Consider the following 72,089-nt stretch of genomic DNA (forward strand, 5'->3'; position numbering starts at 1 on the left):
TTATGAAGCACATGCTGTATTGAAAGAATCACATGACATAGAACTCGGTTCTCTGATCACAGTCAGTGAGGAACTGCAGCCTCCTTCCAACAGTCATGAGGAACTGAAATGTCTTGGCAATCACCATGATCTTCAAAGTGGGCTCTTATTCAGGTGAACCTTCAGATGAGACCACAAATATTGATCCCAGACTTGTAGGGGAGAGTGATGTAGAGTTTAATTAAACTATTCTGAGATTCCTGACCCACAGAAACTGCAAGATAACTTTTATTATTTTTTAGTTGATAAATTTTAGAGTGGAAGATAATTTGGTTACACAGCAATATATAACTACCATATTAACATTCATCAAAATGGCAATTATGCAGGACTATTCAATACTTAGTAAAACACCAGAAGTAAACTACAACAAAAAGTCTCTGAACATGTTTTGATCTTATGCTTTATTTTTTAAAATTAGTCTCAGGTCCTTATTCAATTCTTAATCACTCTTATTTCAGAGATAGTTCTAAGAATGCAAATTATCATGTTTGCCAACAAACAACAGATGCAAATTTTTTAAAAAATAAAAGTGGATCCTTTGATATATAGCTACATCATCAGCAGTTACATGTAACTATGGTGAGACCAATGAAAAGATTCTGAGGCTAAGTTTAAAATAAGATAATGTATAGTAAAGCAAAATTTTAAATTTTTGAAAGAATTATATTTAACACATTAAAATAATTTAAATCTTGATTATGACTTATTCAGATAATGAAAGTTCAAAATGTAACTGATAAATAATTCTACATATTATAAATAGTTTAGATATTCACTAAACTTGGGAAAGATTTATAGTCGAAGTGCTTTATATGACATTGATAATATGACATGAACTATTTATTTGGAACATTTAGTTTATATAGAAATTCATCTCTGATGAAACTGGATAAATGAACTGTTGCTTTTTAAAAGAGCCATAGGTTTGGAGTAAGTCATTATGTTCATCTCATGCTTGTAAGAAAATTTAAACCTTCCCAGAAAGAGAAAGTGATTGAGTTCAAACACATGAACAGTTCCATTGGTTACACATTCCATGCCTTAATAAACATCACTGTCAGAAAAATCTCATATCTTAACATAAATCATTTTAGTTTCACTCCAAGCCCAAATTCTTGTGTTCTCTTTATGGCACAGATGGAAGACAGTTGGTGGCTAAGCTCTGTGAAGATCCTTTAAGAGACTTGAAAACAAGTTTCTCACATGCTGGAATCTTTCACATTTGTTGATTCACAGCTCAGAATTTTTAAATAATGATAGTGCCACTGCTCACCCCCATTCCAACACACACCAGTGGATTCTTGAATTGACCCTCGTAATGTGGAGTTTTGAAAAGGTGAAAGGCTTCATATTTTTGAAAGTCAAGAAAACAGCTGTCACTATAAATTCTTTTCATCAGGACCCACAGCTGTGAAGATGCCAAATAATATATTCCCACTTCCACATGACATTTGTTCAGATATTTGGAAATCAGTTTAATCCCCATTATTTGGTCCTATAGAATAAAATCCTCACCTTCCTTCTGTTAATTCTTCCTATGTAACATGAACTTGGATTCATTCACTATTATGATCTTAGGACATATTGCAGCATATTTCTCTACTTTTCTATATACATTCATCTATTTTATTAGCATATAATTCTCAGTTAGTATGAATATGATTAAGAGTAATGATACTTTTTGTCTATTGACCACCAGTTTAAAACTTTTTTCCTCCTTTATTTTCAGAAGCTTGCATTATAAAAGTACTAAAAATAGTGTATTTGATCTTCAAATTTAAAAAAAAATTCATTAAATACACACTTTGAACTGTGCATCTCTGCTTGTGATTCTGATACCATCAGGAGAAATACCAATTTCCTTTAGTTCACAACATTGTACAAAGGTTTGAATTTTTATGTGATTATGTGATACACAGTGTTAGATATAATATTTCAATATTATGTGAAGCAACATAGACTATTAAAGGATGTTTAGTTCCATTAGTTTAAAAATGTATTAATCAAAACAATCAAACATAAAAACTGGAGTTTCAGTGTCCAGAGTTTTTATTGTCTCTTCATTACATAGGCATGATTGACTGATTGTCCATGTGTTTGAACTCAATCCTTTTGTTGGTTTATATCACAAGATCTTAGGTGTCCTCTCTGGAGTGGTCAACTATCATCCTTAATCATATGTTAAGAATTTCTGGCATGGATAACCCTCAACCCAAGACCATCAGTGTGGAAATCCTCACCCAAAACAGAAATTATATCTGATATAAATTACTTGCTAGAAGCCAAGGGTAAAATCTACACCAGTCTTTGGGAAAAGCAAATTATTTACTACACACTGATAATCTTTGCTTTGGAAGTAAAGAATTAGACTATATTTCCATAATTATTGATATAAATGAATTTAACTCCACTGTATTTTATTATCTTTCCACTTGTCCCATCTAATGTTCTTTCTTTTAGACTTGGTTGGTATTAGTTAGAAAATACTAAGATTGTGTCTTATTTTTACTATTAATTTATTAGCTATGTATCATTATTTTTATTTTTTGTAGTAACTTTAAGCTTTACAATGGACATATTTAACTATCACAGTCTTGCTTCAAATATTAGACCATTTAGTTTATAAGAACCTGACATCAGTAAACACTCATTTTACTAAGCTTGAAACATCTGATTTAAACATGGTTTAACACTTGATATATTCCTAATATCTTTGTTCTAAACATTCAATTTCTGTTATAGGTATTATATAGAAAAAATAGTTTTACTCATGTTTATAATTTCTGGATATATGCATTTCTTTTTATTGTTCCTTTTGTCTCAAGACATTCTTGCTGGGTGCAGTGGTGCACACATGTAATCTCAGGGGCTCGGGAGGCTGAGACAGGAGGATCGAGAGTCCAAAGCCAGCCTCAGCAAAAGCGAGGCAGTAGGCAACTCAGTGAGACCCTGTCTCTAAATAAAGAACAAAATAGGGCAGGGGATGTGGCTCAGTGGTTGAGTGCCTTGGGTTTAATCCCTGTTAACTGCCGGCCTCCCCCACTCCCCCAAAAAAGGCATTTTTTTAACCTTTCTTGCAAAATTATATCCTACTACTTCATGAAACAACTTTTTATAGCAGAAAAAAATATGATAGCTAGTTATTGCTCGTGATAATATTTTTGCTATAAAAACATGGAAAAATGGGTAGCATGGTATTTTATGTATTAAAAAATTTTAAAAAGCACAGCAAAGAAAAATAAAATAAAATATGAATTAAGGAGTAAAGATGTATTGCTGCACCACTGCCAATTTCTTCCTGTTCATCCCTTTGTTCTTTACTCTTCATGATTCATATTTAAGAATAAGAAATTAAAAATAATAGGGAGGAGGGACCTTCAGGGCAAAAATTAAGTTGGTTATAAGAAAAATAGGTAAGAGACAGAAGAGAAGGCAAGGGTAAAGGAAAAGAAAACTAACATAGTAGAAAAGAAAATAATAAACAAGAAATAATGAGAGTAGATGGTGTGTAAAGAGGAATAGTGGGTTTTGCCACAATAAAATAAAATCATAAAAACAAAAATAATACAGTCTTAAATTTTTTAAATAGGTGCTTACGTAGCTATTATGTACATCAGATTTTAATGTTAAGAAAGATTTTAATAACACAACTAGAGCATCCTGATTCTGCACCATTGGTGCATTAGTAATAGATGACAGTGCTGCATTTGCCAAGCCTCAGTATCATCTGAATGTATGCAAGTGGATTTGTAATGCAAATGAGATGTAAATGAATCCATTCTGACTTAAAGGCTAGAGACTGGGTGACTTAGGATATCAAACCCACCTAGGCAGGCAGTTCAGAAACATAAAAGCAGCATTAACTACCGAGTTATAAAGAAACCAGACGGATGGTTATTTTACTGATCTGGATGCTGTTCAAGGTGGAACTCATTCTCTAAATGTAATTTAAGCTGTTATGTTGCATAAGTCTATAGTTAATTTATCTTTTTTCCATCAAGATCCAAATCACACATAATATAATTGCCTTTATAAGTAGACTATTCATCATGACTAATGATGCAAAGATGAACTGGACAGCCAAAGGTCTGATGCACTTATTACTTACGGAATGAAAGAAAAAAAGCCTCTGGTTTTTGACAATATACAATAAGTCTCTAATAGATAAAAATGCCTTTAATTCTTAAAAGGGTTGGGTTTCATTCAGTATATACTTGCCATGTCTAATTTTACAAGTGCATTGAATTTCAGCCATACATAGCAATTCAGAACATGTTTTTCTACAGGAGAAGGTTAGAAGTGATGGGTAGGTTTGCAGGCCACTGCAGATAAGCCTCCATCCCTTCAGTACTTCTGTATTATGGAACACCCTTTGTGTGCCAGGCAATATTTCATGTCCTTGGAATGTAGCATGAACAGCAGGGGTGACCTCTTATACACACAGAATAACAAATGAACCCCCCAAAAATGTATAACATTCCTTTAATTGCTTTCAAAAAGAAAAAAGAAAAAGAAAACAATACAAGAGAGCATAAAGTGTCAGGAGTTACAGATCAGAATAGTCATCAGAGACTAGGTTCTGTGAGCTGCTGAACAGATACTGAGGCAGAGTTTGGTGATTAAGCATTTTATTAGTTTTTAATGTCTGTGAACTGAAAGAAAACAAAGAAGAATGGATAATGGCAGAAGTTAAACTGTGGTGTAGGCCAGACAAAGACTGGACAAGCCAACAGGTACTGCTCATCAGAATATCCCGAGAGTTGAAAACCACCAGGCCTTTCTATCCCTGCCTTATTTAGTCCATGAATCTGGACAGCCACAGGAAAAGCATGAGCCCCACTGGGTCATTTCTGCAAAGGAGGCAACCCTGAAAGAGCTGACAGATAGATTGTACTTCCAACAGCTCAGTAGCATGCTCCTCCTTGTAATGGGATTTGGGTGGCACAGTTTTACATCTGACACAATGAGATGACCAGGGAAGGCTTTCTCAGAACAGAAACCCAGATGAAATACAAATTGGAACCTTGCAGAAATGTTTACCGAAATGTTTATTACAGATAGAGGGAACTTGAATTGTAAAGATACCAAGGCAAGATCATGTTTGATGTTTGAGGAAAATAAAAATAAGCCAGATGGCTTGAAGGAAGCCAAACTGCACAATATAGGAAATGGAATTAAAGATGTGGGCAGGGCCAAGGATTTCAGATGTCACTTAAATATGATGTGAGAGCAAGGGAATTACATGGTTTAAATATTAAAAATAACACCGTGGCTGAAATAAGTGTAGGGAATCAATAAATAAAACAGAAAGATAGATTATTATAATAGATTTCAACCCTATCTCTGAAGGTTTACAGAAGAATGGTAGCTGTAGTAGTGGTGAGAATTGGTCAGGGTCAGTTCTACTAGACTCCAAGACAACAGAACTTGGCAATTCAATGGTGAATGTGACAGGGAGAGGTTCTTCAAGGATGACCCCCAGCACTGTGGCCAGAAAACCCTGCTGGACAGTGGTGCCTGATCTGAAGATGAAGAATATAGATGATGAGCAGTGTCAGGTAGTCTCAGTTGGGAATTAGCTTTCTAGTGGGCATATTAAGTAGGAACAGATATGTTCAGCCCGCTAGTGAATAGTCAAATAAGATATATGGGGAGAAGTCACCGATAAATTTATGCAACATATAGAGGTTAATTAAAGCCATGAAACAGGATTATATTATAATACCCAAAGAGTAATTTTAGAAATAGAGGAACATGATAACTAAGCCTGTTGCTCTTTATCAGTTAGGATCAGCTTGTTTATAATGTAATAACAAATAACCCTCTTAATTCTCACTCACCCTACATATTCACAAATGGCCTGAGTGGGGTATACTTCCACTTTGTTTTATTCTGCAACTTCAATTAAAGAGGATGTGATAGTAGAAGCAAATGTGACTCCATTTTGTTTTATGACTTCATCCTGTAAAAATACCATGCCAAGTAGAAGGGTTATGACTGGGGCAAGAAGTTCTTTTCCTTTTGCTATATAAACCTTTAAGAACACAGAACTATCTAATGGGGCATTGTTTCTGTAACTGGGGTGACTGGGCTAACTCTGATTGGTTAGGCTTCTGTAACCTGGCTTGCTTGCATTGGCTAGACCCCCTGGATATCCCTTTTGCGGTTTTCAGGCTTATAAGTAGCATCCTTGCAATTGTTCGGGGCTGAGCAGGGGAACAACTTTATGTTCTGGTCAGCCGCCACCGGTGTGCTTCACTAAAGGCTTGATTCGATTATACATGAGTGGTCTGGAAGTCAGTTTATGAAACCCCGGGACGAAGCTTTAACTATAACAAGGAGTCACTAACGTGAAAATTTGTTTGCAATCAGAAGACTAGAAAGGGGGTTAGGGAAACTTTTCACTAGGATGCAGGATCCATAAAGGCAGACATGGTGGAAGTTGTTTTATGGTTGTTGTTGTTTTTTTACTATTACATGCTATAAGTTTAACATTCTCATCTTCTTTTGTATTTTTAATTTCACATCCATATAAGACCTAGAATAATAACATCTGAACAGTATTTTGTCATGAGATTGAGGACAAGTTATTCATATTGTCACTGTCAAAGTAAAATCCTAAGACTCACTTGTCCATCATCCAACTTCCGACCCTGTCAGATCTGAAGTCAAAACTGGGTTCTATCTTATGCTAGGTGTGCTGACTCAGGCCTATAATCCCAGTGACTCAGGTGCCTCATACAGAGGATCTCAAATTCAAACAGTCTTAACAATTTAGTGAAGCCCTAAGTAACTTAGTGAGGCTCTAAGCAACTCAGCAAAACCCATCTCAAAATAATAAATAAATAATTTTTTAAAGGATTTGAGATATGATTCAGTAGTAATGCAATCCTGGGTTCAATCCCTGGTACAAAAAAAACTGGGTTTTATCTCTAATAACTCTTACTTGTGCTGACCTCCTCATCTGAAAAATAGAGACTATATTTTAACTGGATTGGTTAAAAGAATTAATGGCTGCAACATCTGAAACATGGCACATCAAACATAGGTGTTTGATGTTCTATAGCTATTGATATTAATAACTAGAAAGATTTTATTCTTTTCATTGTTTCAAACACTTGGAAGAAAGAAAGAGATGGAGAATTGTGTATAGCAGATTTGGTGGGAAACTAACCAAAGTTAGAGGAGAAAAATTCCATCCTCTCAGGAAAAACTATGTAGAGAGGAATTCTTGATATTCAGATATTAAAGATAAAACATTTATTGTGTGTAAATATGGAGCTTTATGTGTTATTTTGAACTACAGACAATTCAAGGAAGTTTTTGGTGGATCCATCACTGACTGCTACTGAGTGCCTGCCAGTTGCCCATTTGCCCACCTTTTGCCTGTCCATTGCCCAGGGCTATGGTCCATCCACCTAGCGCCTGGAAGTCCATTGTTAGGGTACCTGTAAGTTTGGTTATATGTGGCCACCGCCATCTTGGGACACTGGCCAGAGCCTGGGAATCAAGAGACAAGAGGCCTGCAGATTTGTTGCCGCCACCACTGCCATCTTGAGGCACAGCTGCCTCAGTCTGTGGACACTGGCCAGACCTAGATATATATTGTTGGGTACTTGCAGGTCTGATTGCACCTGGGGTCTTCCTGCTGGATGGGCTAGTGACCCCCATCTGGCTGCCTCTTTGCAGCGTCTCTCCTTTGAGTGAGCACATTCCTGGTGGTCTCTCTGCAAGTTGGAACAACATTCAGATCTTGGGACTGCAGCAAGGCAGAGCCCTGGGAATCTGAAGCCCATGTCTGTCCAATTGCAGCTTGGTCCATGTGGGCCAGTCTGGGTCTGGCAAGCCTGTGGAAAGCTGGAGACTGTAGGCAGTTCTCCAGGGGAAGCCCAGCTTAGAGAAACTGGAGAAAACTATGTTCTCTCCAGCTCAGTGAGTCCTGAAGTATGTAGGGATGGAAGGGGCTGGCTACAATGGGTAGGAAGACTAGAAGAGGGTTTGAGGGCATCTTGCTATTAGCTCACTCAGCTAACTGTTCCAGCACCCACCAGACTGGAGCTATCATTAAACTTCAGACAACCCCACCTATCAGTGGTGAAGGGAAGCTGAGAAAATTTTTGAAAGCCAACGGACGCAATTGGTCAATTTTCTATAGAGACTTTCTTCCCCCTCTCACATTTCTACCACCTTCAAATCCAAATATTTTTCATCCATCAATTTATTAAAAAGTGGGATGTCAGAATAGTATATTACAGTTTGGTGGTGTATTTTTATATTTTTACTTTTTAAAAAATCTGTATATATATATATATATATATATATATATATATATATATTTCTCTCATTTATCTGTCTCCCTCAATTCTCTTTCTTACCACTCTCCTGTTAACAGCCAACCTCTATTAATTTCCTCTTTGCTCGTATTTTAAATTTTTACCTCTATCTTCTCTCCTCCCTCATAAACATCACATCCTACACTACATCTGTTCCCTTTTTGTCCATCATTTGAAGTGATAAACCCATATAGCAGTATTATTATTTATATTGTAGAACATAATTTGAACACAGCATTTCGGTTTATTGTAACAAACCTGTTTATACCTTAGTAGGAGCTGTTTGGTTTAAGGTTATATATTGTTTACATTGGGTGCTGATAATATTGGTCTCCCCCTTAAAGGTGATACAAAAGATAAAAGGATATAAAAGAACTCAAAAATTTAACACCAATAAAACAAATAACTCAATTAATAAATGGATTAAGGCACTGAATAGATACTTTACAGAAGAAGAAATACAGTTGGTCAACAAGTATATGAAAACATATTCAAGAGCTCTAGCAATTAAAGAAATGAAAATCAAAACTACTCTAAGATATCATTTAACTCCAATAATAATGGCAATTATCAAGAATACAAGCAACAATGAATGTTGGCAAGGTGTGGCAAAAAAAATGTACACTCATACATTGCAGGTGGGAATGCAAATCGGTCTAACCAACTATGGAAAGCAGTATGATAATTCCTCAGAAAACTCGGTATGGAACCACCATTTGACCCAGTTATCCCACTCTTTAATTTATACCCAAAGGACTTAAAATCAGAGTACTATAGTGATGTAGCCATATCAAGGTTGGTTTATGGAACCAACCTAGGTGCACTTCAACAGATGAATGGATCAAGAAAATATGGTACATGTACACAATGGGATATTATTCAGCCTTAAAGAAGAATTAAATTATGTAATTTTCAGGTAAATGAATGGAACTGGATAATATTATGCTAAGCCAACTAAGCTAAACCCACAAAACCAAAGTTCAAATGTATTCTCTGATAAATGTCTGCTAATTCATAAGGTGGGAGAGATCAGAAAGAATGAAGGAACTTTGGATGGTGCTAAGGGGAGTGAGGGGAAGGGAGTGGTGTGAGGATGGGAAGGGCGGTAGACTGAGATGGACATTATTACCTAGTATACATGTATGATTACACTACCAGTATGACTCTGCACCATGTTCAAACACAGGAGGGAGAAGTTGTGCTCCATTTGTGTATAATGTGTCAAAATACTGTCATGTATAACTAATTAGAACAAATTAAAAAATAAAAATTTTTAAAAGCTTTTTAACTCCAGTTTTACTCAAGTTAAAAAACCATTAAAAATTACTAAGAAAGTAAAATTAACTTCTAGCCTTTCTTAAATATTAGAGATAATTCATAAGGCAAAAATCAGTTTACTCAGAAGTTAGGTAATTGATTTGCTCCTCAAGAGCTTAGAAGTAATTTGCTGAGTAGTTCAAAAATTTAAACTATTTTTGCCATCATAGTTTAAATATGAACAATGAAAAAAAGAAACCTTTATGGAAGATCTTATCCTTGTTGAATGGCATAGCATATTAATTCAGGAAAATTTTTACCTATTCAAAAAATACGTTTAAAGTTTGCTAATATATACATCCTACTATATTTGAGAAAATTGTTATTTTATATATTAGATTTCTCTTTAGTGTCAGAGCACACAAGAATTCCAGTTTGTATCTACTTTTATTCATTTAATAATCCAAAAGATAGTCAGACATATTCCATGAGCTTGATCATCAATCTTAAGCACAGGCTTTGGAAAGGTAAATAGGTACCAATCCTGAGGCAATTTAAAAATTGAATTAGAGCAAACTATATTCCATGCTTTTATAATTGTGTCAAAATGAATACCAATGTTATGTGTAATTAAAATGAACCAATAAAACATACATAATATGTTTTAAAAAATATTTCTGAAATTTATCTTCATCAGTTGAAGGGCATCTATGGAACCAACCTAGATGCCCTTCAACTGATGAATGAATAAAGAAAATGTGATATGTTACACAGTGGACTATTACTCAGTCTTAAAGAAGAAAATATTTCAGAAATATTTTTTATTAGACTCTCAAGACAATACAATGATCTTGATATATCATACATTTGATTCAAATGGGGTATGAATTCTTATTTTTCCACGTGTACAGATTGCAGGATCACATTGGTTATACAGCCACGTTTATACATACAGCAATACTAGTGTCTGTTGTATTCTGCTGCCCTTCCTATCCCCTTCCTATCCCCCTCTCCCCTTCCCTTCTCTCCCCTCACCTCTCTCTACCCAATCTACTGTGACACATTTCTCTCTCTTTTTTTTTCTTTCCCCTCACACCATGGAACCACCATTTGACCCAGCTATTCCCCTTCTTGGACTATACTCAAAAGACCTAGAAAGAGCATACTACAGGGACACAACTACATCAATGTTTATAGCAGCACAATTCATAATAGCTAGGATGTGGAACCAACCTTGATGCCCTTCAATAGATGAATGGATAAAAAAATGTGGCATTTATACACAATGGAATATTACTCAGCATTAAAAAATAACAAAATCATGGCATTTTCAGGGAAATGGATGTCATTAGAGCATATTATGCTAAGTGAAGTTAGTCAATCCCTAAAAAACAAATGCCGAATGTCTTCTCTGATATAAGGGGGGTGACTCAAAACAGAGTAGGGAGGAAGAGTATGAGAAGAAGATTACCACTAAACATGGACGAGAGGTAGGAGGGAATGGGAGGGAGAAGGGGAATTGCATGGAAGATGGAAGGAGACCCTCATTGTTATACAAAATTTCAGAAATATTTTTAATAGCAGAAATACTTTTGGAATAAATCTTCAAAATAAACCAACTTTGAAGGACTTATCTTTGATTTCTTCAAATTTTAGTCTTTTTGTTTAAACAGTCAATCACTCCTTTTTATACTCAGAGTTCATCTTGGATTTATAATTTTTTTCGCATATATGTTTACTCTCTAGAGCTACCCATGACTTTCTGAGTTGTTTTGCTCATATATATTTTTAACCAAAATTTTGAAGGAAAAGACCTGGTAATATGAAATTGGGTAGGACATAGAATTAGAGTGCAAGATTCTTTTCATTCTTGTGTCATCTACATGTGCCTGGTGTGCCTAACTGAGGTATAGCTCTGCATTCTTTTAATTATTGACAACACAGTATGTGTACATATTTTTGAGGTAGCATGTGATATTTTGATTTATTTACATATTGGGCAATAATCAATTCAGGCCACTCTTCCATGATCTTGCCAATTAGGAGTAGTTTGGCATGATATCTTCTAATGTAGGTGTCACTGAACTCCTTCAAACTTAGACATTTTATTCTGACTCTTCTAGTTTTCCAAATGTTTGAGGAGATGGTGAAATCTGTGCAGAAAAGTTAATTTCTTATTGGTGCAACCACTATAGAAAGCAGCATGGGGATTCCTTAGAAAACTTGATATGGAACCACCATTTGACCCAGTTATCCCACTCCTCTGTTTACACCCAAAGAATTTACAATCAACTTACTACAGTGATGCAGTCACACCAATGTTTATAGCAGCTCAACTCATAATAGCTAAACTATGGAACCAACCTAGATGCCCTTCAACTGATGAATGAATAAAGAAAATGTGATATGTTACACAGTGGACTATTACTCAGTCTTAAAGAAGAATAAAATTATGGCATTTGCAGATAAATGCATGGAGCTGGAGAATATCATGCTAAGCCAAATAAGCCAATTCCCAAAACCAAAGGCTGAATGTTTTCTCTAATATGCAGATACTAATTCACAATAAGGGGTTGGGGTTTAGGGAATAATAGAGTTAGTTCGGATTAGGTAGAGGGGAGTGAAGGGAAGGGGAGGGCATATAGAGGCAGGAAAGATAGTAGAGTGAATCAGACATTATTACCCTATCTACATATATGACTTCACGACTAGCGTGATTCTACATCATATATGACCAGAAGAATAAAAAAATATACTTCACTTATGTATGATGTACCAAAGTGCATTCTACTGTCATATATAATTAATTAGAACAAATCCAAATCTAAATCTAACTCTGGCTCTGATTTGTATTTAACCACTATCAATACCACTATTAATACGACTTCTTTTTTATCTTCCTTGAATTCTAAATTCTAGAGGAGAACAAGAATGCACATTGTAACAGCAAAATGAGTGAATCTGAGAAATCCATCCCAATCTGGGAAAGAGTAAAGCTCTGAATTACAGGAAAGCCAGGACTTGACAATTATGTAGAAACAGTTCATGGAAATAAAAAATGGCCAGAAGGCTCTTTTTTTTTCTATCTAAGAGTGATAAAGAAAGGAATCTGCTAGAGATTTTATCTAAAGGATTGGACAATAGCTCCCTCTGAGAGTTTTAAGAGACATTGAGAAAGAAAGAATACTTATTTACTGTTTGTGACCAATGAAGTCGCGTACTTTGATGTGAATGGTTCCACTAGGATTCTCAACATTTTATTAAGACATTTCCCACTGGATATCTGTGAGTGTCAGTATATTCAGGCACCTTAACATATTCAAAACAGTTCTTCTCTGTTAAGGATATTTATAATGTGTGTGTGTGTGTGTGTGTGTGTATGTATATGTATGTGTATGTATGTATGCGTGTGCTTGTTGAACTGCCCCCAGCTCTATGTACTCTCTCATTAAGGAGAACACCATAACTCATCCAGCCTAACATGTTAGCCATCTCAAATCACCTCTGACTCCTACTTCTCCTGTATGCCTGACCTTCAAGTACTTACTTTTCTGCCTTCTGGACAAATTGTCTTATCCTTCTCCATGTCCAATCCTTGACTAAATTTTAATTATCAACAACTTTTCCCTAGAACTTGTTTCTGTCCCTAATATCATCATGCTTTAATTTACTTTCCAAACCACTTCCAGAATTCCCTTTTTTCCCCAAACAAATGAGTATTGTATATTCTTTAACTCATGCACATTTAACATGATCTTCCTTCAACTAGAACAATTTCTTCTGCTAGAGAACACTTATGTCCATTCAAGAAGGTCTCATCAGAATCTCTGTCATGAGCAGGGTCAGTCTCCAACACTCTCTTGATGACATCACTTTGTAAGAACAGATGTTACAAAATAAATAACTATCTTGTGAATATTTGTCATTAGTAGCCCTCCTGGTTCTTTTACAGTCATTTTTTATTGTCTCAATGCCTGGTTGTTGAATGAATAACACCACAGATGAGCTTCCACATACAATGCTGGACATTCTTAACTGCATTTGGCACAAACTAGTATTGATACCTAAGAAGTGGAGGTAAAGTTGAACCCTTATTTTTGATCAGTTAATTCTTGGTAGGAATGAATAGTTAGGTAAGGCAGATGAGGGAGGCTAGTTTCAGAAACCAGATTAATATTAATAGGTTCTGGGATTGAGCAGAACCTTTTTACATTTCAGTTTTGTTTTCTTCTTCCAATATTTTATCCTTTGAGCACTTAAAACTAGAGTTATTTGTTTGACATTTTGTTATGAAATCATTCTAGCTCTCTGTGGTACATTTGATTGTTCAAACATCTTTGCAGTTTGTTAATAGAAACCATTTGCATTATAACCATGTTGCTTTGCTTTAATATTTATTCAGTTTTTCACAATACGAAGGAATGAAGTGCTACATAAATGCTAAATAGATTAAATAGCTACCATGGAGTGTGTAGCAGTACATTGCTATGCCTAGAAATTGAGAAGAGAAGATTAATGATGAAATGCAGTGATTTTGCTTATTATCCAAACACAAATGTAATTGCTTTTTTACAATAACTCTTATAACTTTCATTTTTAATATTCACATTAGAAAAAAAAATTTGCTTATTTGCTAGAGTGAGGATCTAGCAATAAAATATTATGTTTTGATAAATAAAGAGAGGGAGTGTGTGTGATTATCTATGTCTCTATATTTATGTATTTCACATGTAGGAAATTTTTGAGAATATATTAATACATGTATAAACAGTTAGAAAATATGTAGAAATTAAATTACTGACTTGTAATTAGATTACCTCTCTTTGAATTTTTATCAATATTTTGAAATTTTTTGGGAGTAGCAAAAATTTAGCAAGTACGTGGGACATCTCTTTTTTAAAAAAAAATGTAACTAAGTTTTTGACCAATAAAATTATATGTATTTACTGTGTATATTATATCATTTTGAAGTACACATTTTTTAATGACTAATCTAGTTAAATTGCATATGCATTACCTCACATCATTATCAATTTGTGCTGAGTACACTTAAAATTCACTTTTCTAACATTTTTCAAGCATACATTATATTACTAACAAGGTTACATTGTACAACTTTATTTGAATAAAGTTAGCAAACTCCTTGGTGACAGTGTCCACTCCATGTAATAGAGAACATATTATGCATTAAACTGATAAGAGCAGATACTACACTTAATCTCAGTTAAATGACAGAAGCAATTGTTCTGGTGAAAATTTTGTAGAGGCATAGACTACTTCTCCCTTGAAGAGTGCAATTTTCTCTTTCCTCTAGTTTTTGTATCATAGTCTTCTTTATTACTTAGAGTATGGGACTGTTACTCTTATCATTTGATTAATATCACTACCCTTTTAAATTATTACATAGATGAACATGAATTGCATGAATATTTGCAATTCAAGATTTCAAGGCAACCAATTTTGTTTGAAATAAATCATTGCTTTGAAATTTTCTTTTGAAAAGTGACAATGTATTCAAGATTCAAAATATGTATTTTAGATTAAATAACTATTCTGAGCTGAACTCTAACTTTCTATTAACCCCATTACTTTCTTTCTAGCAGTCCTGTGTTCTCTTTATCATGACTTTTCTACAACACACACACACACTAGACCATCATTTCTGGGAATTGTGAAAAAACAGAGCATAATAAAATTCAGTAAAAGAGATAATTGAATAATAATGTAAAATTATCAAGTGCAGAAAAATATGAACTGAGATAAAGAATAGTCAAAATACTGTAATAAAGGAAATATACTTTAGAAAGGACCTACCAGGAAGAAGACATGGTACTATTCTACAAATATTTTCTTTTTTAACACTGAATGTTTTAATGTGTGCTTTACTAATTCTGTTTCAATTGTCATGGTTAATTCTGCCCTTAAGCAAAGCTGTGAAGAAGGCAGAATGAATCTTTGGTGTTTCTTACTTTGTATCTATGATCTTCACCTGCCTTTAAGGATAAAACAGCCTCTACCACTTTGCTTGTACCCATTACTGCCTACATGTTCATGGTTTGCACTTGAATCAATCAGTCTTGGACTTTGGGGACATTCCATATGCTATAAAATGTTAGTCCCATCCTATTATCAGAGTATTCTATTATTTCATTTATCGTCCTAATAGTCTTAAAGATTATTTTAAATAGGCCAGGAACCACCAATACAAATAAATACTCTGGGCAGGTAAATAGTTGTACTGAGAAAAGTGAGCAAGGTAGAATATAACCTTGAATAAGAGCTGAGATACACTGGAGACAGACTCTGTCCAAAGTGGAAAGTCCTGGTTCAACATAGCCTGCTGTTGTCATGTGGAAATGAAGGCCTAGAGTGGCGGTAGCTTTAGATTTCTCAAGATAATCCAGAAATGTGGGTTTCCTTATGATATTCTGAATACTTATGAAACCTTGTAGGTGTAAATCAAAACATATTTTTAGATGGAATTTAGACTATGTTAGTACTAGCATGCCAGCATAATTTTCAGCTAAGGAGATGAGTATTCAGAGTTGTTTAATTCTTCTCTTCAGAGATACACAATGTAGTGAGGGAGACTGACACTAAAAATAATTACAACATCATGATGCATGTTAAAAATCACAGGGGCAAAGGGCCAAGGGAACATGCATGTGGGGAAGGGGACATCATTGGGCTAGAATTTTTTATTTTTTATTTTATTTTATTTTTTTTAAGAGAGAGTGAGAGAGGAGAGAGAGAGAGAGAGAGAGAGAGAGAGAGAGAGAGAGAGAGAGAGAGAGAGAGAGAGAGAGAGGAGAGAGAAATTTTTTTTTTAATATTTATTTTTTAGTTGTCGGTGGACACAACATCTTTGTTGGTATGTGGTGCTGAGGATCGAACCCGGGCCACACGCATGCCAGGCGAGCGCGCTATCGCTTAAGCCACATCTCCAGCCCTGGGCTAGAATGTTTTAGAGATGATAGATCTTAAATGGTGGAAGGCATGTGCCAGGAACATGAAATGCAATGCACATTCCATTCAGAGTTTCCCATGGGGAGATTCAGAACTAAGGAAGAAGAGCATGTGCTTGGGGGGAATTCAGTCAATGTTTCTTCTCCAGATAAGTAGATACATAGAAATATCAGATTTGGGGTTTTGAGGGAGATTATTTTAGGCAAGAGAGCCCCTTGACTGCTTCTTAATAATTTTGAAACATGACTTGATTTCTGTTTCTCTCTATGGGTAATTTTGACATGACCTTACGTTTCCCTTGGATCAAAGAGTACTCCTCACAGTTTTACTAAAAATTTCTTGGTCATGGAAGTTAAGAATTTACATTCAGGCTGGGGCTGTATCTCAGTGCTAAAATGCTTGCCTCTCACATGTGAAACACTGGGTTCAAGCTTCAGCACCACATAAAAAAATAATAAATTAATAAACAAAGATATTGTGAGTCCATCTACAACTAAGAAAGAAAAACAATTTATTTTCAGAAGGTGGAAAAGTATTTTAGTCAGCTTTTTGGTTGCTTTAACCAAAAGACCCAAAACAACAATTCAGAGAAGGAAATTTTTATCGGCACCTGGTTTCACAGGTCTCTGTCAGTAGACAGCCTACTCCATAGCTCTGAGCCCAAGGTGAGACAGAACATCATGGAATAAGAATGAGGCAGAGGTAAACATCTCAGGATATTGCAACAAGGAGAGAGAGAGAGAGAGAGAGAGAGAGAGAGAAAGCACAATCTGCTCAACCCAGAATATCAACCACAGAGGCATGCTTCCCGTGACCTACTTCCTTTGGTCATATCATAACTGCCAATAGTTACCACCCAGTTAATCCATATCAGTGGTTACAACTATCATAATCTAATCATTTCACTCTAAAAATTCTTACATTGTCTCACATGAAATATTGGGGGACATATTATATCTAAACCATAACACAAGTTTACCGATAGCAGATGTTTTGTTAACAGATATGTTGCTTATCATTCCAAAACTAATGTTTTCAAAAGCATATGTATCTTACTTGCTACTTCAAATGAGGTAATTGAACACATAGTTATCAATAACATAGGTTGGATAATCTGTAAAAATATAGTTAGCCAAGTAGGAAACCCTTTGATATCTTCATCAAAAATCTGTTCACATTAATGGTTACTCAGCCCTGAAAAACTATCTACAGAAGCTACAAATAGCTGTAAATAGAATAAAACCATATAAAATTGTGTCATGTCATGCATTAAACTAGTAAAAGTGTATACAGTCAAAAAATACTAAGAAAATAACTAGTAAATGTAAAAACCACAGCATAAATAAAGACTCTTTATTATATTCATTTTATTTTATAGTCATTTTATAAATAATAACCATGAGTAATGATGTTGATTCATTTCATCATAAAAGTACTGGAAAAAAATCAGTTTTGGTTTATCTGCTTGTTTTTCTATATCTCCCCACACTCTTACCCTTTTAGGGATATGGTATGAGTGTGTTAAAGCAATTTTCTCTTTGTATTTTTAGCATTTCCAGCTGATAGGTTGCTTAATCATGTTCTTAATCAAATCCAAGAAGGCTGATCAATATTTGCTGAACAGAATTGAGTGTGTAGCACCAGATAAGAGAAACAAATGTGCCCTCATTGATGTTTTCCATAGTGCAAATTGTTTTAAGGTGTGGAGTGATTTGTGTATGTGGATGTGTGTCTCACAGGGTATGTTGGTGTAATCAATATGTTTTATTGAAGACCAATTCCCAATGCTGAATGGTTTTAGCTGTACTATAAAGGAAAGGAAACAATAGTACTGTCATTCTGGGAAAAACCTATGTGAATAGATATAAATGATAATAGTCTATACTACACTGACATTTCTAGATAGCATCACTGAAGGTCAGTGTCATGTCATGCATTATACTAGTAAAAGTAGTATACTTTTATATAGTAATATAAATAAAATATAATATAGTAAAGTAAACAATATACTTTTATATTGTTACTTATGTGCTTGGGTGAGGGATAGGTGAGTAGCCCTTTGTAAACTACTAGGAAGGAACTATACCAAAATGCTTTACTTTGTGTACCTATTATTCTAAGATCCCCTTACTTGTTGAGCTCTCTAATTTTTATTTATGAGTCAATGTCAAGGATAGGAACAGATGAGCTAGATTCAAAGAGCCCAATGAGGAAGAAGATAAAAAAAAGCAGAAGTTAAGATTAAATGTTGATAAAGTCACATAAAATTAAGAACAGCAATGATCAGGGTTTTTTAATAATTTGAAAAAAAAATCTTACTCTTGGTGTGAAAACCCATTGATACAACTCTTGGGCTAGGACTGGAAGAAGAAAAGGACATTTTATTAGCATTTTTATCTCAGACAAGACAAATATCCTGTTTTAGACAATTAATAAAAGATTAGTCAAATTTAAAGCTTTTTTTCCTGAGAATCTTTAACAACACCAGAGTGAATTTTCCTTCTGTATCAAAGTCAAATGAAATGTAATGGAAGTACTTAATGTAAAACTGTCACTTTACTATACTAAGATACAGAGAATTGACTTTGCAATGTAAAGCATTCTTCCTCTTCTAATTCCTAAATGATACATTTGAATGAATCCTAAATATATCTAGATGGATGAAGAATTCCCTTCTCTACCACTTTGTTCCTGAGACAATCTAAGACAACCAGGTTTTTTAATAAAAAAAATGCTATGCCGTTTTATTCTTTCTGTATTTTCACCTTAAAATTTAAATTACAGTACACATTTATAACTTCATAGTTGAGTCCTTTCATTTGACAATATTAAGTATGGGTAAGGGAAGGGAGGCATAAGAACCTGTGATTATTCCAATATTAAAGTGTAAGTTGCATTGTAGTCAGATCCCAAATTGCTAAATGAGGTGGGTAATACTATGCAAATTGTGGATAGCATGATGTTGCAGCTATAAAGTTGAAACATTAATTGTAAATGAAATCTACAATGACTGAATGCCCAGTCACAGAGTCATCAAGTCAAGATGAAAGCTACTTTAGACCTGTAGTGCATTTTTTTTAAACAGAATTAAGTGAGTAGCACATGGTAAGTGGAATAAATGTTTACCTGTTTATCTTTGCAGTGAAACTTATTCAAATGCATGGAATAATTCCTGAGTACTTATGTATTCTCTAGGATTGCAATGAAATGACTTATTCACCTCCTTGAACTTCAAGTGCTAAAGCTCCTTAATTTTAAGTAGGAATAAAGGAAATAAAATGGCATTGCACTATTCATAAAAAAAGGTATATTTAAATCACCCTGAGTAATAATGGTTTGAATTTCAAAATGAAACATGTGGCATAGTATCTCCAAAAATACACAAATGCCTTGAAGAAAGTGAGATAAAACTAAATGGCTTACTAAGAAAGCTCTGATCTGAAATAGTAATGCCACCAGCTTCACTCTTCTTGCTAAGGACCGCTTTGGCTATTCTAGGGCTCTTATTTTTCTAGGTGAATTTCATGATAGCCTTTTCTATTTCTATGAAAAATGTAATTGGGATTTTGATTGGGATTGCATTGAATCTGAATAGGGCTTTTGGTAGTATGATCATTTTGACAATATTAATTCTGCCTATCCAAGAACAAGGTAGATCTTTCCATCTTCTAAGGTCTTCTTTAATTTCTTTCTTTAGCATGTTGTAGTTTTCATTGTAGAGGACTTTCACCTCTTTTATTAAGTTTATTCCCGAGTATTTTATGTTTTTTGAGGCTATTGTAAATGGGATGGTTTTGCTAGTTTCTTTTTCAGAGGATTTGTCACTGATGTACAAAAATTCCTCTAATTTATGGGTGTTGATTTTTATATTCAGCTACGTTGCTGAATTCATTATTAGTTCTAGGATATTTCTTGTGGAATGTTTTGGGTCTTCTAGGTATAGAATCAGATAATCTGCAAATAGTGATACTTTGAGTTCTTCTTTTATTCGTATCCCTTTAATTTCTTTTATCTGTCTAATTGTTCTTGCTAGAGTTTCAAGAACTATGTTAAATAGAAGTGGTGAAAGAGGGCATGCCTGTCTTGTTCTAGTTTTTAGAGGGAATACTTTCAATTTTTCCCCATTTAGAATGATGTTGGCCTGGGGCTCAGCATATATAGTCTTTACAATATTGAGGTATGTTCCTATTATCCCTAGTTTTTCTAGCGATTTGAACATGAAGAAGCTGTATTTTATCAAATGCTTTCTCTGCATCTATTGAGATGATCATTTATTGATTTCCATATGTTGAACCACTCTTGAATCTCTGGGATGAACACTACTTGATCTTGGTGCACTATCTTTTTGATATTTTTTTGTATTTTACCTGCCAAAATTTTGTTGAGAATTTTTGTATCTATATTCATTAGAGATATTGGTTTTCCTTCTTTAATATGTCTTTTTCTGGTTTTGGAATCAGAGTGCTATTGGCCTCATAGAATGTGTTAGGAAGTGTTCCCTCTTTTTCTATTTCATGAAATTCCAAACCCTAAACTAAACTACAGAGCAATAGTAACAAAAACATCTTTGTATTGGCACCAAAATAGACTTGTAGACCAATGGCACAGAATAGAGAACACAAAGTCTAACCCACATAACTACAGCTACCTTTTATTAGACAAAAGTGTATATTGGAGAAAAGATAGCCTCTTCAACAAATGGTGCTGGGAGAACTGGAAATCCACATCTCTTACCATGCACAAAACATAACTGAAAGTGGATCAAGGACCTAGGAATTAACCCATGGACTTTGCACCTGATGGAAGAAAAAGTATACCCAAATCTCCAACATGTCGAATTAGGCCCCAAATTCTTTTATAAGACTCCTATAGTGCAAGAATTAAAATCAAGAATCAATAAATGGGATGAGTTTAGACTAAAAAAGCTTCTTCTCAGCAAAAGAAACAATCAATGAGGTGAATTGAGAGCCTACATCTTGGGAGCAAATTTTTACTCTTCACACATCTTCACACACTGATCTCTAGGATATAAAAAGAACTCAAAAAACTTAACACCAAAAAAAACAAATAAATCAATCAATAACTGGGCCAAGGAACTGAACAGACACTTCTCAGAAGAGGATATACAACTATTACATGAAAAAATGTTCAACATCTCTAGCAATTAGAAAAATGAAAATCAAAACTACTCTATCATTTCCTCTTACTCCAGTTAGCAGCTATAAGAATACAAACAACAATAAGTGTTGGCAAAAATGTGGGGGGAAAGGCACACTCATACATTGCTGGTGGTACTGCAAATTAGTGCAACCAGTAAGGAAAGCAGTATGGAGATTCCTTGGAAAACTTGGAATGCAACCACTATTTGACCCAGGTATCTCACTCCTTGGTCTATCCCCAAAGCATTTAAAAACAGTATACTACAGGGACACAGCCACATTAATGTTTATAGCAGCTCAATTCACAATAGCTAAACGGTGGAACCAACCTAGATGCCTTTTAGTAGATGAATGAATAAAGAAAATATGGTACATATGCACAATGGAACATTACTCATAATTAAAAGAGAATAAAATTATGGCATTTGCAGGTAAATAAATGGAGTTGTAGAATATAATACTAAGTGAAATTAGTCAATCCCAAAAAACCAAAGGCTGAATGCTCTCTTTGATATAAGGAGGCTGACTCATAATGATGATGGCCGGGGGAGCATGGGAGAAATGGAGGAACTTTAGATAGGGAAAAGGGGAAGGAGGGGAATGGAGAGGAAAAGGGGGTAGGAATGATAGTGGAATGTGTTAGACATCATTACCCTAAGTACATGTATAAAGAAATGAATGGTGTGAAAATACTTTGTGTACAACCAGTGACTTGAAAAATTGTGCTCTATATGTGTAATATGAAGTGAATTGCATTCTGTCATCATCTAAAACAAATTAGAATAAATAAACAATTTAATAAAGAAAAAAACAACAAAAAAGAAAGCTCTGATCTGAAGTCTTTTATTTACCTATTATCCTTCACATTTACCCTGCTTACGGACTTAATTTATGCAAATTGTCATGCATAGGAGTTCACTTCTTTGAACTAAAATATGGTATTTAATAGTATATTAAAACAATCAGAATTTTTTTAAAAAAAATTCTTCATGTTGTATAAAAATTTTGAAGCAAGAGATACTGACATATGGAAAATTTATTTTTCTTGCTCTCATTTTCAAAGATCATCATTTTTTTTTCTTTTTTCTCTATTTCTTTGTTTAAAAAAACAAAAAGCAAAACAAAACAAAAAGAACACCAAACAACAACAAAACTGGGAATGTAACCCAAGAGTGGGCATTTTATCCTGAACTACATTCCTAGACCATTTTATTTTTTATTTTGAGACGTGGTCTCACTAAGAGCCTCAATAAATTGCTGAGGCTGGCCTTGAACTTTGGTTTCTCCTGTTACTTTCCAAGCCAATGGGATATCAGGTGTGTGCCACTGTGCTGACTAAGGATTATCATTTCTTTTTGTGTGTTTCTTGGTACCAGGAGCACTTGACCACTGAGACATATCACCAGACTATTTTTGTATTTTATTTAGAGTCAGGGTCTTGTTTAGTTGCTGAGGACCTCCGTAAGTTCCTGAAGCTGGTTTGAATTCCTCATTCCTCAGCCTTCAGAGTCACTTGAATTACAGGCATATGCCTCCATGTCTAGCTGGATTATCATTTCTTAAGGTAGTATTTAAAGAAAAATAATCCAAGTCTATAATAAATAATCAATCTATAGGAGATAAACAGCATTTTCTTTCATTCTAGAAAATAAATGACATTTTCTCATGTGATAAAAGCTGTAAATGATAAATATTATGGCCAGATAACTGAAACCACACTGTTGAAATTTGCTATTCCTTAAATTCTACAAACTTTTTTTATTTAGTTATTCTAGGATTACCTCTTTCATATTTCAAAAGATGATCTCTATTTCAATATTTTAGATCTGGATAGACAAGTATTAATTATATCTATATTTTCAATTTTATGATCTTTGATTCCTTCAACTTTACCTCCAGTATTCTTTACATGTTTTTGTCTCCTTAAATTTCATATATATTTTTAAGAGACCTACACCCATTTATCTAGTTGTTGCTCTTCTCTGAATGTTTTTGCATTCCATTTTTTTTCTTTACAGATTGGAATCAGTATTCTAATTTCAATTAATTATATATTTTGAAAGAGAAAATTAAATTCACTGGCTAATTTTCCCCTGGCTTTTTTCCCAGTAACTCTTATACTTCTGTTGGCCTGATATTCTTTAGACAATATATTTAGGAATGATTCTGTTAGAGAAATGCATGATGTTCACAACATAGTGTGTATATGTGTGTATTGTGTGTGTAAATAATTCTTATTTGCCAAATGCATTATTATACTACTTCACTGAAATACTTAGCTTTTATTCTTCTGACAATTCAAAATAAAACTCAGTTTTAGCTTATGTTTCTCCACTAGACATTTCATTTTCTTTAAATATTTAGTACGACTTGAAAACCTTGACATTTGGCCAAGTGACCTTTTTTCAAACATATTAAAGATGTTCGGGCAGCTCATCAGTTAGGTTATACCTGCCTGCATACTAGTCAGAATTTTCCAGAAAAACAGAAGCAAAGAAATGTGTGTACGCATGTTTGTGTGAGCTCCCAGGCCTGATAATTTATGCATAAACAAATACTTAGGGTACTGTAAATAGGCATAATACCTAGGATAATAGGTTAAAAAATAAAAGGCTTCATGTCAGAACTTTTCTAGCAGAATTCTGGAGACAGAAATTGACTTACTATCAGGAGTAGACTCAAGTAAGTATGGAGGTTGGCAAGTAAAAAAATCTGGACAGCTGATGAGTTTGGAAGGTGTTATAAAACCAGGAAGTCCCAATATGCCAAGTTGAGGGTTTTCTTACTCTTGGAATTGTCAGCCTTTCTTATTTATGCCTTCAACTGATTGGTTGAGGCCCACTCCCTTATGGAGGGCATTAATCACATCCTATAGCACCTTCATGAAAACATCCAGAATGATGTGTAATCACTTGTCCAAGCCAACTCAACACGTAGAAGTAACCATCAAACATTAGAGTCTGTTTCTTCTTGATGAAAGGAGCCTATCCTTCCTCAGCCTTTGTTTTTTTGCTTGCGAGTCCCTTTTTCTAAAACATTTGTTATTATCTTTCCATAGTAGTCGACCATTTTCAACACTTTTAATCACATAACTTAGCTTGGTTTAAACTATGAATAAATTATTTCAACTGATTCTTGAATAGTGTCCAATATCCCTAATAAGTAATAGGAACAAATTTTCCTTGAAGTATATCATATTGCCTTTACACTAAATTACTATGTATATTTAAGTATGGAATGATCTTACCTTTGACTACAGTTTCCTATAGAAAGATACAAAGGTGAAGTTTAGCAATTTGTATTTCCAAGGGTCATTTTTAGGTAAGAATCACATTAGCTCTCAGCTTGTGCCAGTTCTCCAGGAGAATATGGATCTAGGCAAAGATTCTTGATGTAATCTAAATAAAACTGTCATGATAATTATTTATTTAAATCCCAAGTTGTTAATTCAATATATAACTGAGTCCTGAACAAGTGAGTCATCAAAATCTTGTGGGCTCTTGATAAAAATCGTCACAGCTTGCAATGTTGAGGCTCCCAAATTCATAATTTTTAAAATACAACTCCCCTAATTCTAAGCCACTAATGTAAAAAAGTGTGTTTTCTGGTGTTTTCCCCTTCCTGATTATTTTAAGTTAGACATTTAGCCAACTTTTTCATAACAAAAATCTAAATAAAATATCCATATCCACTGGTCCCGTTTGCCAGAGCCTCTTCATTCGGAAGTCAGCTTTTCCACTACCATCATCACATAGTCTAGCAATTCTAATGCGTATCCTACTGATGATTTATTTTTCAAAAAGATTTTATGGTTTTCTCTGGAATAAAAATGCAAATAAAGTCTTTTTCAGCCAGTCCTATGTTTGTATCTGATTTGCCTTAATTTGTGGATTTTCTTGTTTGGTTCCCTTAATTAATTATGTCATTAACAACTGCCATCTACCTCCTCTTACCCACAGTGACCTTTTTACTTTGTTAGTCAGCCATACAAGGCCCTTTCTTTCTTTCTTTTTGATCACTTAGGTTTCTTGATCCTTGGCACATTTTGCCTTGGCTTCCAATAAGGTGTTTTAAATAGTCTGTAGGATTCCCATATATTATTTGCCTTTTCATTCCCCACTTTTATGCATTTTTTGCTAATATGCACATTTTGATGTATGTCTCTGCTTTAAAAGTGAGTTAGCATGTGTTCTATATTTCTTGGCTTTCCTATTCTATTCTCAGCAGAAAGTGAAACTTAATCACATACTGATCACTAACATACAACCATTTGTATAATTCCCGATTCCCTTCCTGTCTTTCATGCATAACTCAGTGTATTTCCTTTCCATATGGATTCTAAAATTACTTGATCTAAGAAGCAGTTATTTATTTTCCCAAAATATTTCTCTCCTATCTTTCTTCAATGAGGAAATCTATAAATCCAGATGTGAATAATTAAAAGTTCTATTTGATTACCATCTGTACTGATTTTGATTATTCACACTTAGAGTTGACATTTTTAGCAATATACATATTTTTACATGAGATGAAGAGGACTGGATTAATCATAAAACTCAGTTCATGACACATTATCCTCTTTGGTCTCTCTCTCTAGATTGACTAATTAATTGATCAGGTATCTTTCTTGAGGTTTTTTTTTTTGGCACATGGGAATTAAACCCAAGGGTGCCTAACCACTGAGCAACAACCCCAAGCCCTTTTCCCTTTTTATTTTATTTTGAGATAGCCTTTCACAACACTGCTTATATCCTTGTTAAGTTTCCGAGGCTATCTCCTAACCTGTGATCCTCCTGCCTCTGCCTCCAGACCTTCTGGGATTATAGGCATACCCAACCATGCCCAACATTTCTCTTCCTATCATTATTCTCTATCTTCTAATTCTAATTTGTGAAATTAACTTAAGAAGCTCAACACTTAACTTTGTTTATTTTTGTTTCCAAAAGAATTTTCAGCATTTTTTTATGTTTATGTCATTGTTTATTATAATCACTATATTTATAAATAGTATCTTGATAGTTTACTCTGCTCATTACTTTTTTTTTAAAGAGAGAGTGAGAGAGGAGAGAGAGAGAGAGAGAGAGAGAGAGAGAGAGAATTTTAATATTTATTTTTTAGTTCTCGGCAGACACAACACCTTTGTTGGTATGTGGTGCTGAGGATCAAACCCGGGCCGCACACATGCCAGGCGAGCACGCCACTGCTTGAGCCACATCCCCAGCCCACTCTGCTCATTACTTTTTAATCATTTCTTGTGTTTTTAGTATAGTGCTATCTTTCTTTATAATTGAACCTGTTGCTTCTAATTTCTATACAGAACTCATTATAGACATTTCTCACTTTCCTCCTGTCCTGTTTTTTAGGATTTTGGCTCAAAGTACCTCCAACTCTCCAATACTATATAGCCTTGATTCATGGCACTGCTCACCACTGATTCCTTGACTGAAATTGATTTTAAAAAGAATTTTGTTTTTCTCCAAATAGCTTCACAATAAACTCTTCATTTAGTGAATGTTTGTCAACATTGGTGCTGTAAACACTTTGGACAGGATGAATCTTTGTTTGGGTGCTGCCCTGCATCTTTTAATTTATTTAGCAGGATATCTGGCCGAACACACTAAATTCCAGGAACTCCCACAGTTGTAATAATAATAATTTAAAAATGTCTCCAGACTTTGCCAAAAGTCTCCTTGGGTAGCAAATTGACCACTGATACAAACAACTGATGTCAGTTGTATAAATCATTATTTAGGTGTCAATTTTAGCACAGAAACCCAGTTATTGTTATTGTTCCAAATACTAGTTACCTGAAGTTTTTTTTTCTTTATAATCGAACCTGTTGCTTCTAATTTCTATAGAGTTACTCATTTTTTAAATTTAATTTTTAGTAATAGTTGAACACAATACCTTTATTTTATTTATTTATTTTTATGTGGTGCTTGAGGATCGAACCCGGGGTCTCGCACATGCAGGGCGAGTGTTCTACCACTGAGTCACAACCCCCAGCTCCTCATTTTTTTTTTAAACAAGCATTTTACTCCTCTTATCTGCCTGATTATTTTTATTTCACAGAAGACAATCTTAGAATTTTTGCCAAGACATTTAATAGTGACAAGTTGCTTGTATGTTTTTATATACAAAAATGTTCTTTTAAAAAGTGCACATAAGCAAGGCCTGAGGTTAAACCAAAATTTTAGCATTTATCTTTAATTTCTTCATTCTATATAAGGAAATAGAAAAAAAAAAGCCTGTAATTTTAACCATAACTCAATTTTAAATATCAGTCCTTTCACAGATTTTGCTTTCAGCTGCCTTTGTCTATATTAGAAATGAAGCCTCACTGAGAACCCCAAGCTCTTATCACTCAACTAAATAGCAGATTCATTAGCAAAAGAATCCTACTGTCAACACATACCTTCTCTCCAATTAGTACTACATTTGAACAAGAAAATTGCATATTTAAGGTTCAAATTAACATTTTATCTCTGTGATTCCTAAAATATATGAAATATATGTTAAATTCTATTCAAGTGATCTGAAATTATGCAAGTGGTATATTTTGAAGAGTTTAAATTAGTGAAAGTGTCACTGGTTTGAGAGACAGAATATTGAGTTTAGCAACTGATTTGACTCTTACACATTTTGACTTAAACCGTCTAAATTTAATTTCCTCAATTTAGTAATTGCAAACATTTTTAAAATAAAATGAAATTATAGTTGCTAACACTATCAAATAAATGATATTATTTAGTGATTTGCCAGACTTCAACAAAAATTTGACTCCCTACTATGTAAGCAATATGTAAGACATGACTAGTAATGGCACCTTATACCCAGTTACGTAGAGAAATTCATCTGGATCCTATGAAGTTGCTGCTCATATCTGGTGTTGTTGGTGTCAGACTCACTACAATCTCAAGTTCATGCCTTCCCCCATCCGTGAGTTATGCAATAGTACCATAACTCCCCACTTCTCTTTAATTACATGGTTTCCACCTCTATCTATTCCTTTAACCTTGGTCATCATAAAAGACTTTCTGATTTTTGGTCCAGCATCCTTCCAGTCAGCCCTCCACCCTTTGCTTGCTCAAAAAATCTTTCTTTTAAATATGCTATTAATAGACTTAAATGAATGATATTCTTTAGTAACAAAGCAGAAAATCTCAATCATATTGGATTCTGAACTCAAGCAGTATCTCCAATAAATTCCCTCTACTGGCTTCCCATTTCAGTTAGAATAAAGCTCAGTGCCCTTACCATGGCATCTAAGCATGATTTGCCATTTCTATGCAACATGACTTCATCTATGTCCACTGTATCCAGCACATTTTATGCTAGCCACACTGATTTTGTTGATCATCTTTGAATAATCTAAAAATAAATCTTGCTGAGTTGATTTTCTTTCTTCTCAGGATACATTACTTCCATAGTAAATGATTAGTAAATATTTGTTTAGTAAACCAATATAGTTTCCTGTATTTTCAGGACTCTCTTATTACCTCTGTTAATGTTTTCTAGAGCTAATGATGAAGGCCAGTCCTCTGCTGGGTGATTTACAATTCCATCTGAATGAAATGCTATGTCTATTACTCGTTGCTTCTTGGTGGCTATCCATTGAAACTTTCTCTAAGAATAAATATTTAACTATGCATCAAATGAATATTTGTATAACCCTAATAGGAGGGCAGTATGTAATAACATATTTTACAATAGTTTGAAATAGGCCTTGAGAACATAAAGTATCGTCAATCTTTCTTATCCTCAAGGTTTCTCATATGTGCTTCAACCAAACATGTTTCAATAGTATCTGAAAAAATTTGCATCTGTATTGAACATGTGCTGATATTTTTCTGTGTCATTGTTCCTTAAACAACACATTTCACAGAGGAATGATAGTCATCAAATAAGTAAAATAGTGTAATAACTACATAATAGCATTTACATTGTATTAGGCATTAAAAGTGACTTGAAAATGACTTAAAGTATATGAAGAAATGTGCTATATTATATATGAATACTACATCATTTTACAAAAGGGAGTTGAGCACCCATGGATTTTAGTATCCATGGGTAGCTTCTGGAACCAATCTTCCCTGGATATAGAGGGGTAACTATACTAATTTCATTTTGTACCTATTTTCAATTACAGATTATAGAAAGTAAAAAAAAGCATTGATTAATAATGTTAATCATCTGTGATCAATTTACTTTGTTCTTGGAATTTTGAAAGTTTTTAACTTCTATGTTTATTGATTTCTAATATATAAATTAATTTCTATGGCAAATGCCTAAAATAAAGAGAAATGGAAACATAATAGAATTGAAATCTGTGATACAATTATGGCTTTTTTCTTCAGCAATTACAGGAAACTGACAGCAGGTTAAATTATTACTTTGATGTATACTCTTTATTCATGCTAACTTTGTTAATACTATCTAACATATGAGGAAGCTGTGAGCCTAATCTTTGCCATAATCAGAAAGTATAATACCGGTGGTGCACTGCAGGCTCCCACAGCGCTGTGTAATGTTCTCAGCAGCTGCAATCTCCCTGGCTGCCAGATATTCAGAGCCACATATCCTGTGGGATGAAAGAGAAAAAATACAATTATACATTTCAAATGAATGTGCATCCAATCTGAACATTTTTGTTAATAAGAAAGACCCACACTTCATGATCATTTCCCTTGTGTTTCCATTTCTGCATAATGTGGTTCTGGAGCAACAGGGGTAGGAGGAAGTTATTAACCATAGGTAGTTCATATGTATTAGTCACATAAACTGCCTAAATGAAGAACCCCAGCACTTACATGTTAACAGGCCATTGGATTTGAATCTTGAAAACATCTAAGTCTCAGGTTTGCCATTTAATAGGGACTTTGGGAGAATACCTTCTTTATTCAGATTCTGGTTCATGTGGGTAAAATATCGGTAGATGATACTTAACACAGTTCTAGTGGGAGATAACAACTGGGAAACAAATTTAAAGTTCTTAGTAGAGCTGTTGACACATACTGGGTACCTCCAAAATTTAGATTTTGAGAGCTCACTCTACCCACTGATGATAGATTCAAAGCCAAATACACAGTACTACAATGAGGAAGATTTTATGTGTGGTGTCTTTAAGAACCATATCTTGATTGCCTTTGTCTCATTAGAACCTGGCCCTGTGCCCCTGCAGTTGGTGCTCATTAAATGCTGATTACCATAGAATTCTGCTTAGTTATCTAAAGTGAAGATGTGGAGAGGGGAAAGTGGGTGATCTTCCTTTACTCACCTTCCTAACAGAGACTTTGTCGATTCTTCTCATCCTAAAGACTTGAGTCTTCTCCCATCAACACTTTCTTAGTTTTCTAACAGCTCTGAGTTTAGTCATCTGAACTGTCCTGCCTTGTCTTCTACTGGCCAAATGCTGGGTTACCTCTGCAGTCCCTTAGTTATGTCTTGAGTGATTGCCACAAAACCTCTTACCTCCAGAACTTACTGCTCTGCAAAGTCATATGGAGCCCTTTAGATACATAAACAGTATGGAAAATAGAATTATGATCATTTTTGTAACAGGATTCTATTGTTATACTTCTCAGAGATTTACCCACAAAGCAAACTAGCTTCAGTTTTGCAAAATCCCTGTGTTGGGCAGTAGGTAAGGTGCTCAGAACATAGTGTAGCAATTTAAGTAGAAAAGCCTGTTCCCCAGAGTTTATTCCTGATACTTCGTGAACTTCATGTATCGTTCTCTAAGCCTTTCAGTGATTCTTTCCCATTGTAAGAAATTTTCTCACATATGTACTGTTTTCAGTTCTGTACTGGTTTTCCTAAAAAGGGCCTCTACAGATTTGAGGGATGTACACTCAACTCTTTCCTTGTAGTGTTCTCTTAGAATTTGGTATTTAAGTTCTTCTCTTTTGCCCCAATGTCCTGGAAATTCTTTAGATAATATGATGCAGAATTTATCAGTTTCAACTCATGCATTTCCACTTTTAGATATTACTGTCCTTTGTTGAGTGTTCATCAGCTTGAAAACCATTGTCTTTACATATTTTGTCCAGTGTAGGGATGTTTTCAACTAAAAGCATTTCACTCTTTGTTACTAAATACCCTAGCTCTATGCTTCAAATTGAAAAGAAGATCAATAGAAAAGAGTAAAATCTTTAAGTTAGTCTTAAAAAATATATTGGCTATAGAAAAGTAAAAATAATGCATTACAAATTTGAAATACAGTAACAATTTTGACAATTCAATAAAAATGGTGCACATGTCAAAATGGTCAAAAAGAAAAAAAGAAAAGCCTGTCCCCCAGAATGATATGTCTATCTTATTCTCTGACCTACATTCTTTTTCACTGGGAAAGGAGCTGCCCTAAGCACACTCTACAATATCCAATAACTTTGAAACAGAGCTCCCAGAACTCACGTGGAGTTAGGCACGGTAGTCCATACCTGTCATCCTAGCCACATGAGAGGTAGAAACAAAAGGATTGCTTGAACCCAGTAGTTCAAGGACAGCCTATGCAACAGAGCAGAATTATTGTTACTAGGAAAGCATTTGTTCTCCTCTCTGCAAATATAATAAGCATAGTTTCAGCTTAACAAGATGAATATACTGTAGAGATCTGCTACAGAATACTGCACGTATATTCTACATAATGCATTGTACCCTTAAACACGTGCTAACATGAGTAAGTAAGAGGGCTGACTAGAGGTGCCTGGCACACTTCATTCATAGCAGAAGACCTAAATAAGTAAAAAAAGTAACTATTTTACTAGATCATCTGAGGCAGAGTGGCACAATGTGGTAGGGTATGTCAGAGATATTGAACATGGAGTTATGCAATGACTTTACATAGAAAGGAAGCAAGCAGACAGCATCAACCATCCCATTTTTTATAGCAACTCTGAAATAAGGACTGTGTTTGGTGGGAAAAGTGTAAGTTAGAGGCCCCTGGTAGTCCTTATTCATGCCACAGACACCTGAAACATTTTCTGGCGAAGAAATCTGTGACCCTTAAAGGCTCAGGACCAAGTTTGGGGAAGTTTCAGGTTTTATGCCACTGCATTTCCCAAGATAAAAACTCCAGTTCAAATTTTATCCTCTCCCATACAGGCTCCTGCTTCAGGGTATCATTTTGAGATCTACCCACCAGAAGTTAAAACTATCAGGCAATTGCCTCCTACGGCTCAGGGGATCTAGCCTTGAAATAATCCAGGTGGCCTTGCCCATCTGCCCACAACTACGGGAAGCTCCTGAGCAGTAAGACATTGGGTGGCTCAACCTGAGAAGACCTCTAGAAAAAACTTGGTGGTCCCTCCAACCTTCCTAGAGTATCATAATCAGTTTTTAGCCCCACCTGCCCAATACCAACACAATAAGCCACAGATTAACCAGCCCCAAGCAACATATCCAGCTGAGGTCACCTCCCTGAAAAGCAGTCAAGTGTCCCTTCCCACCCACCATTGGCACTGGGAAGTAGTCAGACAATCTACTCTAAGTACCTTGGCTTGTAGAGGCCCCATAAAACAGTCAGGTAACCCTTCCCATATGAAGCAGCTAAGCAACCCAAGCTCAGAAGTATAGTTTATGAGGCCCTGAAAAGTAGTACAGAAACATGTTCTGAGTAGATTTTACCCAAAGGCTCAACAATGTCAACCATGTATCACTGATAGATGTCTTATCTAAGAAACTTATATGATCTGGCCCCTGTTTGGCCCTCAGACATAAACAAACACCCATCCTGTAATCAGTGCACATATGTGGGCCCAACAGGGATAGGTCTTCTTAACATGTTGAAATTGATCAGCACCCACATTCATGGTAGGATGTGAAAGAATGAACAAGGCTCGTCATCGGAGAAAATGCCCATTTATTGAGGAAGAGCTCTGAATATTTATAGAGCCAGGGGTGGTTTCACAGTTATGACAGTTTAATGGTTGAATGGTTTGACAGTTGGCTGGGGTGCTTTCTGATTGTTGGATAAGGATCATGTGAGCCAGCAGGGCTAGTCTGATTGCTGGGTAAGGATCATGTGAGCCAGCAGGGCTCACCATTGGATGGCCCTTCTTGGGGGATGGGGAAGTTAGTCTTTAGAGCCAGGGCAACTCCCAACAGGATGCATGCATGCATTGCTTCTAGCAAACTAGATCCTCCTAAGAGATTTGCATGCCAGCTGATGGTACAACCCCATATCCCCTGCAGCCTAGGACTTTGAAGTACCTACCAGAAATTGCTATAATAATTACAAGTGAGTGCTGGGGTTGTGGCTTAGCAGTACAGCACTCGCCTAGCACGCGTGAGGCAATGGGTTCAATCCTCAGCATTAAATAAAAATGAATAAATAAAATAAAGGTATTGTGTCCAACTACACCTAAAAAATTAAAAAAATATATAAAAAATTACAACTGAAAAAGTTCCATAGATTCTAAAGTGTCTACCTAGAACAAAAGCTAATACAGCTTGTGTAATCACCACCCTACACAATATCACACTCACAGACACACACACAAAAAAATCTTTTACTTTTAAAACCACACTATGAAATTGAAAGCACTTAATATACTCTATGTACAAATACCAATGTAGGGACATAAGAAGTATGAAAAAAGCAATGTAACATGAGTTCTTGAGAGGAACACAATAACTCTAACAATGAAACTCAAAGTAAAGGAGATCAGCACATTTCCCAGAAAAAAAAAATCATTCAAGATGATGATTTTAAGAAAGTCTAATGGAATATAAAAGAATATTAATGGACAATTAAGTTAAATTAGAAAAACAATTCAGAATATAAAAGATAAATTTAGCAGAGATACTGATCATAAAAAAAGAATGAAAATGAACCTTGAAGCTGAAGAACTCAATAAATGAAATAAAAAATATACTGAAGAGCCTCAAAAGAAGAATGGATCAGGCAGAAAAAAGAAAGAATTTCTGAGCTTGAAGACAGGTCTTTTGAAAAAACCCAGACTGACAAAAGTCTGAAGAAAGCCTTTGAGACTTATGGGATGCCACTAAGTAAGCAAACACTCACATTATGTGTGTTTCAGATGAGGAAGAGAAAAGAAAAAGATATCCAGAGTATACAAAGAACTCAAAAAATTAGACAATAAGATAACAAATAACCCAATCAACAAATGGGCCAAGGACCTGAACAGACACTTCTCAGAGGAGGACATACAATCAATCAACAAGTACATGAAAAAATGCTCACCATCTCTAGCAGTCAGAGAAATGCAAATCAAAACCACCCTAAGATACCATCTCACTCCAGTAAGATTGGCAGCCACTATGAAGTCAAACAACAACAAGTGCTGGCGAGGATGTGGAGAAAAGGGTACTCTTGTACATTGCTGGTGGGACTGCAAATTGGTGCGGCCAATTTGGAAAGCAGTTTGGAGATTCCTGGGAAAGCTGGGAATGGAACCACCATTTGACCCTGCTATTGCCCTTCTCGGACTATTCCCTGAAGACCTTAAAAGAGCATGCTACAGGGATACTGCCATATCGATGTTCATAGCAGCACAATTCACAATAGCTAGACTGTGGAACCAACTCAGATGCCCTTCAATGGATGAATGGATAAAAAAAATGTGGCATCTATACACAATGGAGTACTATGCAGCAATAAAAAATGACAAAATCATAGAATTTGCAGGGAAATGGATGGCACTAGAGCAGATTATGCTTAGTGAAGCTAGTCAATCCCTAAAAAACAAATACTAAATGTCTTCTTTGATATAATGAGAGCAACTATGAACAGAGCAAGGAGGAAGAGCAGGAAGAAAAGACTAACATTTAACAGAGTCATGAGATGGGAGGGAAAGGGAGAAAAAAGGGAAATTGCATGGAAATGAAGGGAGACCCTCATTGCTATACAAAATTACATATAAGAGGTTGTGAGGGGAATGGGAAAATAAACAAGGAGAGTAATGAATTACAGTAGATGGGGTAGAGAGAGAAGATGGGAGGGGAGGGGAGGGGGATAGTAGGGGATAGGAAAGGTAGCAGAATACAACAATTACTAATTGGGCATTATGTAAAATTGTGGATGTGTAACCGACGTGATTCTGCAATCTGCATTTGGGGTAAAATTGGGAGTTCATAACCCACTTCAATCTAATGTATGAAATATGATGTCAAGAGCTTTGTAATGTTGTGAACAACCAATAAAAAAATTTAAAAAAAGACCTATAGAACAATTCAATGAAGTAATTGCTGAAAACTTTCTAAACCCTGAGAAAGAAGACACAAACATTCATGTCTAGGAAGCTTGAAGGATCCATAAAAAATGATTCTCTCAAATATTTGAGCAAAGCAGATCCTCTCCAAGGTATATATTGTGGTCAAACTGTTAAAAATACAAGACGAAGAGAATTCTAAAAACAAGAGAAAGAAGTCACATTATTTATAATGTAATTTCTATAATAGTAGACTTCTCATCAGAAACTTTATAGGAGAGGAGAGAATGGAAAATGTTTTCAAGGTTATAAAAGACAAAATCTACCAAGAATACTATACATAGAAAATCTATTCTTTAGAAATGAAAGAAAAATAAATGTTTTCCAAGATAAGCAAAAACTAAGGAATTCTTCACCACCAGACAGGCTCTATAAAAAATGCTTAAGGGAGTCCTACCCTAGGAACAAAATGTCTATGAGTACCAGCATGAAACATGGAAGAATATGAAAAACAATAGTAAAGCAGATGTACAAAAGAGAAAGAGGATTAAGCTCTGTCAATACAGAAAACCACAAAAATGAACAAAAAGAGAATAAGAAAGAACCAGGATATATAAAACAACCAGGAAAGTATAACAAAATGATGGAAGAGAGTCTTTATATGTGTAAAATAGTACAACCACAATGGAAATCAATATAAATACTCCTCAAAAAACTAGAATTAGAACCACCATATTACCTAGCTATACTACTTTTCAGTATTTATTCTGAAGAATTAAAATTATCTTACTACAATGATATATACCCATGCATTCCCATGTTTATAGAAGCACAATTCACAATAGCCAGACTATGGAACCAGCCTAGGTGGCCATGAATGAATAAATGGATAAAGAAAATGTAGTTTATACACACAATGAAGTTTTCTTCAGCCATAAAGAAAAATAGATTTGCAAGAAAATGGATTGAAGCTGGGTGTGGTGGCACACACCTGTAATCCCAGTGGCTCAGGAGCCTGAGACAGGAGGATCACAAGTTCAAAGCCAGCCTCAGCAAAAGTGAGGTGCTAAGAAACTCAGTGAGACCTTGTTTCTAAACAGGGTTGGAGATGTGGATCAGTGGTTGAGTGTCCCTGAGTTCAATCTCTGGTACCCGCCCCCCCCAAAAAAAATAATTGAACTAGAGACCAATATGTCAAGCGACATAAGTTTAAGGCTCATATATTTTCTTTCTTATACGGAAGCCAGAGGGAAAGAAAGTTGGGGGCAGATCTCATGAAAACCAAAAGAAAATCAGTAGAGGAAAGGAACCAAAGGGTGGGAGATGAGAAGGGAATGGGAAGTGCTGAAGAGTGATATTGGCCAAAGTATATTGTTTTATTGTGTACCATTTGTGTGTACATATATGTAATAACAAATCACATCAGTATGTACGACTAAAATGCACCAACAAAAAATGTGTGAAAATAAATATATAAAATGGCTATTATCCAAAAGACAAAAAATATTGGTGAGGGTGCAGAGAAGGAGGAACTCTCATTCACTATGGGAATGTAAATTTCTTCAGTCATTATGGAAAATAGTATGGAGTTTTCTCAAAGAACTGAAAGTAGAATTACTATATGATTTCTAATTCCATTCCATTATGTTTTCTACAATGGCATGGGAATAGAAAAAATGTTGGAATGAGATGGACATCATTACCCTAGGTACATGTATGAAGACACGAATGATGTGACTCTGTGTACAACCAGAGACATGAAAAATGGTGCTTCATATATATACTACAAGTTGAAATGCATTCTGTTGTCATATCTAACAAATTAGAATAAATAAATAATTTTTTAGAAAATATAATACCTTAAGAATTCATGCCATTGGCCATTGTCATTTATTTTGGTTGTTAAATTTTATTCCTGACTTATTTGAGAATTGATAATGCTAAGTACCCCTTTGTGACTTTGTTGGTATAGTTCAATGTAGGGAATGATGAATACTCTTAGTAATCAAAGTTAATAAATATTAACAAGACACATTGAAAAAAAGAATTACCATATTATCCTACTCCTAATTATACACACAAAGAAATTGAAATCAGGATATCAAAGAGACATGCATTTACATGTTAATGGCAGCACCATTCACAATGGCCAAGACATGGAATCAACTTACATCAACAAGTGAATAGATAAAGAAAATATGATATAAATACACAACACAACAGAATAGTATTCAGCCATAAAATTGAAGTTCTATTATTTGCAGCAACATAGATTGACCTTTGAGAATATTGTTAAGTGAAATATATCAGACACAGAAAGACAAATAACATGTTTTCTCACTTATTTGTGGAAGCTGAAATGTAAAACACAAAGAAGTAAAGAATATAAGAGTGAATGCCAGAATCTAAAAAGCTAGAGGGGAAGGAAGGATGGAAAGAGAATTGTTAACAGGTGCAGGGCCACAGTTAGATAAGAGGAATAACTTCCGTAATCCAGTAGAATAACTATTGCTAACAGTTAATTTGAATATTTCAAAATAGGTAGTAGAAAAGATGGAATGTTATCAACAGAAAGAAATGATAAATACCTGATTTGATACATGCCAGTTTCCCTATTATGATACATTGTGTACATGCATTGAATCTCACATCTTTCTCAATAAATATGTACAATTATGTGTGAATTAAAAATGAAAGTTTATTTAAAAATAAATAATGCTGAGAGTAGATTTCATCTTTTATATTCCCCACGACAATAAAGTAAAATTTTTTAAAAAATAAATAAAATGGTTATTTATTAAAAATAAGTAAATAATAACAATGTCCTCATTCTGACTGGGGGAAAAGAAGAAGCTAGACTCTTAACAGCAACAGAGGCAGATGTGGAAAAAGATAAAATTACATTTGAATGAGTGAGGCCTAAGAACAATTTTGTTTATTTTTAATTTTTTATTTTTTTGGCAGAGAGGAGAAGGTACAAGGGGGAAGGAAATGATTTACTGTTCTCTGTCACTGTGGGGTTGAAATTGGTTTCAGCAATTCACTTGTTATTGCTCTGCACTATGAAGCCTTTATTTAGCTTCCCATTTGGGGATTTAAGTCCTTTTTTTTCATTTAAAACTGACAAGGAAAGAATATTAGTTCATGAAAGAATAATATCCTCCATATCATCTCTCTTTTCTAGATGCTCTGGGCTTCTGCATTGATTTGCTTTTGTATCTGCAGGCAAATAGCTCTAGGAGAGCTTTGTTTGTAGGATCACAAATAATTTCTCCGCAGTTTTCCAGTGTCAATGATCAGAATACCCAGCTCTAAACAGGTTGTCATGGTTGTGTACCTCTCTCTTCCAGGTCAGGTTTCAATGTGAGTCTGCTTTGTAATTTGTTTCAGAAAATTCCTGTTGACTTGAATGCTAGTCAGATTAAAAGGGGGAAAAAACTCATTTTATGATTTGTACAGCTGTTTCTGAGTCCAGATTCTTATAAAAGGTATCCTGGTGGCATTTTCTTACCACAGATTGACAGACTGGGGAAAGCTAAACATTTTCCTTTCTAAAGAACTAGTGGAAAACAGACCTATTTTCAGGATTGGTTTGTCCTTGGTAAAAAGTTTGAAACCACTGTGTTGCATCATGGCCATAAAGCAAAGAAATTGTTCCAATGTCATAATTTCTATCCAGTGTTTGAGCAGCTGCAACAGAAAAAAAAAAGAAAGAAAAGAAAAAAAGAATCTCTCTTGACTTTCCAAGTCACTCCCAGAAAACTGATTTTGCTGAGAAATTTCACAATTTGATGTTACCTCTGTCCAAACAGATGTTTGAGTGACTTTTAAACCCTTTCTTTAAATGTCCTATGGTGCTTAGAGAATGATCTAGGTACATACAGTATGCCTTGATAGTGTTCTTTTGTTTGAGAGAATGTGAAAATATATCAGGGAGGAGGAGAATAGGAACTTTCAGTAGGATTTTTGGAGAAAGCACATATGCACATGTTTCTTGAGGAGATGACATCATTGAGATTTTGCAGTTGGAGTATCAGTTAACCTGGCTTTTTCTGTTTTCATGATTTTTCCTGAATTCCTCCATGGGTTTCATTACCATGTGAAGGCCAGATCTGCAAGGGATAAAGAGGCATCCTCTGCTCCCCAGAGAGGGATGCAGACTAATATATATATATATATAAAATTGAAGGGGGGACATGAGCAGAACTGCAGAAATGCAAGCAAGCCTCCTGTGAATTGTGGGAAGTCAGAAAGATTTTCTTTTGATATTATTCAAACTCTAAATCTAAGGGGAGAAACACCATAAAACTAAATGTTACACTCCAAAAATAATCTTCCTTTCCAAGGGGGGGGGGAGGGAGGGGGAGACTATGTTATGGTTCTAATTGATAACATACATGCACGTTTTCCCACAAACAAATCTTATTCCTGACCCTAGTGTTTGTAGATTGTTCTGTTTTATTTGGTCTGAGAACACTACAATTTCTCCTTCTCACCATAGCTACTCAATTGAAGAATTTGTTGGTGAAAATATAGCAAAAAATCTTTATTTCTTAAAATATTTTAATCATAGGTAGGTTTCCTTTTTCTGCTTTTCTTAAAGGTCTAAAACTATTTAGTTTTAGTTTGAGAGATCACCTTAGTTTATTAGTAATTTACTTGTCCTGACTGTGCAGAAGAAATTTAAAAAGAGAAATAGAAATCTCTTTAGAAATGTTTTTTTTTATCACTCTTAATGAATAGTAAGTTTAGATGAATCAAAGATGAAAAACTGAGAAACTTTAATTTGGCTTTATTAGACATTAAAACATTGTTTATTTAAGAGAGATTAGAAATGAAGGTGGGGACAAATAACATGAATAGAAAACAAATTTATTGCTAAGAATAGGGAAAAGGGTGAGAAGTAGGTGTATTATAATGAGAACTGCTTTACATAACTGGCATAAAAAACCCAACTAATTAGCCTACAGACATGTATATACACAAAGTAAAACCTTTGTAATCTGGCCTTTGAGAGGAAATGAGTTGCCAGTAAATGCCAAGTTATGGTTAATAAAGACTCACGTTGTTTTAGGTGGTGTCCTTCTCATACCTCTCTTATCATACCCTTAAATTCTTAGAACTACACCATGAAAGTGTAGTGCTATATACATATAAATCATCTTTATTTATGTTTTAAAAATACTCTAGTGCAATAGAGATCTGCCTTTCCACTCTTCACCAACACAATGATATGGCATGCTGTCCTACTAACTGCTGTGTTCCATTTTCTTCTGCATCCTCATCAATAAGTCCTTTGAAAATATCTACATTCATCTCTCATTAATTTTAGGGCAAAATCCTCAATAAGCCATTCATATATTTATATAATAGACTTCTTAGCTCTGAAACAGAAATAGGACAATCTGAGAAAAGACAAGGAAAGTGTATCTGCTCACTGGTAGGTTAAATACAACAAGGTACAGCTTCCCAACCTCCATGTTTTTGATCATTTAAACTTTAGTTTAAACCTCATGCAATGGATAATAAATATCTAGATGGAACATGCTTCTACTTCTTTCGACATTCTTTTTTTCTCCTCCCAGTTGTGTAAACATCACAAAATATCTGTGGTCTATGGTCCCCAATAAGTGTACTATTTTCATGCATGGAACAATCATTCAGGATCAAGCTTTGTGCTGGAATCTAGGGATGCAAATGCAATTGACACCTACCTTCTGTGCTTCATGATTCTGACACACTGGCTTAGGGAACCACCTCAATTTTATTTTTTTTTTTTACCTGAATATTGAGGGTGTACAGTCCTTTGGAATGTCTAGCCTGTCACATGACTCCATAGCTTTGGTTTTTCAGAACTTCCCCCATAGTCAAGCTTGAAAGTATGGACTTTATGTTTGGTATCATTGTTAGTGACAAGCAGAGGTACTGTTATTCAGAGGTTGTCAAAGTAAATTTATTACAGATCATTTGACTTTCTAGAGCTTATTGAAAATATATATTTCTGTCCCCTGTTTGGTCCTAATAAGTTAGATTCTTCATGGGATTTTGATACAGATGAGAAGCTGTACCACCCGAACTGGGGGTTTCATCATACAGCTTTGGAGCAAGCAAAGGCCACGTAAGTCCTACTCAATCTTTGTTTTGTTTTATTTTGCTTTGTGCTGCAGATTAAACCCAGGATGTTGCATATGCTAAGCATGTGCTCTACCACTGAGCTATTCCCCTAGTCCTTATATTTGTATTTTAATCTATTCATGATTTGTATGTAAAATCCATATCTCTTTCTGTTCTTATGCGTAGTCACAAGTCTCTGTCATGCATAATAAACAGCCAAAGTGTTTAACCTGTCAGTATTTTGCCAGAAGTATAGCTGGGAGATGCATGCAGACAGACTTATATGTTTGACTGCATAAGCATTCAGAATCACATTACATATTTTTACAGAGTCAACCTGATTATATGTTATGGAGATGTATACACTATGTGCTTAGTCAGAGGGTCCCAAGTATATACATACAGACAACCAGAAACTTTTAGTACATAAACTAAGATTTTAGCCATTAGTCCCAATGATACGCTCCCAAAGGATTCAACATAGGTTTTTACCTCCCTTTGGAATTATTCAATCTTGAAAGCCAGCGTGGCCTCAGAAAGCTCATCTTTGTTTCTTGGAGGGCTTTGGATGTTTTTAAGGCATTACAGGTAGAATGCCAGCACCTCCATATCCCCTGCTTCCCAATACTCTACTTCCATGCTTCAGAACTGAGCCTCTCAAGGTAGCAGAGAGGCCCAGCCAGCCTGACCTGCTGTCTAGCCTCTGTGTGGTATTCTCTGTGAGCCTTGGCTGAAGGGGCTCTGGCAAACTCTGTCACATATGATTCTGTGGTTTTGGCCATTGACTTGTTTTTTCTTTTCCACATTTTCCCTTGTTTCTCCAGACTTTCTTGTGCTGAGGGTGGCCTCACACATCAGTTTCCATGAATCATCACAAAGCTCTCAAATCAGAAGTGGAAAAGAACCAGTGACATCTATTAGCCAATAGTACTCTTTTGTGGGCTTCTGCATCTGTGTCTTTTGTTAAGTTCTGTCTTAAAAGAACACAGGCTTCCAGACTCCTGGGGTGTGGTGTGCTTGCAGGAACTTCCCTGAGTTGCTCTACAGAGGGAGATTTCCTAGTGAAGTGGAAAGACCATTGGATCCAGAACTGACTTGAACTTATTTATCCCAGTGACCTTGCAAAACTCTCTTTGGAGCTGACTTTTTTCATCATTAAAGTCAGGAAGTAGAACCAGATTGTCTTAAAATTTCTTGTTTAATAATTCTATGGCTCCTTCTGGGAAATCTGCCTTCTCTACTTTGACATTAGCATCCCATTTTTATTTAGTCATCATTGTTTCCCTATATCTTTATTTATCTTATGAGGATGTCATCATTGTTCGAGCTTGGGTGGTTTTGATTCAAATTTCTGCAGACTGACTGCAAAAGTATGGTGAAGTGAACACAAACACTGACCGGCATTTATAAATCCCTGGCAGCAACTCACAGATGGTTAAAGAACAAGATGCTTTATCTCATAGGTTTAGATAATCTCAGAGTTACGAACCTTCTCTGGATATAAGGGCTTAATATGGAGGCAAGTGCGGAATGAGAAATTAAAGCCTATAAGATTGCTGCTCTGCCTCTTCCTCCAAATATTCATGAGGTTTGAGCTGAGTCTCTCACAGGAAGCAGCAGTTATTCAGAAGATATGTTATGTATTAAATTTACGTGTTAAACATTCAAGAACATGAAATATAGGACATAGTAAGCATAGTTACAATTACCTGTTGCCCAAATTAAAATCGAGAAAAAAGGGAGAGTTCAGAAATAATGATTTTAATCTAATTATGATCAATTTTTTTCTCACTTAAAAACCATCTAAGGGACTGAAAGGACACATTATAAGTGAAATTAATAAAACAAAGATATCTATTTTTAAGGTAATCCACAAGAATTACCAGCTTATTAATCCCAAATATAAAAGAACATTCTCAAATGTTTTCTGATTTGAAGAAATGATGAGTACTTTTATTTAATTTTCATTATTCTTAGATTTATCTGGTAAGAATGAAGTCATGAGAGATCACAGAGTAGTGGAATTTAGATCTCAAGATCTGTAGTAAAATAAGGTTATAAAGTAGGCAAAGGTAAATAAAGACATAATTTAGTCTAATTCCTCTTTCCCCAATTCCTTGATATGCAAATACATACCTGCAAATAACTACATATAACCTCTCTAATATACTATAAATGTAAATTACGATTTCTAAGAATTGAGTGCTTAACAATAGTTTTTTCTTTACAAAATGATAAACCAAGCATATTTTGCTATTCTGGTTTCTTGTCATAAATGTCCAAAAGCAGGTTACTAAAGAAATAAAATTGTTATTTATTTGAATATTGGACTAAATAATGTTTTTATGGTGCAAGTAATTCTGGAAAAAAACTTAATGACAGTTATGTCAAGAACTGGATAAGAGTAGAAAAAAAGCTAAGTGATTGATGATCTTCATACAGCAGGGACACTGGGGCCAGGGTATACCAAGGGTTTGCAAGTTTACATATTCTCTATAATCCCCTGCTAATATTCTACATCTTTAAACTTGATTGGTCTGAGCCCATTTGTGATTTTGAAGCAACATGAGTGGGAAAGTAAATTTACTTATTTATTTATTTAAGCATCAGAAATTTATTGGTTGCTCTGGCCCAGTAGTCTAAGGGAAAGCAAATTTAGATCCAGGTTGCCATATTACTTGGTCATCAAGGCTGGATTTAAGAATTCTAGAATGTACATGGAGCCAGCTGAGACCAGTCACAGGTGTTTTCCATACCAAATTACCATCATATTATAAATAATTTAAGACCATTGAATATCATGATATTTCTCTAGTTTTTTGTTTAATTTTTGTCTATTTATCATATTTACTTTCTTTTTTTGTATATCCAAATATCAAAGATGATGTAATTTCAAATCCAGTCTAACATTCTGCAATAACCGTTTTCCCAGTGGCCCCCATTGATGCCCATCTCCTTGCATTCATGTTAGGGAATTCCACTTGCATAATTTTCCAGCAAATTCCAGATCTTTGTGACAAACAAGATATGAAAGAAGTGATGGCATGTCACTTTCAAGATTAGTTTATAAAATACTATACCACCTATTGTCTGTCTATCTTTCTCTCAATATGACCAGAACCACCAGCTGAGCCACTCCAAGATTTCAGGTACTAAAAAAGTACCTGATGTAATAAGCCTTTGTTATTTATGCTGTCAAAGTCTGGGGTTATTTGTTCCGAAGCAGCAGAGAACTAATACAGCTTACCAACCACATGTTTTGTTTTGTTTTGTTTTGTTTTTTTTTGTACCCTGAACTTCTCCTTTATAATTCTTAGCTCACATAATTTTTATTCTGTGTCTTCCAACTTGGCATTAAACCCATGGAGAACAGAAACCTTGCCATTCTTGTATATAATGCATATCACTGGCAGACACTCAGTACCTGAAGGAGAAAAAAAATGAATGAATGGATTTGAATAAATAAAATGCTTTCCATATTTTTCATTGATCCTATAGTTCTCTTATAGATATACTTTGGAATCACTTGTAGACACAACTTAGGATATTTGATGATAGCTCTATCCTCAAAGACCTCTACAACAAAACATTCATTTTTAATCATATAACATGTAGAAATACATTTAAAAATTCAAAATTGTAGAGAAAATCTTTTGCTTCTTAAAAATGATAAAAGTGCATGCCTATTTGTTATTTTATTTACTTTTGTGAAATATTCTAAAGTATTTCACAATGATTTTTGTTCTAATTTTGGTTCTGTACTTATGATAGGAGGTGACTTGTTCTGTAAATGAGGAAGTACAATCCTACAGGAGAAGTCAACTGTTTTTCTCTAAGTCCCAAAGCTCTGTTTTGGTAGGATCAGGGCTAGAAACCTAACAGCAGTGTTCATTATTCATTCAAATCTTCCAACCAGTACATACTGCCTCAGGAGCACAATAACCAGATTCTGAGAAGCCAATTCCAAGTTGTGGCTCTCAGTCCTGTCGTTATGTCTCCTTAGGCTCTTTTCATTACCTGTTTTGTAACATGCATTACTATTATTTCCTTTAGTGAGGTAAGTTCTGTAAATCCTTTTCTCATCTGCTTGAACTCCAAACATTTCGAGAGGGAAGAACAGGGCCTATCTATGGTCATGTCTGCTGTAATCTACAATAGAATTTTCCATGAATATTAGAAGACCAGTAAACCATTATTGAATGAAGTAGCAATAAACTTTATAAAGTCATTCACGAAGTTATTCAATATTTTTTTATTGTTGAGAGCAAAAATATAATTACAGTTCAGGCTACATATGTCTTTTGCACCAATGTCGCGTGGTTATTCCCTAGCTGAATCCTACAGTGAGTGTTTTCCCAGTGTGAGTGTACAAAACTGCTAAGGCTGCTTATTTTCCTGGGTTTCCCCTCAACATTTTTATATTTTGATATTAGGTGATTTGGGTAATGTAAGTGAATTAATAAAAGCAGCATTATTCATTGTTTATAATTTAATCTTCAGAACACTAGAAGATAGATTATATAATTATTCTCATATTCCAAATAATTTTCCCCAAGTCACACAGAAATAAGTGACAGAAGCAGCATTCTATTCCATGTTACTAAACCACAGGGGCTCATTCTCCTAATCATTAAAATCAAAAATAAATAATACCTATATGATAGCTGCTCATTAAGATTTACCTAAGTATCACATCATCTCACTAATATATGGAATATAAAAAACTTGCTTTCACAGACCTTGAGAGTTAAAGGGTATTTATTAAAGGCTAGGAAGACTAGAAAAGTGGGAGGGGTGAGGGAGTTTGATGAATGGGTACTAAATTACATTCAGAGAACAATCAGAATTTCTGGTGTGCCATTGTACAAAAGAGCTACTACAGATAACAATAAGGAACTGTACATTTCACAAATCTGTAAGAAAGAATTTTAAAAACTGTTTCATAAAAGAATGATAACTGTTTGAAAAGACTTATGTTTAATGTGATTTAAATATAACACAATATATGCATGTATTGAAACATCACAAAGTACTCCTGAAATGTTTTTATCTATTGGTTTCAAAATAAATTAAATTTTAAAGTGTCTGTCTAGTGACTAAATGTGTAAGAAGAAGTCTACACTCAAATTAATTAAATTCAAGGTGTTTAAAGAGAGAAATTATCAGATAATTATCTAAATAGGTATTTTGGGAGAATGTCTATTGAATCATCATTTTTATCAAATTTGTAGAAAGATGCTAACTTTGAAGAGCTGCACATCTTCTTGATTTGGAACACATGTTTCTTAACAGAATAAAAATATTTTCAAATTGCTGTTGCCTTAAAAAGAAGGAAATTTACATATATCTTTTATAATTTGTTATTAAAGTGTGCGTTCCCCCAATATGATTATAGAAGTTTTATCCTTATATCTATTATGTGTCTAGTGTGCTTTGGCATGTAGGAGTTCAGTAATGTTTAATGAGTAAATAAGGTAATTAATGTGTAAGTAAATAAATGAATAAATTTTCATAGCTTGTTTTGGCTTTTTTTCCCATTACCTGGTATCCACAAATTACAGGGATGCCATTAAAATGTGCAGGTGAAATGAGGCCAGTACTAAACCTCTTCCTCTTTGATAGCAGTGTCTGCTACTCATTCTGTACTCAAGTGTATGGACAGGCCAAGCAAGCAAGCAAACAAGGAAGAAAGAAAACAAGGAAGGAAGGAAGGAAGGAAGGAAGGAAGGAAGGAAGGAAGGAAGGAAGGAAGGAAGGAAGGAAGGAAGGAAGGAAGGAAGGAAGGAAGGAAGGAAGGAAGGAAGGAAGGAAGGAAGGAAGGAAGGAAAGGGAGAGAGAGAAGAAAAGAAGGAAAGAAAGAAAAAAGAAAAGAAAGAAAAGAAAGAAGAAAGAAAGAATGGAGGAAGGAAGGAAGGGCATATAAGAGCAAGGAAGCAAACAAGCAAGCATTTTTATGTTACTCTCAACTTTTATGTAATGTCAGTAGCCATTTAGAGACCACATTTCCTACCCTTAGAGCTACCATTTAATGTGCCTCGGCTTAAAGTATAACAGCAAGGAAATGTCATGACTCTTTCTTGAGTGAGTGGCTTTTCTACATAAAGTTAAATTACAACTCTGTAGCTAAACTCTTTGAATTTCACTTTCTTCCCTACAATATCAAGTAAAAAAAAAAAACTTGTTTCCTCTGGTAGATTATAACAGAGAGTATGTGTAGTCTCCTCAGTGCTATAGTATGGTGATGGTGGTGATGGTAGTACTTCCACACACCTTCACTCTTAAGCCTTTTCACATCCTTAGGCAGTCCTTACTCTCATTTCCCCTCTTCACAGAGAGGGTGATTTACCAGTCTTCACTCACAAAGTTCCTAAATGACACAACTGGACCCAGAATCCAAGTCTGCTAAATTCCCAGTTTCCATGTGATACTACTTCCCTGGATGTCTACAACAGTTCTCAAAAGCTATACCTATTATTTGCCATTGCCAATCTCAATAATAATAATAATAATAATGAATGGAGTGAAAGCAAAGTTTCAATCAAGTAAAGGGAAAATTACACACATATTCAACCAACATACTATTCAGTCATCATTAATTTACTAAAGAAGTTCTCAAATAGGAAGATTATGGGTTTTACAACCTTAACAAAAGTAGACAAAGTAAAAACAGATCTCTTTCATGTTTATTTTAATGTATTTTCTCTCATGTGGTTGGAATTGGAAAAGATTCAGAGCATGGCTTAAGCACAATGTAAACTGGGTATCAGGATCCATATGATGCAGCTATTCATTGCTGACAGAGTGTTAATCAAATTGCTGTATACATTGGCTGTCTTAGTTAGAGGCTTGGGACAACCACTGCATATGGCAAACTTTCCAAAGTGGTATCACATTCTGGAAGACTATAGTGAATCTTTTACCAGATCCTGAAGAGTATTTGATTTAGAGGAACTGCATCTGAAAATGCTAGCAAATCTTAAATAAAACATAATGATCACTAAAAGGGATAGTGTATATAATTGGCTTCTATAGTAAAGCATATCCTCTAGATTTGAAAAGCTGTTGTTATAGTTTAAAATACTGATCATGAAATATATTATGGGTTCATTTACTTCTGGCCCAATTAAATGTTTTCTGCTTGTATCCACTGTTTTCTCTGGTGATTATTGCTGCTGTTTCTATCTGTAGACAGCCCACAATCTTGCCTCTTCAATAGTCAGTAGTTATTGATAACATGTGTAAAAGGCATATGTAAGCTTCACAGATTGCTTCCTGATGTATGAAATATTGAAGAAATTTAAAAATCTTCAACAAAATGTATGGTTTATATATTAAAAGTTTTAAAAAAATGTTTTCTCAGAAAAAGATCATTAAAAGGAGGTTCAAAATAGGTCATTATATAACTAATTTTAAAAAGCCTCACAGCAGGTATTAGTCTTTACAAATATCTGAATCAAAGTTCATATATATTTTGCATGAAATAAGAATAAAGTGAATAAATATAAAGGTATATCTGGCCATGACAAAGAGTGAGATGCATTGAGTCCTAAAGTGGGGATGCTGAAGTTTCTCTGAAAATCAGTCCAATAAACAAGGCAATGAAAGTTATTACAGCCAGAGGTGTGCCTGCCTCTAAGCATTTCCCCTCCCTTTGTCAGTGATTTGTGACAGAACCCCAAAGGGAGATTAGTGATGAGTTACTGTAAAAAGTTATGAAAATATTAGGACAAAAAAAGTAATGTCAAGGGTTTTATAGATGTAAATTAAACATTTTATTAGTTTTCTATGTTATTTCACTGGAGAAACTCCATTTTCCTTTTTGTCATTTGACTAGACTACATTTTTCAGACTGTCCTGCATTTAGACAGAGCAAAAAAAAATGAGCATTTTTTCTTATATTTGTTGATTGATTGTATCCTCTTCTGAGATGTGTCTGTTCAGGTCCTTGGCCCTTTATTGATCGGATTATTTGTTTTTTGGGTGCTTATCTTGTTGAGTTCTTTATATATACTAGAGATTAGAATTCTATCTGATGTGTGAGGGGTAAAAATTTGTTCCCAGGATGTAGGTTCCCTATTCACCTCACATATTATTTCTTTCGCTGAGAAAAACTTTTTAGTTTGAATCCGTCCCATGTGTTGATTCTTGGTTTTAATTCTTGTGATATAGGCATCTTATTAAGGAAGTTGAGGCCTAGCCCCACGTGATAAAGATTAGGGCCTACTTTTTCTTCTATTAGACACAGAGTCTCTGGTTTAATCCCTAGATCCTTGATCCATTTTGAGTTAACTTTTGTGCATTTCTTCCTGAGAGTTAGGGATTCAAATTCATTTTGTTGCATATGAATTTCCAGTTTTCCCAACACCATTTGTTGAAGATGCTATCCTTTCTCCAGTTCGTGGTTTTGGCATCATCTCTAGCAATCAGAGAAATGCAAATTAAAGCTACTCTAAGACACCATCTCACTCCAGTAAGAATGGCAGTCATTATGAAGACAAACAAGTGCTGGCGAGGATGCGGGAAAAAGGTACACTCATACACTGCTGGTGGGACTGCAAATTGGTGCAGCCAATTTGAAAAGCAGTATGGAGATTCCTTGGAAAACTTGGAATGGAACCACCATTTGACCCAGCTATTCCTCTTCTTGGACTATACCAAAGGACCTAAAAAAAAAAAAAAAACCAGCATATTACAGGACACAGCCACATCAATGTTTATAGCAGCACAATTCACAATAGCTAAAATGTGGAGCCAACCTAGATGTCCTTCAGTGGACGAATAGATAAAAAAAAAAATGTGGCATTTATACACAAAGGAATATTACTCAGCAATAAAAAAGAATAAGATCATGGCATTTGCAGGAAAATGGATGGTATTAAAGAAGATTATGTTAAGTGAAGTTAGCCAATTCCAAAAATAAATATGACTAATGTCTTCTCTGATATAAGGGGGGGGTGACTCAAAATGGGGTTGGGAGGGAGAGCAAGGGAGGAAGATTACCTCTAGATAGGGAATAGGGGTGGGAGGGAAAGGGATGGAGAAGGGGAATAGCATGGATGGTGAAAGGAGACCCTCATCATTATACAAAATACATGTACGAAAATGTGAATTTGGTGTCCACATACCTTATATATAATCAGAGATATGATAAATTATGGTATAATGGTGTATTAAGAATTGTAATGCAAAATAAATAAATTTTTTTAAAAATGAGTTTTAGTTATTGGGATGTTGCCAGAAGTGGTACATGATGCACAGTTGTCTCCCAGAAAGCTTCCTATATGAGTTAATTCCTGCAATTGAACCATCTGTCTTAGAAAACTCAGATGATATGGACATAGAGGTGTAAGACCTTGCCTTTCTTAGTAGCTGCTGCAAGCATAATTGCCAAGAGGAGGAACATCACCTTAAGATTATTATGTGACTACGTTAATATCTTAAGCTAATGAGTGATTTGTTTTTGTTTTTTGTCTGTTTGTTTGTTTTTAGTACCAAGGATGTTACGCACACTGGGCAAGTGCTTTACCACTGAGCTATACCCAAGCTCTTTCTGTTTTGAAACATGTTCTCTCTAAGTTTCCCAGGCTGGTTTTGAATTTGCAATTCTCCTGCCTCAATCAAGTAGCTAGGATTACAGAAGTATAGATGTTTATCACAACACCCAGACAAACAAATAATATTTGGGGTTTGTTTTAATAGTAATTAACTTACTCTGCTAGTATAATTAATTATACAGAAATCAAATCACTTTGAAATTCAGTAAGTGATAAATAGCTTATAGTTCTTGTAAATATGTGTTTGAGATGCATGTAATAACATGTCTTCTTAAACTGTGTTTAATTGTATCTAAAACCCTGAACCAATGCTATAGGTTTCCAGTTCTTTTGTAGAAAGTATAGGAACAAATAGGAATATATGTGGTGGAAAGAGAAGGACCTGTGGAATATGAGAGGCATAAGTTATCCTTTCACATTTTTACCTCTCTGGATAGTTGACCTCTAAATGAATATTTTAATAACTTTTTTTCTGAGTCTTATGTTAAAATGGTAAAATATTACCTTATTACCTTAATCATAATGAAACAAATGAAATGGCTCAGGCCATGTGCCTGATAAAAAGCAAACACTCTATAACGGCATCCTTAACCATCTTGGGCAATCCCTAGTACATTGTCCCATCCTTGGAGTCAATTTCCCCTTTGGAATCCCTTTTCAATTCTTGTGAAATTGATCTATTCTAAATGGGTCTTTCATTAATCAGTAACTTTTATTTATCCAGCATTTAGTACATTATAAACTCTAAATAAATATTTACTAAAGGAATAAAGAAAATTAGGAAGATAGGAAAAGGAAGGAGTCTGAGTTAATTGGTCTGAGACTCAGGCTTTTCAACATTTTTGAAAGTTTTAAGGCGATCTTGATTTCAGCCAAGACTGAGACTAATTATCTAATTCCTTGTTATTCAAAATGTGCCCATGGGGCTGGCATTGTGGCTCAGTGGTAGAGTGCTTGTCTGGCATATGCGAGGCCCTAGGTTCGATCCTTAGTACCACATAAAAAAAAAAATAAATGAAATAAAGGTATTGTGTCCAATTACAACTAAAAAATAATTTAAAAAAAAATGTGCCCATGAATGGGTAGCATCAACATTATCTGGAAGCTTGTAAAAACTGTAGATTCTTGGGATCCACCTTAGGTTTTACTGAATCAGAACTTTGATTTAAGAAGATGGCCAGGAGATTTTATGAATGAAAAAAGTCTTGGAGGTGCTAATTTAAAAGTTTTAGTTATCTCAGATGCCATGATGTCAAACCCAGTGGGGAGAGAACTGCAACATTATGTCTGGTGGCAATCTAAAGCAGAAGTCATGGAAAGCAACAGGTGATTCTGGAAGCTCTACTTGTGGAAGCAATTACTTCTTGAGCATCTATTGCATTCCAGAGCCTGTGCAAGGTTCTGTTTAACTGTGGACTAATTTTAGCATTCTAGCAAACCCATGCAGTAAGTACTGTTCTCTCTACATTACAGATGTGAAAACTAACATTTACAGAACTCAGGCAATTTAACCACAGTTGGGCAATTAGTTAATGGAGTATCTTGTACACTGTGCTGGTTCTCTATAGCAGTTGGGACTACTTTTGGAACAACAGAGACATCAAAATTCACCCCTAGTATCCCAGGTATCAGGATTGTTTGCTAATCAAAGGCATTAGGGAAGAATATGAGAGTTCACTGGTCAGAGCTTCATCACTCAATGAGAAGGCAATACTTATTCTTAAAACTAATTTAAGAGAAGAAAGGTCTGTGTGTCAGTGACAAACAATGTGATTGGGCCTACGAGGAGAGGTTACCTAAGAGACAGACCCAGAAGTAAATGCTAGAAAGAGAAATTTAGATATTTTATAAAGATAAGAATTCGGTAGTTTCAAAACATTTATATTGCTGTTGCAGAAAAATATCTCAATCTATTGATTTTCAAACTAATGGGAAGGGTAACTTTTTGTAGACTTTGGAAACCCTGTCTTTTCTAACTTGGTAAGTGTGCAGATACCTGTAAATTGCAATGATTTAACATTAATCTAGAGTTACAGTGTCATCTGAAAACACTCTATTTAATTGGGCAGCTTGTGAATTGATAAATGATGTTCTGGCACCATGTAGAGGACTGTCATAATTAAAAAGTGGTCAAAAATTCTATCAATTTTCCCAAGTAAAATTAATATGAAAACATTTCAAAGCTTGAGATCTCAAGGGAATTTGCACAGTAATTTGTACATTTTTTTTCCTCTTGGATTACTTTGACATTTTTCCACTGTTCCCCAAAGAAAAAGAACACAATATTCAGTGTGACATTAGCAGTTCTGATTGGGTCTTTCCTGAGCAGTCCCCTCTGTAAAAGAAATGCAGTTAGTTTCTCCACCATTTGCACAGCTGCATTTGGGACTTCATTTAGATAATTAATGAGAAAATGACCTACTATGGAACATCAACATCTCTACTGTCTCATTTTCTATGTTATCTCTTTGTATGCATCAAGGATAACTAGAAAGAATCAAAGGAATGCTGTGTGTGTGTGCACACGCGTGCTCACACGTCATAAGAGGGCTGTAAAAATTAAAGACAAAATCATTAGTCATAGTATCCCAGGCGTAACTTACTTCATGATATTTTGAACTAAACTGGAGGTTGGAAAAATGAATCTTCCAGAACACACTGGCTTCTTCTTAAAAACTTGACTGAGTACATGAAAAGATACATAAGAAACAGATATTTCTGAATTAATGCAGCTTACAATATCTCTTCGGTGCCTCCTAGGAAAATATTCAGGGTGGTTTAGTAGCTCAATGAAGTGAGAAATCTGCCAGAGCTAAAAAGTTCCTTTTTTTTTTCTTTTCATTCCTGCCTCCTGGAGGGGCCACTGCATTACCTAGAAACGATTTGCCTTAGTATGCTGCCTTCCATCTGTTGAGGTCAAGCAAGGGCTTTACACATTTCTAGGTCCTTCTGTCACTAAGCCTACATTTATTAACAAATAGTAAAGTGAATATTATGCTCTGCCAGAGAAACATCAGGAACTCACATTCTCAAATGGAGGGATCCTCTCTCCCACCCTGTGTATTCACCAGCAGGAGGCAAGCAGGTGTCCCAAAACTAGTAAGATTTCCAACCTTTCTCCTACAACACTCATTTCATGACCAAAAAACATTCTCTTCCACACATCCACATCTGCTTTGTCCCTCTTTTGCTTTTCTACCATCAGTGCAGGTACATCCTCTGAACTCCAGAATCATATGTTCAATGGTTCAGCTAACTCATAGACAACCCACTTTCATGTGCCTTGGAGCCATCAGGACCTATTTCATCATATTCTTTATTCATATCTTTTCAGTCACAAGATGCTCAGGTGTCCAAGATCATCCTTCATTTTCTAGATGCAAATTTCCATGATTTCTGCATATTCCCTTCATTATTCCTGAACCCCTGACACTGTGTCCACTCTCTGGAATTTAAATTCTGTCATTAACAAAATTCTGTAATCCTGGAATCTTTCTCTGTTCCCTTTGATGTCTGGCTCGTAGGGCAAAATAGTTCTCCTATGGGGACAGTTCTTTCACTGCAGTCCCCTCAAGTGAGGCCCTTTACTTCTTGGTCTGAAGGGAGGCTCACTGCCTGTCACACCTTTGCCTCTCATTCCTGATTCCCGCTCCTCTTGGTGCATGCCCCTGCCTGCAGCTCTGCAACTTACTTCACCTGTACTGCACCCAACTCCCCTCCCAATTGCCTTTGTTTGACCTTTCAGTTATTTCTGTTTTTTAGGCTGTCTCTCTGAGACTACTCTGGTTCCATTCTTAGTGGTTTTCATATCCACACAGCTGCTTCTCCTAACACCATGATGTCTGGGCTCATTGATTTCCTCTTCAGTGATCTTTTCCTCCACTTCCTTCAGCCACTTGCTCCATGTTCATTACTTAGACTTAGTCTTGACAATTCTTGACAAATTCCTTATGGGAATCTAAAATCCGTTGGTCCTCCCACCTTTTCACTGTCTCTTAGCCCTTTGGTGGCCTCACCTGGTGTGTATTTCATGACCAAAAAACATTCTCTTCCACACATCCACATCTGCTTTGTCCCTCTTTTGCTTTTCTACCATCAGTGCAGGTACATCCTCTGAACTCCAGAATCATATGTTCAATGGTTCAGCTAACTCTGCAGCTGCTACCTAGTCATCTCAATTTAAATATCCAAGACAGTTGGCTCTTACTACAGATGGATTCCCTCTTTACTCAGCACTCACTGTTTGAACCAAAGTTCTCATAAATTAGTTCCCACACAAATTTTGGAACTAAATTCAACTGGAGAAGAGTAATTCTTTTTAAACTCAACTCCTGATCAGAATTCTTTCTAAAACGTACTATTCCCGTTGTCTCTCTTATACCAGAAAAGGGTCATGCAAACTCTCTGTATTACCCAAAAGAGACATTGGAGCCATCCCTGACTCCTCTCTGCTGTCATAAAATCATGTTGGTTCTACCATATGTACATCCAGAAATGGACTCTGTCTGCCCAGTTCCACAGTCATCATCCTCATCAAACCCAGCTTGTTCTCCATCTGAACCAGTCTACTGCTTTCACTTCTGCTGCCTTTAGTCCCTTCTCAAAACAGCAGTGATCCTGTGAGTCAGAATCACTATTGTGCAATTAACCCTCTCATGTGTCACATGCAGTGGCTTCCCATTTCACTTTGATTAAAATTTGAAGCCAACAGCTGGCCCCACAAGATTTTTCCCTGTGACATTATGCCTCAGAACTCTCCTCCTGCTCAGTCTGTTTCCCCACACTGGCCTTCTTTCTGTTCTTTAAATATGTCATCCATGATGCTCAAGCCTCCACCCTTGATTTTGTTTCTTCCCAGAATGCCTTCCCTTTGCTCCCTTCCTTCATTAAAATGGCACCTTCTGTTTGTGACTTCATAGAGCCACTAAGATTCATCAATGTCACACACACACACCCCATGCCCACATTCTCTTTCCTGCTTTACCTTTCTTCATGTGCTACATACTACACATTTCACCTATATATTGTATATGCCTGATACTCTCCAAAACTATAAACTCTTTAAGGACTGGGATTTTTGTATACTTTGTTCTTTGCTAAATATTCAACATCTGTAATAGTGCCTGACACTTATTAGGTACTCAGTAAACATAGCTGAGTGAATAAACGAATCTGTTACTTATAAAATAATGTCACTTAGGCCTAATTTATGGGAACTTTGTTGGAATCCCTGCTGTGGCAGCAATTTCACAATCTTAGCATCTTTCTGTTCTCTCTCTCTCTCTCTCTCTCTCTCTCTCTCTCTCTCTCTCTCTCTCTCTCTCCCTCTTTCTCTCTCTCTCTTTGTGTGCTTTCTTACATTTCCTTTTGCATCATTTCTTTGTCTATAAAGACCAGGAACTCATGAATGCCCACCTAGTGTCTTTCCTTGAGCAGACCTACGAAGTAAGAAATTGAATAGTGTCTATATAAGGTACTTAGGAATGCCATAACAGAGTGCCACAAACTAAGGGATAAGGCAACAGAAATGTGTTCTTTCATAGTTCTGGAAAACATAAATCTGAGATTAGAATGACAACAGGCTTTGTTCCTTCTGAGAGCTATGAGAAAGAATGTGCTGCATGCCACTCCCCTAGTTTCTAGGGCTTTACTGGCAATCTTTGGCATTCTCAGGATTGTGCAGTGTCACCCTGATTTCTGCTTCCATCTTTTTAAAAATTTTTTTATTTGTTTTAATTAGTTACACATGACAGTGCAATGACCTTGACATATCATACATTTGAATCACATGGGATATAATATCTAATTTTTCTGAGTATACAGATTGCAGAATCACAGTGGTCATGCATTCACATATATACACACAATAATAATAATGTCTGTTTCATTCTACTATCCTACCTATCTTTACATGGCAGCTTCCATGAGAGATAGAGTATGTGTGTGTGCGTGTGTGCGTGTATGTGTGTGCTATTTTTTTGCTTTTTATAAGAATACCAGTTTTACTGGTTTAGAGCCCATTTTAATGACCTCCTTTTAATTTGTTATGACCTCATCTCAGAGTAAGGTCATTTTCTTAAGTAGTGAGGGTTAAAACTTCAATATATGAATTTCACAGGGACACAATTCAACCCATAACCCAGTTTATATTCTTTCTGGAATAGCACACCACAAGAGGAAACAAGTATTTAATGAGCCTGAAGGTCTCAGAGAGAGTGAGTAGCTTAATGATAAAAATGAATTCCCTGTCTTGCCCATCCCACATGCTACTGTTTCTTAAAAAAAAAAAAAAAAATTCCTTGATAAAGATAGTTAGGTTACATAATAATTAGCAGGGAACTCAGGTCAAGATAATGTAATTTCATGGATTTCACTTTTAAATTAATTAATCATAGTCGAAGCAATTTACATAAAGAAAAATAATCAGAATATTTTAATCCAATTCAACAGAGTTCCAAGAGAAGTCTTGAGAGGAAGCAACAGATGTCAGCCGGACCAGGCTGACAGAAGTGAAAGCACTCAGGGGAGACTGCTGGAATGATGGGTGATGAACCGCATGCTCACTTTGTCCAAAGGCACAGACTTTAATTCTTTGCAACAAACCCAAATACAGAGATTACTTTTGTCAAGGCTGAAAATATAACAGCTGCTGCTACTGCCTCTAAAGTGGTAGAGGATGACTTCTTGAGGCTCGAAACGTAGTTCAGCAAAAACCTGAACATCAGAGTAACAGATGATATTCACATAAATGAGCAGAATTCTATGGTAGGGAAAAATAGATTCTGATCTTTTATGGTTAGATGATAATGCATATATCTTTATTGAGCTAACATTAATGATGTGCTTATTATGTGCCTTCTGTGTTTCACATACAAGTTATTATCAGATGAGTAATACACAATTTCTGACCTCAGGTTGCTCAGAATCTAATGAGAAAGTCAAGAAAATTTATCTTTTTGAAACAATGAAACAGATGTCCTAAAGAGGGTATTAGGGAAGTATGTAAGAAGAGTATCTTCCTTGCCCTTAACCTGGAAGGATCAGGTCTGGATGATGCAGAGTTATTGAGAAATACTCAGCTGACAAAAGAAAAGAAAAAAAATGAAAGGAAAAAAGTATAGACTGGGCATTTCAGGAGGCAGGAGAAACGTGTCAGGGGCACACAGGCAGAAGGTGGGACAGTTGGCACAGCACAAAACAAGTAATTCAATGACTAGGACATATTTTTAGGTTTGAACTGTATCTAAAAACTATAGAAACCACTGAAGATTTTAAAGAAGAAACACATGATAATATTTGAATTTGAGAAAAATTTTACCGTAGAATTGATAGAATGAGTTAAAGGTATATGAAAAAAATAACCAAGAAGACAAAAAGTAGAGTGACCCATTTGTTTTGGTAGTGAGGCGATTACCTAAAATGGTAGAAGCCAGCATGGTGATGCCACTGCAGCAGCAGCTACTCAGGAGGCCAAGGCAGGTAGAGCCCAGGATCTCAAGGCCATCCTAAGCAACATAGCATGACACCATTTTTTTTTTTTAAGGGAGAAGTAGAAAGGAAGAAATGTATGGGACCTGCCTAAGATAGAACCACCAGGACACAAGGAGGTAAACATCTTTTGGGGATTTTCTGATTTTGCATTCAAATAACTGTCACTGGGCAGGGCCCTGGTACTAAAACTGAAGATACAGACTTGACAGCTATCTTCTTAAAGGCAGTTGTTGACTTTTACCCAGCATAACAAAAATATATGAACTTATGATAAAAAGGGAGAAAGAACACTATTTTCTTTTTTTAAAGTCTTGAAACTAAAATTATAAAGAAAAACCAAGAATAGTATTATGGAAGAGTCCAGTACCAGAAAATAAGGGTTTAATGATACTGAATGTCTCAGAAAAGCAAGTTGCAATGATAAGAATGAGTCCTCCAAGATTGACACATAGAAGGTCATTGGAACGCTGGCAAATGGACTATTTCTCAGCAAATATCTTACATAATTATATGTAGTTAGTCTTATGTGTTGATGTTTAATTAATATCTATGGAAGTGGTGTAATTAAAAGTGACTATCTTCTCTCTGAGCCCACATTTTAATATATAAGGATTATATGTTAGAAATATAAAAGGGAAAAAAAAGAAATATATAAAGAATTGTAAAGCAGAAAGGAAGTCACCCATGTATCTACAACAAGAAGAAAGCTTTTGGAGAATAGGTTTGAATTTTATTTTATTTCTGTAGTTCTCAATGGATAAGTTTTATGGAGTATAAACAGTAGGGGGAAAAGAAGGATGAGTCAAGATTGATTATGAAGTTAATCTGTGGAGCTACAGTCACAGAGTGTCATCTGATATAAAAAGAACATTCCAGCAGAGATGTCAAGCTATTTTTTTGTCTTCTGTCAGCCACATCAATTCTTATTTTCTCTTTTCCTATATCTTCTCTCCCTTGACTTTTCTTCTCCTCTGATAGCCTCATCAATAAAAGAACACAGCTGAATTAGTGGGGATACAATTCAATATTTGAGATTGGGTAAAACAGTGAGTTCCATGGCACATCAAGGCATGGGGACCAATAAAATCCTACAACCTGTGGATTTTAGAGCAGTACTTTTTAGGAAATAAGTATCAATATATTCTGGAATGAATTTTTCATCTTTGTGAACATCAATGATGTTATCATCTGTTTCTGTTATCAGGAATGAATGCCTGAGACGGGTACTTATAAAGAAAAAAAATTATTCTGATAGTTATGGAGGCTGGGAAATTCAAGAGGCTGCATTAACATATGGGCTTTCTCACAGTATCATAATGTGAAAAGCATCATGGTAAGACAGAGCATGTATACAAAAAGAGAGCTCACTTTTATAACAAAACCACTCCTGTGATAACCCACTAATCTATCAATCCATTAATCCATAAACAAATTAACTCATTCATGAGAACTGGGGACTCACAACCCAATCACCTTCCAAATGTTCCACCTCCATTTATCAACATCATACAGATTTGGGCATTAAGTTTCCAACACAAGAATTCCAAGAGAAACACATAAATTACAGCAAGGTTAGTTTAGAAGGTGTCGGGCAATGTGAAATGTGGTTAATAAATAAAGTTCCTTAAGACATAGTGGTATCCTAGACATGTGACTGACAAAAAAAAAAAAGATGTTGCTTTTATATCAATAATAGTTTTCCAGTGAAAATAATTTCATTATTAAACTGCTGTTAAAATGACAGCATATACCAGGTCAAATTAGGTGTCTCTTTCATGGAATTGCTTTGTCAAGGGGCAGCAAAGCCCCTTTCATCGTTAAACTACCACGCTGGGGCATCCTTTGTCCACATTCTTCCCACATCTGCTGTTGTAGATCCAGACCAATAAACTCCACTTATGACTCCTCTTTGTTAGTTGGGATTGATCTGTGCTGGGAGCTAAGGGTGAGAAAGTTATGTCTTCACCAAGCCCTCTCTATAAATTCATCCTGAGACTCTTGTGTCTGGTTCTTTGTCAAACTCTCAAACATTTCTTGGTGATAAAAGAAGACACTGGAAACAGATTATCTATTCTTTATTGTATAAAATCTTGCTTTAGCACTCTAGAACCCCAGAACTTGCTATTATCATATAAATAAACATTGTTTTTCCTATTGATAGAGGTGGCAACAGAAGTAGTACATAGGCAGACAATATTAAGCCCCGAAAATTAGAATCTAAAATAGGGTAACTGTTTATTCAAATTGCTCCTAGCTGACAGTATAATTATACTACAGTATAATTACATAATAGCATCCCTTTCACTCTTCAACTTAGACATTCACAACTTCATTCTGGCCAACAAATTTTATGGTCACTGCTAAAATTCGAGGATTCATTGAATTACCACATATTAAATGGGACTCTCAAAAATATGTTAAAAGAGTATGAGGTTATATTTTCATCTGTAACATAATAAATAATATGAACAACTTTTGTTCTAGTGATTTTCATTCCTTATCTGCTTTTAAAAACTTGTTATTGTGGCAAAATTTTAAAATTGGCCTGATTTAAATATGAGAAATTATCTTCATAGACATTTTTCTAAAGAAAATGAAAAAGTGGCCAAGTATATGGGAAAAAAAATCATCACTAATTATTAATAAAATACAAATCAAAACCACAGTGAAATGTTATCTCACAATGGTTACAATGTTTATCATCAAACAGTTTTAAAATAATAAATGGTACCAAAGACATGAAGAAAGGGAACTCACATGCACTGTTGGCGAGAACATGAATTAGGACAGCCATTATGGGAAACAGCATTGAGGTGCCAAAAAATCAAAAATAGAACCACCATTTGATCTAGCAGTTCTGCCACTGGGCATATATCCCAAGGAAATTAAATATATGCTGAAAAGATATCTGCATACCCACCTTTATTGCAGCACTATTCACAATAGTCAAGATATGGAAACAACTTAAATGTACATCAATGAAATAATGAATAAAGAAAATGCAACATATGTAAACAATGGAATATTATTCTGCCATAAAATGAATACAATTCTATAACTTTCAGCAGCATGTTGAAGTTAAAACTGGGTGTCTCAAAAATAAAGTAGTAGTTGCCAAAGACTGGGATGGGGGAATAATAGAAAAGAGTTCCTTAACAAATACAGAAATGCAGTTAGATAGAAGAATTAAGTTCTGGTGTTCTGTAGCACAGTAGGGTGGCTATAGTTAAGAATAATTTATGTGTAGTTCAATATTCAAGAATTGTGAATGTTTCTAATACAAATAAATGATACATTTTTGATGTGATGAATATGCTAATATCTGATTTGGTCATTGCACATTGTATACACATGTAGAAATGTCCACTGTACCCCAAGGATATGTACAATTATATATTTTATCTGTGTGAACCAACTCAGTGCCATTAGTGATTATCTATTTGCATGAACAAGGCAAAGATCATTATACTAAAGGTTAGTTTCAGCCCTGAAAAAAAGTTTCTCTCTCTAGGCTCATCTTTCCACTTTCTTTCAGTCTAAATTTGCTAACCCAAAACTCACTCTAATTTTCTTTTCATCTTATGTTACTGGATGTTAAAGGAATACAAACAAATATAGTAAATGATATTCATCATGTTTATCCTTTCTGGTTAATTCAAATAAGGAAAAGTTTCTCCTGGAAGAAGCAAAGTGATGAGAAAGACACAAGAGAGGGAAATAGAAAAAGAAAAGAGATCCAAGACTTTGGGCAAAAAGAGATTAGATGAATGGATGAATAGATAAATGATAATAGGCAAAAAATTGTAGAAAAAATTTGCTGCATATTAAGAACATAGCTTATCCATAATGCCACTTTGAGAATGTTTAATATACATTTACTTTATAGAATCACCATTTGATCCAGTTATCCCACTCCTCAGCATATACCCAAAGTACTTAAAATCAGCATACTATAACGGCACGATCACATCAGTGTTTATAGCAGCCCAATTCACAATAGTTAAGCTATGGAACCAATGTAGGTGCCCTTCAGCAAATGAATGGATAAAGAAAATATATATGGTGTATATACATTTATATGTATACATCTATATATATATGTGTGTGTGTGTGTATACATATATACAATATATTTTATATTTTATTGTATATATGTATATACACAATGGAATATTACTCATCCTTAAAGAAAAATGAAACTATGGCATTTGCCAGTAAATGGGTGGAGCTGGAGACTATCATACTAAGTGAATAAGTCAATCCCAGAAAACAAAAGGGTTATTATTCTCTGTGATTCGTGACAGGTATATATTAATATACAATAAGCAGAGTGGGGGATGAGAATAGAAGTTCATTGGATTAGACAAAGGGGAATGAAGGTAAGGGAGGGGGGATAGGAAAAAGAAAGGCAGTAGAATGAATCAGATCTAACTTTCCTATATTTATATATGAATAAATGACTAGTATAACTCTACATCATGTACAACCACAAGAATGAAAAGTTATACTTCATGTAGGTATAATATGTCAAAATACATTCTACTGTCATGTGTATCTAAAAAGAACAAATAAAAATATTTTAATATTGGGAAAAATAGTTGTTTTCTGTCTTTGACCACATCCAGGTAGGTTAATTGGTTACACTAGTTTGTTTTTTTCTGCCCAACTTCTTGAACATTTACACTATAGTCAGGTTTGCTATGAGGCTTGATTTTATTCTTGTTCCTAGACTCTCTGATCCAACTCTCTCTCAGTTCCAGTCTAGTCGGCCTGCTGGAGTAAATTCATGCTCACAGATCCTCCAGTCCTCATTCCTCATTCTATACTGCCTCATGCTAACTGTGTTCAGGAAACCCATTGATGATTAAATACAGAAAATCAGATTTTATATGGGAAGCTAATTAGAAAGTTTTCATAGGGCTGAAAAGACAAAGAAGTGACAGAGTAACAAAAGCAGGAAGCTTCTGGCATTATTAGGACTGCAGATACACAGAAAGAAGAATGTACTAGCCAAACTTAAAAACAAAGAACATATAGGACCCATTTGGTGAACTGTAAATATGGAAGAATGCTAAACACTACTTGAAGAAGAAAAATTAGAAATATCTGACTTCTTTCTCCATTCCAACCTCCAGTCTCCCAAAAGTGCTTCCCAATGACAAGGCCTCGCCAGAAGCCAAAAGAAAAAATATTAAGAAATGTAATTTTGGGGCTGGAGAGGTGGCTCAAGTGTTGGTTGCTTGCTTGGCATGCGTGCGGCCTGGGTTCGATCCTCAGCATCACATAAAAAAAAAAAATTAAAAAAAAAACCAAAGATGTTGTGTCTGCCAAAAAACTAAAAAATAAATATTCAAATTCTCATTCTCTCTCTCTCTCTCAAAAAAAAAGAAAGAAATGTAATTTTTAGGGTCAGCTCCCTACAATTCAGAGCAGAGTAGTGAAAGGACAGAGAAACATTCTGAAAGGAAAAAAAAATTATACTCCAAGACAGTTATTCAGAATTATATATCAAGGATCCAGTAAGTACATGAGCCACCAAGTGACTCAATTCTCAGGTCCACTGCTATTACAGAAAGTCTGCTTATTTTATGTTTACTCACAACCATAAGCATTCTGACACAGCTGATGAGATTGTGTCCCAGACTCATCAATGTTATGCTGTGGTTATCTATCCATGCTGAAACTGCAAATGCTTCTCCAAGTTTGGGTTTACCAGTGCTAACAAGGGAAACTTCAATATAAATGCCTCTTTCTGGGTTTCTGCTTTGCACAGAAGCCAGATAATAGGACCATATCACTCATTTGCTAGCTAGTGTATTGTAGATATCTTATCTCTTGGTACTTAGCAGTAGTAAGCAGCATCTTTCATAGCCCTGACCCTGGGTAGTTCCCACCATTGTGATGGGAAGACTGTTGTAGGGGCAGAATCAACAAGCTGTTTCCCTGAAGAATTCTGGCCCTAATTCCAGGACATAAAGGGAAAATGACTCAATAGTGTAGGCCCAGAGCCTGACAGTTCCAGGGAAGTCCAGAATGCACAGCTGGCTGGACAGCTTGAGCCTTCCAGAACTTACAAACTAGGAGACCTCCCCGTGAGCATCAGAAGCATTCTAGCAATAACTTTCTTCTTTTCTCCTGACCCGTTGCCTTTAGACCTCCTACCATTAATAGGAAAACAGAAGAAAGTCCTGCTGCTGCCTGCCCAGACTACCTGCTGACACTTTGAGAAGGCTAATGTGTTGGGGTGGGGAGTAGCTATGCTTCCAATTTTCCAAGGTGTCCAGTTTCCCCATGTGCACTGAATCCATAGTGGTTGCACACATCCAACTGAGAAACTGATGACCTTACCCTACAGTGAGTTTAAACAAACAAACATGCAAATGAAAGTGTCCTCTAAACTATGAGATGAAAACAGTGCAGAATTATATTTCGCATTCTTCCAAATCCTCACCAATTCTAGAATATTATCTCTCTTTAATGTTACCTTCCTCACACAGAGGAGATTTTCACCTTTCAGAATTACCAAGCCAATTAATTTTCATGTTGACACTACTTTTGAAGTTTTCGAGGTCCTTAAAGATTACAATGTTTTTCCAGTATCCACTACCCTTCTATCCCACTCTACCATTAACAGGGAAATTAAAACTATTTACGAACTTGAAAAGACTTCAGTTTACATAAGTTTTACTCATAACATCACTAATTCGGGGGCTGGGATTGTAGCTAAGTAGCAGAGAACTTGCCTAGCATGTGTGAGGCATGGGTTTGATCCTTAGCACCGCATACAAATAGAATAAAGGCATGTTGTCCATACACAACTACAAAAATAAAAAAATAAATTTAAAAAAAATCATTAATTTATTTAACTCTCTATCTTAAAATTGACATACAATCTCTTGCTTAATCTCTGTCCAAGGCACCCTCATGGAAGAGAGCTTTGCTTTCTCCTCTGATTCTTGTCCACATTCCACCAGGAATAATAAGTTTTTAACAACTGACCATCTATAAAAATTAACTGCTTAGAGGGCTCATCAGAACATTCTATAATAGACCCCAAATGACCACAATGCTGTGAACAGGGACCTTTTTCAAGTAAAGAAAAGCTAAATAAGGAGACCGTTCCTGGAGACATTCTAGGGCAGAGGCACTAGTGCCTCCCTGTGAGTTGGCCAACTCCGTTTGGGTGATAAAGAGGACCAATTCGCTCACCTCACAATCTTCCATCATTGGTGCACCAAACATGCTCATCACTTTGCTTTAGCTCAGAGTTATCTAAATGATCCCAGTTTCTTTAATATACCCTCCCTTCTCTTGCCCAAAGCTGCAGACAGGAAAAGTCTTATTCTTGCTCCTCAGTGCCTGACTCTCAACTGATATAGTTTCCACCTTCATTCTGAATATAATTACTCTGTTCACAGGTGTTTGACTCTGCTCTTGGTTGTTTCCTTTTCTACCCTTTTCCTGCTCTGATATACACTGTGTTATGTGTTTGTATGATCTAATTGGATAATTGAAACTAATTCGATACTGTGCTGGTTTATGCATGGACTTTTTCTTGGCATTTCACTCTTGACAATCTTGAGTCCAATTTGACCCATCCTTGTGCCCAGATGAAATTTCCATAAATAGTGTAGTCAGAGGCCAGGCTCTAGATGCTGCTTATCAAGTAGTTAAGATAAGGCTTAAGTAAATACTATATTTACTTACATAGGTAAGATAGTTTGCACTATGCAAAATACTGGTTATTTCTTACATTTAAACTCTCAAGTGGAGATGAAGGCATAAGTTATTTTCTCATCTATAATTTCTAAGTGCTCAAATACACAAAAACATAGGGTTTTTCTTCAGAAATTTTCTTGACTCTAGCATATTAATTACATAAATATTGGACATGATTACAGTTAAATGGTACCAAGAAAGTCATCCAATGAAGTTTTAATTGTGAGGTCAAATAGTAACCTCTAAGAATTAATTTTCCTAAAATATGATTTTTTTTGCTTTACCTTCATTGTGACTATTTCTTATAAATTCCATTACTGAATATCAAATGAAAATTCAAGAAAAATTTTTTTATAAGTTAAACACTTTTTAAATAGAGTTGAAACACCATAAATATACTTCACCATCCATGATGTAATAAACCCAAATCCCAAGGAGCAGTATGAAATATGCCAAGCTTCATTCGAGGCTTGCTTTCACTTATCTTTTCTTAAGTATCAGTATCTTAGTATTTTACAAATCCCATTCCTTCAACCCAAACTATCTAATCCAGTGTTTCTAAAAATTTAATGTGGGTATAAATCATCTGGGTATCTTGTTAAAATACAGATTCTGAATCAGGGTAGGGCCCAAGATTCTGTATTTCTAACCAGCTCTTGAGTGGTGCTGATGTTGGTAGTCTCAGACCACACTTTGGGTCACACGTATCTAACTGAATTATTCATTTGTTTGTTTCTCAGTCCTGGGAATCAAACCGAGTGCCTGGCACATGCCAGGCCAGTGTTCTATCACTGAGCTACACTCCTTGGCTCCAAAGTTATTTACATTACCTAATAAGACATGAAGAGTGTATTTCTGCTCTCAGACATTGGCCTTTCTTTCAGGCTATAAAACAGAAGTCAAGTAAGAGATCCCTCCCAGTGGAATTTCAGACAGCAGCACTGGCCCCCGGGAGTCTAGAGGCAATAACAGTGACAGCCGGGGGTCAGTGTGTTTGTTTTATTCCTCATGATTGTGGCTGGGGGAACAGAGACTCTGCTTGACCACTTTCCTGTCTTCATTCTGGTACTATGCAGTTGAAGATGATTTTGTAAACCAGAAAGCAGGACAGAATAAAAGTAAGATTTTCTAGTCATAGAAAATCTTGTGTAGAGTCTGGATGATTTAATTTGGGGATAGCTTACTTCCACTTGATGGTTAGATTGTTAGGAGACTCTCACTAAGAAGCTTTTCCACAATGTTGGAAACATATATATTTTGCATATTTATATAAAGTAGAAAAACAACAGCCCTATGATAAAAAAAATATTGTTTTTCAGACCAATTTGTTTTCTCAAATCAAAATTATGAGCATTGGTAGTAGAAATTGAGTGATCTAGGATGATCAGAAGACGATAAGATCTTCTCTTTCAAGAATATCTCTATTAAAACACTCCTATCAAATGATCAGTGCTTGGTCCCATTTCAAAAACCTATCCAGGTGTCCCAGGTTAGACCAATTCAACTTAAATCTTTGTGTATGTGTGTGTATGTGTGTGTGTGTGTGTGTGTGTGTGTGTGTGTGTGTGTGTGTGTATGTGTTTGAGAGAGAGAGAGAGAGAGAGAGAGAGAGAGAGAGAGAGAGGGAGGTGTACTGGGAATTGAACCCAGGGGTGCTCTACCATGAGCTATATCCAAAAGCTTTTTTTGTTTTGAGACCGAATCTCAATAAATTTCCCAGTTTGGCTTTGAGTTCGGGATCCTCCCATCCCAATCTCCCAAATCACTGGGATTACAGGAGTGTGCCACCTATTCCAGTTCAACTTAAATCTTAAAGAAATCATAAGAAATGTTAAGATTAACTTGATTCTGCTTTCTCCCCTTTCTAAAAAATAAAACCATCATTGTTGGTGTCTCATTTATTCACAGGCGTGGCATGATGCACACAGGCTTCAGTATGTCTCCTATCAGCTTTCACAGGGAAGGGACGGCTGAACTAAATTTCCATACAACATACTAAGAAAGAAAGCACGACAGACGCTGCATTAATAAATGGAAATCAACTAGGTCCTAGGACCATAAACAATCTAGAAAACATGACAAAATGTTCAAGTTTTCCATGTGGTGTTACTCCACGTTGTGAAATTTCCAGGATCTTTTCATGAGCTGGCTACTTCTTTGTAAGTGGTTGAGTAAATTTATCATCTTGGTGTCATATGAGCTCACTGCTGGCACGGTTTCAAGAAATCTCATTATTTTTTTATGTCTGTGATGGATTAAAGATGAGAATATTGCTGGCCTAAGGGTTCGTTAGCCTTGCCTGTCATATTTGTCAGTTACAAAGCAGCTCTGCCGAAGGGTTAGGAGGGCGTTTGGGATAGTGGGCCATTAAAACGCAGTTCCATTACTTACACTCAGTTAGACTGAGGAAATGGAGGGTAACAAGTGTGAGAGTTGTCCCATGGGATCCATTTTCTTTCTTACACACCCGAAAAGGAAAAATCAAGATGACAGCAGAAACAGGAAGAAGCTTTCTCAACATGATATGGCCACATCTTGTGATTTCTCACTGTGGGTGAAAAGTGCTTGTTTGGGTAACCTCACAGGCAACTCTGGGAGTTCTGCGGCCAGCAACATCCTGCATGATCAGTCCCAGTTCTTACCGTGAACTGACCTTAAACTGCTCTCTGGCCTCTTGGAGGCAGAACAGGGCTGTCTGAAGTCTTCTGAACCCTAAGGACAGAGATTGTCATCACACATGTTGAGAATAACCAACAGCCCAGTGACTGGAACTATTAAAACTGTTCTCAAGAATATTTTAAATGTCAAATAGTCTAGTAGTACAATGACTTTAACTATTATCATTTTTAAGTAGCCATTATCTACATAGTTTCCAGGAAGATCATACAGTGCAAGGTAAAGAAACTGACATCGGTAATATTACTGAAAAAAAAGATTATCTAGCATATGGTAATATTTCTGAGTTTGATTCTCTCCTTTTCATGAAGAAGGTGCTACTTATGGGTGACAATATACAAGGTATATGTATCTTTGGGAATTTCTTCTCTAAAGTCCAATAGTGTAGTCATTTACTGTCCTATGTACACCATTAATGGATAGAGTGGTAGGAAAAAAATGAAAACTATTTCCTGTTTTTATGAAGTTTACAGTTTACAATGTGCCAGACATTAAACACACCTTACAACACATTTTTCTACTTTGTCCAGTCCATTTAAAAATGTTTATGAAACTACTATTTGAAAGATAATGTATTTGAGAATTCTGGATGATAGAGACATGAAAAAGATGTGGTCCTTTTGGCCAGCATGGTGTTTAAAATCTAAGAGAGAAAACATGTTAAGAGATCATTAAAAGGTTTTGCAATATGAAGCTGGATTCTATCTCATTCCCTTCTTTCCTTTCCCTGCCTTCCTTCCTTCTCTCTTTGTGATTTTTTGGCTAAAAAAAATTAGTATGTGTCAAATTATATCAGGGATTGGGTGATTATTACAGTTCAAGTAGGATATAGGGATTTCTTAAGTGCCAAACATAGTGGAAATTATTTTACATGCATTAACTCAAGCAATTCTTACAATGGTATTATTATTATTCCAATAATTATAAATAAATAATAACTTGTCTAAATGGTAAAATGTGAATGGTCCCTTTGAACAAAGGTCTATGTGATTTTATAGTGTAAGCTTTTATCTGCTTTATAACTATAAAGAAATCAGTGTTAGAGATATTATCCCAGGAAAACACAATATTTAACAAAATTTAAAGAGAAATTACTTTCTTAAAAATCAAAATATGTGAGCTGGGGATACAGCTCATTTGGTAGAGTGCTTGCCTCACATGCATAAGAACCTGGGTTCAATCCCCAGCACCACAAAAAAAAAAAAAATCAAGTTATATGCCCATATCCTTGTCACTTAATTATTATTCATTAGCATTGTCCCCAAATATATTAAATGGCAATAAAAATGCATTTTTGTGAGGTTGGTGATTGAATCCATGGCCTTGCACATGTGAGGCAAGCACTCTACCAACTGAGCTATATCCCCAACCCAATGCATTTCATAATAATATATTATAATGAATTTTATGAAATAATATTGCAAATATATTTATATTTATGTATGTATGTAGACACATACACACTTCAGTAAACATATTTTTTATCTGTAAAATCTTAGCTCTGTATTTAAGGGAAGTATTATTATTCGGATTCATCAACCTCACCAAAAGCAGTGGCCATAAGAGCATAACCATGTGGAAGTGTGCTTCAGATGAGTCATGGCAAACACTGAAGGGGAGAGAGAGGCAAGTCAAATGTGATTGATGGTGAGAAGCATCTGCCCCTTCCTTAAGTGAAACAGCAAAGTACAAAAGAAGGTTCTATTTCACAATATCCTAGTGAACATCGGGATGACATGGTAATAAACATTTGCTTTCTATGAGCCAAATTTTCAGCTTGGGCTATTCATGCAACTATTTTATACATATGAGTATGGATCTTTCAGTAGTGTTGGGGAAAACAAAGTTGAAAATGAAATGCATGAGCCATGTAGACTGGTATATTGTCTTTGTGGGAAAAAGTCACTGGAACGTGACTCTGCCTTACATTTCCCAGGCTGATACTGAACCTGGCTGAGTGTGGCACTGGTAAGCCTCTACTAAAGACAGTTCACTCCCATGGATTTCAATGCTAGGAGCCGGTTTCTCCAAATGCACCATGGATTCCAGCTTAAAAGACAGCTCACTAGAATCCTTGAAAAACTGGGAATGGAGCCACCATTTGATCCAGCTATCCCTTGGTCTATACACAAAGCACTTAAAAAAACAGCATACTACGGGGACACAGCCACATCAATGTTTATAGCAGCACAATTCACAATAGCTAAACCAAACTAGATGTCCTTCAGTAGATTAATGGATAAAGAAAATGTGGCATACACACACACACACACACACACACACACACACACACACTGGAATATTATTCAGCATTAAAAGAGAATAAAATCATCACATTTACAGATAAATTGATGGAGTTGGAGAAGATAATGCTAAGTGTAGTTAGCCAATCCCCAAAAAAACAAAGGCCGAATGTTTTCTCTGATTTAAGGATGCTGATTCATAATGTGGTGGGGGCATGGGAGGATTAGATGAACTCTTGATAGGACAAACAGGAGAGAGGGAAAAGGATGGGGCATGGGGGTAGGAAAGATGATGGAATGAGACAGACATCATTACCCTAAGTACATGTAGGAAGACACGAATGGTGTGACTCTACTTTGTGTA

Source organism: Ictidomys tridecemlineatus, chromosome 1 (genome assembly GCF_052094955.1).
Source record: "Ictidomys tridecemlineatus isolate mIctTri1 chromosome 1, mIctTri1.hap1, whole genome shotgun sequence".
Lineage (NCBI taxonomy): Eukaryota > Metazoa > Chordata > Mammalia > Rodentia > Sciuridae > Ictidomys > Ictidomys tridecemlineatus.